This window comes from Solanum lycopersicum, chromosome 9 (genome assembly GCF_036512215.1).
Source record: "Solanum lycopersicum chromosome 9, SLM_r2.1".
Lineage (NCBI taxonomy): Eukaryota > Viridiplantae > Streptophyta > Magnoliopsida > Solanales > Solanaceae > Solanum > Solanum lycopersicum.
This window is the reverse complement of record NC_090808.1, coordinates 66,178,074-66,233,550: the sequence shown is the minus strand read 5'-3', so window position 1 is coordinate 66,233,550 and position 55,477 is coordinate 66,178,074. Positions and strand designations below refer to the sequence as shown.

At 29.6% G+C, this 55,477-nt stretch overlaps 5 protein-coding genes and 1 long non-coding RNA gene across 9 annotated transcripts; 4 read left to right on the top strand and 2 right to left on the bottom strand.

Annotated features, from left to right (window-relative positions):
* Positions 1-3,707: 3,707 nt before the first annotated feature.
* LOC101264066 (CBL-interacting serine/threonine-protein kinase 7) lies at positions 3,708-5,378 on the bottom strand. The gene has a single exon (XM_004247580.4). The coding sequence runs from the start codon at positions 5,295-5,297 to the stop codon at positions 3,993-3,995; it is 1,305 nt and encodes a 434-aa protein (XP_004247628.2). The 5' UTR covers positions 5,298-5,378; the 3' UTR covers positions 3,708-3,992.
* Positions 5,379-8,594: 3,216 nt separating this feature from the next.
* On the bottom strand, positions 8,595-11,533 carry LOC109121128 (uncharacterized). The gene is made up of 3 exons (XR_011211567.1): positions 10,866-11,533; positions 10,048-10,123; positions 8,595-9,126 (listed from the first exon to the last, which is right to left on the bottom strand). It is a non-coding gene; the product is annotated as an uncharacterized lncRNA (long non-coding RNA).
* Positions 11,534-22,216: 10,683 nt separating this feature from the next.
* On the top strand, positions 22,217-26,060 carry LOC101263757 (MAR-binding protein). Its single transcript, NM_001324356.1, is given in 9 exon segments — positions 22,217-22,348; positions 22,433-22,522; positions 22,612-22,653; positions 22,807-22,986; positions 23,082-23,246; positions 24,270-24,470; positions 24,696-25,193; positions 25,283-25,411; positions 25,485-26,060. Coding segments are annotated over 8 exon segments (1,647 nt in total). The 5' UTR covers positions 22,217-22,348; positions 22,433-22,444; the 3' UTR covers positions 25,839-26,060.
* An 823-nt stretch (positions 26,061-26,883) lies between these two features.
* Positions 26,884-30,813, top strand: LOC101263463 (uncharacterized). Its single transcript, XM_004247578.5, has 2 exons — positions 26,884-27,156; positions 30,345-30,813. Exons 1-2 carry the CDS (start codon positions 27,028-27,030, stop codon positions 30,459-30,461), a joined length of 246 nt encoding a protein of 81 aa, XP_004247626.1. The 5' UTR covers positions 26,884-27,027; the 3' UTR covers positions 30,462-30,813.
* A 279-nt stretch (positions 30,814-31,092) lies between these two features.
* LOC101263156 (U-box domain-containing protein 24-like) lies at positions 31,093-36,658 on the top strand. 4 transcript variants are annotated; one of them, XM_004247577.5, is made up of 4 exons: positions 31,093-31,515; positions 32,168-33,579; positions 34,494-34,812; positions 34,989-36,658. In XM_004247577.5, the coding sequence occupies exons 2-4, from the start codon at positions 32,350-32,352 to the stop codon at positions 36,485-36,487; spliced, it is 3,048 nt and encodes a 1,015-aa protein (XP_004247625.2). In that variant the 5' UTR covers positions 31,093-31,515; positions 32,168-32,349; the 3' UTR covers positions 36,488-36,658. The 4 variants fall into 4 exon arrangements, with proteins under 4 accessions (XP_004247625.2, XP_010326704.2, XP_025888799.2 ...); XM_010328402.4 differs by having other exon boundaries at positions 31,166-31,515; positions 32,340-33,579; XM_026033014.2 differs by having other exon boundaries at positions 31,253-31,680.
* Positions 36,659-47,447: 10,789 nt separating this feature from the next.
* LOC101262858 (3-ketoacyl-CoA synthase 20-like) lies at positions 47,448-50,459 on the top strand. The gene is made up of 2 exons (XM_004247576.5): positions 47,448-48,698; positions 49,495-50,459. Exons 1-2 carry the CDS (start codon positions 47,943-47,945, stop codon positions 50,278-50,280), a joined length of 1,542 nt encoding a protein of 513 aa, XP_004247624.1. The 5' UTR covers positions 47,448-47,942; the 3' UTR covers positions 50,281-50,459.
* The last annotated feature ends 5,018 nt before the right edge of the window (positions 50,460-55,477 follow it).

The following is a 55,477-nucleotide window of genomic DNA, read 5'->3' as shown; positions in this document are numbered from 1 at the left end:
ACCAAGAGACAGCAACATAACCTCATCTCCTCACAACCTTATTATTACTAGTAATACTATAGTCTCTTATTCTTCAAATAAAGTGGTTTACTATTAATATACTTCATTTATTTTATATCTCGTTATTTCTTTTATATTTTTATTATAAATTATTACCCTACATTAAATATATCTTCTCCAATTAAATATAATCTTTTTTTTATAAATAAAAATAAAATTTACGTATATTTTATTTTCTTCAAAGGGATGAAATTAAAAAAAAAAAACAAAGGCAAATTGTAGAGTATATCTTCAGGTGGCCATATAACTATTCTTCTAGGGTACGTTATTTGTGTCCACTTTTCCAAAATTTTTGGTTTTTTAATTGGAGACAGTCGACACATGGTTCTACTATAGCCAGCAAATTGTAGCACACCCATGTGTCCTAATTGCTAAAAATACACCTCTACTTTATTTATTTATATAATTTTATTTTGATATTAAAAAAATTAACTAAAATTGATTGGATGAATTGAAATATCTGTTAATTTTGTGATCTTAAATACTAAGTTATTATTGTGAAATTAGGTTTTAGACCTAATTCACGTCCTAGCTCAAATGATGGAGAATTGTTCAAGTCTTATAACGAACTCACTCATCTCATTAATCACCGATGTGGGACTTTTATCATTCTTCAACACTCCTCCTAACGCCTAGTGCTTAGCATCTGATGGGTGGACAATTTTAATTTTTGGGGGTTCGAATATTGGGTGAGACTGGTCCACTTTAATACCACGTGAAATTAGATCGTACACCTAACTCACACCTCAAAAGCTAGCTCAAAGGGAGGATGATTGCCCAAGTCTTATAAAGAATTCATCCATCTCATATAACCACCAATGTCAAACTTTCGTCATTCTTCAACAATATAATTATTCACAGGTTCAAGTCTCAAATTGGTTTCAAGTTTGATTTGTAGTGAATTTTTGAATTTAAATTTATACTAATTATTATTATTATTATTATTTTTTTATAAATTTAACTTGCTTAGAAGCTTACGACTTCACGATACTATTTCGCTATCAATCACCCAAAAATATTTAGTTTTAAAAGATGATCTTCGTTGATTCATACGAAATTATACGTGCCCCGTGCTACTTGTGTGGGATTACATATAGAAGTGGAGTAATTACTTCTCTTTTCTTCATAATTTTACTGAGTATTTTGTTTGTTTGCACGTTTTTTAAGTTATAACCTGATGGAATTTAGTTGCAATTATTAATTAAGACTCTAAAGTTTGTATTATTATTTAATTTCTTATGAAATTAAATGATATGATCCTTCTTTTTGAGTAATTTAGATTTCTTTCTCTCTCTTTTTATTGGTATTAATATTTTTTCTTGGAAAGAAGTGTGCAAGTGAATGATTAAAAACATCATTTATTGTTCTACTGAATGGCGTTTTTTTTTAAAAGAAGTAAGAATAATGTTGAGTTGTAGACTCGATTGAATTGAAATTGCGTATTATAAAATTCATTTGACATAACATATTTTCAATTTAAATATAAAATTTTTAGTTAAGAATCGAATATTCTAGTTTTATTTTTGTGTTGTTGAATAGTACATTAATTAAAAGGTTCTCCACTTGGTTTACTCTTCCTACCTTTTTTCGTAGCTGGATATTAATTGTTTTCTTCTGCATTTGTGGAACTCAATTGGTATTTTGGTTGGACATTTGAGGTCTCTATGAAATTATACATAATTCTGGTTTTATTTTATCTGTCTTATTTCTTTAATTTATTTTAAATTGGTAAATTATTTTTTAAAAATTTTTATACATAAATTAATAAGAGATATTTAGTTGTAATAGATTTTCTTTATGTTACTGTAAAAATATTTAGTGATCATTGAGCTAATGTCATCGCATCCAAAGTCATGAAAATCTTTAGTCATATTCGTAGAGTGTTTGTTCTAAATATTCATATCAATTTTGTTGCAGAATATAATATAATGACAATTATATTATTGTGTCAATAAATAATTACTGCAAAATCACTTGCATGTTATAGTGCTATATCATGTTTAGAATTATAAAATTAGTTAATACTGATATTTTGATGTATTTTATATATCTTTAATTTAAAGTCACAAAATTAATTTCAAATTTCTCATAAATTTTATATCAAATAAAAATTAGAGAAGTAATTTAAAACGCAAAAAAATATGGTTAAGGGACACAAAAATAGGGTTTATGAAAAAAAATGCTATACTACATTATATTTGATCATTTGTTGTCTTATCGAACATCTTTTTATTCTCACTCTCTTCCGACAAATAAAGGCAATTAAAATACATACAATAATATATATGTATCATCGCTATCAAATTAAATTATTAATATTGCGTGGTTGAAATTTCACTAGTATATTCCTAGGAAGTATGTTTTTTTTTTAAAAAAAATATATTCTTTTATTTTGGCGATCAGACATTTAATTTAATTATCAGAGTTGTTTTGGTCCTCAAGTTTATAAGCGGTTGTAGTTGTACATTGAACATATAATTGATGAGAGATAAATTAGTTCAATTATAGACACAACTAATATAATACTATGATTTTTTTACTAAAAACAATTGTAAAATAAAATGTGTCTAAAAGATGACTAATATAATAATATTTATTTTGACTAAAGTCGTTCAAAGAAGACAAGTTTTATGCACAATTAATAAATAAATAAATAAAAAGTTCGTTTCATGTAGGTTACAAGGATTAAAATAATGTGTTTTTGGTTTTATTATGATATTCGATATACTCTTATTTCAAATTAATTAATAATCACTTAACCTCAAAAAGTTGTTTCAAAATAATGTTCATTTCAGAAATTTAATATGAAAATTAATAATAAAATATTTAACTATATTTTCAATAAAAAAAAGTATGTGAATTTTATTTTAACTATTAATTTTCTTTGTTAAATAGAAAAATAAATTATAACTTAATTTATTAGTATGAATATTTTTTTTTAGTGAACGTAAAAGAATAGTCAAAATGACAATGGATTTTCAAACTAAGTAGTGGCCTCTAGGAGATAAGAACTAAAACATTGAAAAAATTAGTCATTCACTATCACTAATATCATTAACGAAAGATATCTTGAAAAGTTAAATATTAATTAAAAATAAAAAAATACATAATTTTTTAATATATATATATATATATAAGCAGGAAGAAAAATGAGATTCCTCTTTCTTTTATTATTTAGAAATTGCATGAGATAAAAATTTATTTACGATTTTAAACAAAAAAGGAAGTTGAAGAATAGCCAAAAAAAAAAAGACGAATAAGACTTATTCATGTAATATAATTCAATACCTATAAATCGAAAATTCGAGTCAAAGTTAAAAGATAAATACATATGTAAATTATAAATTTAAAGAGGAAAAACAATCATAAAAATGGAGGGGCCATTAATTAGGCCAATAAAGAGAAAGTAATAGATTTTCATGTCAATGTCAAGGTTCATCATTACTAAAAAAGATACAGTCATGTTAGGTGCTATTGGTGAATATAACAACCAAGTGGTGACAAAGACATCATGATAATTACTCCTTAACACTAATAGTTTATTAATAATTATATTAAATGGTTCTTAAGATATTAATCATTTCAGAATTCTCTACCTATAACACTATAGTTAGTCATAAATTAATTAATACTAACAAATTAATACGTTTACATAACAAAGTTTAAGACTGATTTTCATATCCATTTTTACATAATTTAAAAAACATTAACAAGAATAAAAATAGTATAATGCTAAACTTAGTTTACTAACTAAACATCATGAAACATGAATTCATGATGTCTACTTCCTCTATACAATACAATGCCTCCGGCCATCGTCATTTTCATCGCCGTCCACCATGATCATTAACACCTTCAACATCGATCCTTCTTCATCGTTATACCACAAAATGACTATTACTTTCAATTCTTCTCTATCACTAATGGTTGTTCTACCATGAAACAACTACTTCTTTCAATCCAGCTTTCAATTCTTCCCATTGACGATCCTCGAATTCTGATCCTCCATTAACAACTTTGAACTCCACCAACAACAACTCCTGTGCCAACTCCAAGATTTCAACTAACAAAACACTTCTCCCTTTCACCAACCCAATTCCACCATTCTTTCTTTTCTCTACTCTGTATCCTGCATTTATACCAACATTCATCACCTTCTCTTCTATCACCTTAACTTCTACATTTGTCGTAAATCTCATCTCCTTCTTGTTCAATTCTTCTTCAAATATCGACGATAAATCCAACCCTGAACACATTGAAATTAAATCAAATGCATTTATACTCTCCATTTGTTTGCTTTCCTTCTCCAAAATCCCCTCACCAAATCGCTTCGTGCTTTGCTCTGGTTTCATCGACGATGATTTCTTAAACCATGGAGTGTTCATGAGCTCTACAATTCCGTATCTCGTTTCAGGATTAGGATCAAGCAGCCGGTTAATTATCCTCTGAGCTGACTTTGAAACCCAATGGGGAAACTTATATTCACGCCGGTGTATAGCTTTAACCATGTTAGGCAAATTGCTATCATCGAATGGTAAGCTTCCGGCGAGGAACACAAAGAGAATAACCCCACATGACCAAGCATCCGCCTTAGCACCATCGTACCCTCTTCTGTAAACTACCTCCGGAGCAGTATACGCCGGCGTACCACACGCGGTATAAAGGAGACCGTTCTGTAACTGCTCCGGCAAGGCGGAGAGTCCGAAATCGGAGATTTTGAGATGACCCTCTTTGTCTAGGAGTAGATTTTGTGGCTTGATATCACGATGAGCAACGCCGTTTTGGTGGCAGAAATGTAAAGCAGAGACAAGCTGATGGAAATAAAACCTGGCGGTGGATTCAGAAAACCGGCCACGGCGATTAAGCTTTGTGAAAAGCTCACCGCCGTGAGCTAGTTCCATAACGAAATAGATCTTAGTTTTCGTCGCCATAACTTCAAAAAGTTCGAGGATATTCGGGTGGTGATTAAGGCGGCGCATGGCGGAGACTTCACGGATAATCCGTGGCTCCATAGAAGCATCAATGGCAGTACTGGATTTATCTATAACTTTAACAGCAACTTCAGTGTTATCGTCTAAACAACGGCCAAGGTACACTTTAGCAAAGCTACCTCGACCCAATAGACGAACCAATTGGTATTTTCCAAGAATGATAGATCCAGATCCACTACCATCGGAACTGGTGGTTCTTCTGATTTTGACGGTAAATGGAGGTGGTTGGGGTTGTTTTACATCCATTCCGATGACGACAACCACCGCGGCGGTGACGACGGCGGATGGAAGAGAGGGGAAGCTGCAGAAGATTAGTGACAGAGGCAAGAAGAAAATGGGCGTGAAGGTTCATTTTTATAGTGAAAATTAGTTGGATGTATCTAATCTGTCAATTTTTTAAAATTTTTGGATTTTTGTTAAATTTGGTATTTAAAAAAAAAAAAAATTCACAACTAATTTAAGAGTGTATAAATATGACTATAGAAAATAATCATCATATATTATAAACAAAACACGTTTTTAATAATTTTATTTCCGTCTCTTTAAAATTTATTGTAAAGAATTATTTTTATTTGAGAGAATTTTATTCCTCTTAATACAGGACTTTCGTGGTATATTTAAATTTAGTCTAATTATTTTATTAATCGATATTAAACATCAAAAAAAATATAAGAGAATATACCGGTTAATTTCCCCAAAAACTTGACAAAGAAAAAAATTGAATTAAATCATTCTAATCTCCACTATAAATTAATTATTATACTTGGACGGTATGCATTTATTTCTGATTATTTAAAGCTGTCAATTCTCCTTTTCCTTGATTTAAAAATTAAAATCACTAAATTAATTAAGTACCCAATATCTTTTAATTTGTTTAAATAATTATTTTCTTTTCTTTTCTTTTTGTCCCACCCAATTGAAGTAATTTGATTGACAGTTGATGACAGATGAGAAAAATTATGCAAATTGCAAAGCAACACCTTTGCAAAGTGATGAGCCAACTTTGCATGGCACATATATTACATAATATAATACAAAATATTTTCCCCTAATACAATTATTAGTTATGGTTTTGATAATCGAGGAACAATAAAATATTCGATTATTTTCTAGCATAACTATCGCAACTTATTCATGCGACTAGCTTATGATACCCTGACTTCGAATAAAAGATTTTATATAAAAAAATTAAATAAAGTAAAAATATTGGGTAAAATAACTATTTCGTTTCTTCTAATAATTAATTGTTAACATGTATATATCTAGACTCAGAGCAGACAAATTACTAACATGCAAAACAGTTACATATGCCTTATTTGAGGGGCTCTATTTCATCACTATTTAAATTTCATTCATTTAATAAAAAAAATGATGTCATTGATATAACATATATTATTTCTAGCTTCTTTTTCTATTTCATTTTTGTTACGTGATATACTTTGGGGATATATTTTTGTATATGTTTTTAAAATTTATAACTATGTTAGATCTAATGATATTAATTAATATCAATAAAAAGTTCAGCACACTTTTTTAATGTGTATACATATTATGATTAAAAATTATTTTTATTATAATGATTAGAGTCGAAAAAAACGAGCGGATATAAATAAAGTAGAATTATTTGTGATATCGTAAAGAATTCAAATGAATAGTTTTGTCTTAGGAAAAATCAACTTAAGCTATAGAGTGTACTCAGTTAATCATCACCAGTTTAGTGGGGTATATTTCTTGGATATTTTTTATTTAATAATGGAATAAATCTTGTTTAGTCATTGATCAATTATCATCACAATTGGGAAAATTAAGACCCTTAAACTTTGATTAATTCTCATTACTTTTTTCTTCTCGGTCAATAACATAGTTACTTTAATGTGATTATTTTATATTATGTAGATTCGACTCTCATCATGTAGAGAAAAAAAAAATAATATAATGAAAAGGAGAAGCCACATGAGTGTCCTAATGAATATAGCGGAGATATAGATGCTTAGAGAATGTATGCATATAACGTGTTTGGTCAAACCATATAATTTTACGTTGATTCCATATCAATATTTCATATCACGAAATGTGATGTCATATTCTCCAAAAATCATGATATGGATTATGGAATCACATGGTGATATCATATCATAATTTGAGATGTTTTAATATAAAAATTGATCACAATCCCACATTTATAACTACTAGCCATTTATTTCACATGTAAATAAAATTTATGATCACATCATTACATTTTTAAATTTATTATTCTCACCGACATAAAATTTGTTATTCTCACTAACATATAGTCACTTTAACTCACATTTTACGATTGTTGAGTAATAAAATCTTGAAGAGCCTGTGAAAAGTGTTTCATTTTTACTCAAATATATTGATGAAACAATTACTTAAGTGGACAGTAAATAACTTTGTTATAATTTATTATTATACGATTTTATGATTTTTAGTTGATTTGATATTATTGAATAAATAATTGGGGCTATTTTAATAGTTTTAGAACTTATGGGAGTTTTATGTTTATAAGAAAATAAACAACATAAAAATTTCATACCGCATGTCCAAACAAAGCTTAATTTCATTTCATGATTCTATATCATGATCATATCGCATGGTCAAACGGGTCCTAAGACAGGTATAATACAGGGAATCAAATGGTAATCGCTTCCGTGACAGATAAGATAAGAAAAATAAAATTGAAATAGTTCGAATATGTAAGAAGAGTTTAAATTGAATTTAAGGTTACTATATTTATTTGTGAATTTTTGGCGTTAATTTTATATTTTTTTTCATATTTTTCCTATTTTTTATTAATCAATTACTCATTTTCGGGATCTACCGCAAAAATAATAATTAAACAAAATTATTAATAATGGGTCGGATATTAAATTTAAAAGGAGCTGATTTATGGGTTGTATTAGGTGTTTATGAGAACGAATATCTTTCAATTTTCATATAAATGTTATGTGGTAAGGTCAAAATGACATGACAATTCCATGTGGCATTTAAACAAATGAAAAATGAGTTGGATATGTCCAACATGACAACTAATGCCCATAAAGGCATATTTGGACCAAAAGTTGGACGGCGAAGGCATCAGTGAACCAAATTTTAAACGGAGAATATACCTAGACCTTTTCAAATAGTTTAGGGGTATATTTAACTCTTTTCAAAGTATTAAATGATTCTTAAGATATTAATTATTTAAGAATGCTCTACCTATAACACTATAGTTAGTCATAAATTAATTATACTAACAAATTAATAAGTTTACATAACAAAGTTTGAAGTTAAAAGTTAAAAACTTATAACAATTCAAATTTTTTTGCGATTCATTTCTTATTATGAGTGTTAAAAGAAGGATCGCAGATTAGGGCTAATTAATTTGATATTCATGTATGTAAATAATTAAAACTAGGTTTTTGTTGGGAAGGCTTGAGTTTAGAATGAATTTTATTTTTGATATCCATTTAAATAATAAAAACTAAGCTTTGTTGAGAAGCCTTTGTGTTTAGATAGAATGAAATCTAATATCAACCATATGAAAATATAGTTATTATTTGTTTCGACCTAGACCATATCATGCCCCTCATGGGTACTTGCTATAGTCAAGATGTTACATTAACCAACAATTTCCCTTTCAACACATGTCTCATGCAACATGTTTGTCACGACCCAAAATCACGAGTTGTGATGGCACCTATATTCCCAGCCAATAGGTAAGCCAACCAACACATTTTAACAAACTTAACTAATAAAGAAGTGAAAAGACAAAAATTTCCAAATCTCCAACACTGAGTTCTTATAAGTACGAATGCGGAAAACTGAAAAAAAGTACTACCCAAGAAATGGTGTCATGAGTACAAGAGCTTCTAAAATACGATGCAAGTCTGAAACTAAAAAGGCAAATCTAACAAAAGGGATATCCTGTCTGAATACTGAATAACAGAATAAGTAAAAGATAGAGGGAGGTGTGGGCCACGGAACAGCCAAGCAGCTCACCACAACTCCAAGACACTCCAAACTCGGACTCAAACTGCTCCTCGAGATGTGCTCCTACTTGGAATCGAATCTGCACCACAAAGAGTGCAACAAGTGTAGTATGAGTACGAAACCACGTGTACTCAGTATGTCTCATTGACCGACCACGAAGAAGTAGTGACGGGAGTTTATATAAGAAAATAAATTCTTAAATTATACAAGTATATATATATATATATATATTACACTCACTATTTAAGTTTCGTCAATAAAGGAAATCAACATTTAATATTTTCCAAAACACCAAACGAAACATATAGTCATCAAGAATGAATGATGGGATGAAATGCAATGCAATATGATGCCCTGTAATGATATGGCTCAGAATACCCAGTACTCACTCAACCGTATATACATGATACTCCTCGGAAATACATCGAGAGTTCATGACCCATGGGGGACTCGCGAGGTCCATATACCGACATGGACGATCTCCACGTGTCTGTGCGGACGATCTCAACGCACAATCATAATATCAAACAATTTTCGCACGGACGGTCTCCACGTGCCCAAATTACAATGTTAACATCTCACCATCCCCAGCACGGACGATCTCCACGTGCCCAACTTATACTCAGTCTCATGTCTATGCATGTGCACAATATTATTTCAATAGAGGGGATGGTGATGCATCTCAATCAATCAATATGAACATAATACATAACCACCTCAATTATCACAACTATACGGGTGAAATAAATAAAACACAATCACACAAGGAATTCAAGTCAATAATATATCAGCTAATGCCCATATGCTTTGGCATTCTCAAATTTCAATCCACATTCTATAATAGAAATTTTCCTTTTTATAACACCGGTACTCGTACCAATGCCCGTCACACCATTGATACGAGACCACCATTTTTTCCCCTTACTCCTTGTCTATTTTCATTTTTTTTAATCTTTAATTAGGAAAACGTCCTTCAACAAGTCTAAAAGTCTTAACATACCTCAAGTGCCGAACTCGTGCCACGAATCCTCAAACTAGTTCCTTCCCTTTTTGCAAAATTTCGGAACGTTCACGATCTACCAATGATGCAATATTCGTAAGTAAGCGAGTTGTATCAAATCATTATATGTCTATCATAAACCCTAAAACTCACTCATATTTCCAATCTAGCTCCAAACCTTGATAAAATTTGTATGCCAAATTTATCATATTTGCTAAATTTCAAGTCAAGAATTTAACTTTAATCCCTCCAACAAGGTTGAATCATATAATATACCCCTAATAATTAATTATCCATCTCAATCTATTAAAAACTAGTATCTTAATTTTGTAAATGGATACCATAAGAACTGATTCCCACCCATCGATAAATAAAATATTGGAATGTGACCATTCTTTCCTTAAACCATTCTGCAACCTGCCTTTTTTTTTTAATATATTACCACCATTGCCAATCATTGGCATATGATTGCCTAATGATTGGCATCCAACCATAATCCCTCATTATCCTAATAACTCTAGGAACAAAACGTCCCTCATCAGCCAATTTTTTTTCTTCATTAATGCCCCCCGTCAATATGACCCCCAAAAGTTTCTCAGATTTTCATAATTTACGACAATTGTACTGCCAATTTTTACAAGGATCAACGGTCCAAATCTCCAAAAAATATTCCATAATTCCCACTCGTCTATGTCGGTACTGTACCCATGAAACCATTAATTCAACATTCCCCACCTAATAATATAATAGCAATACTCATATACGAAGCAATTTCGTGTGTACCCTCAAGAATGAAAAATTTATTAAGATTTTCTTACCTCTAGGAGTCGACTTTCGCTATGACACCGCCACCAAACTTTGCACGCTGATTTCTTGTTTCTTCTTCTTTTTTTTCTAAACCAGAGTATATTAACCGTGAAACCCCACTAACCTATTATCTACATTACTTATTTTAAATTCTTCACTAAATTTTTTTTTTATCAACTAAATATTCTTAGTTTCGAATAGTTTAAAAATACCCCTTTAAATTTTCAAAAGGAGTCAAACTAGTCCTAGTTCTCAAAACGACCTAGCAGGTCGTTACAATGTTATTCTTCGAAATCAAATTCATGACGTTATCTCTAATATCATTGGTTAAAATCAAATCGCAAAGATGTAACTTTACTTTTCAACTGAACCCACTAAGCAAGCAACATGCATACATTCATCGTTACTCTGAGTAGGACTAACCCAACCTCCTCGGGCCTCGTGGACCTTGTCATATGCTAGACGTTAACGTTATCCAACAATTTTCCTCACAGCATCTGCCTCATAAAACTTGGAAATCGAACTGATTACGACGTCATGTTCGATCATAACTCTGATTTGAATCACCCTTGCCCCCTCGTGGATCTTGCCATAGGTACAAAATACCACAATACTAAATTAAAAGTCAAGAAAATTGAAAAGGAAAGATACTAGGAACCAAGGGATTAAAGGACAAATACCATTTCAATGTCCAAATGACCTCTAATATATCGAATGTTTTAATGTCATTAACAGTAAAAGACAATAGGGATTTACGTCGTTTCAACCTAATAGTTGTTGGATTTGTTAGTTTACTTAGTAGAAATAATATATGAATTAGGAATAGCTAAAGATACATAAATTTTTTTATTGTACAATAATGAAATAATTTATTTGTCATAGTTTACCTATAGTCCATGTCATTAATGGTCCAAGAAAAAGAAAATTGGAATATTCTGCTCATAACATTAAATTATTGATTTCATTAAGATATTGAGAGATACTTAGATGAAGAGTTAAAAGATCTACACTATTTAATAGTGATATTGATCATCATCATGACTTCTAAAAATTATAATAAAAAGAGTGTCATTCTTTAAAGGATCTTAGATATATGATTGTGAATTTGAATTTAAAACTTTAAATTAAAAAAAAATATAGCTATAATAAAGGTAATATATCTATTTAAGCATCATTACAATAGAGTTGGTTGCACTTACATTAATGCTAGAACTAAATTAGTTATGTTCAAGAAGGGGATTATAATTTATAATGCATCGAGGTTTTTTAATCTGATAAAAAGAATTTCTTTGTTACTTGCATCTAATTTTTTTAAAATACTTTTTTTATATTTCAACGTTGTCATTAATCTTGTAAAAAAATGAGAATAACATGCAATTGCACCAATGTGTCTCACAATTTCAATTTTTTTTTTTACATAGTCCACACAAATACATTTTTTTTTCTTATTCCAAATATTTCATTGCTTCACGTATCGAAATAACTTTAGTCTAACATTTTATATTCTAAAAGTCATAACTAGGGGAATTCGTTTTGAGAATTAAATGTAGAATTTACCAAACCAAAAACAAGGTACACACTTGCTTTTATCAATTTGGGTGTCGAATACGTCAATACTAAAATTATGATGATATATGCTTATATTATTACATACTTGGTAGGATTATTTTTGGAAAAATATCTATTTTGTGAGTAGACGAAGGGGTTGATTTCTCAGAGCGATGGTCAGTCAACTAATATAGTTATTTTATCTATATAAATTTGATCATTTTTTTTAATTCTAAATTCCAATAAAGTAAATGATTTTTTGAGATAATAACCATTAGTTAAGTGTTTGAAAAATTAACTCTCGTATAAAGTATATAAGAGCCAAGCTAGAAGCTCAGATACGAGTTCCGGCCCATTTCAATAGTTTTTGCTCAAATAGTATATTGTATTCATCAGATATGAATAAATATTAAGTTTAGCGAAATCAGTTATTAACACTTAAATAGTCATTTTAAAATACATAACTCAGAAAATTATAGTCATGACTCCATCCCTGAAAGTATATACGAATTGTTGCTTTAATTAGTGAATGAATTTGACTACTAATAAGCGTTGTGCTGTAGTGGTTAGCATACACTCGTTCATTCTTAATCAGAGGTCTTCGATTTGAATCTCTGAATATAGAATCACTTTTATTAAAAGCGTTTTACCTCACTATAGCACTTCTTGACCCAAAATAAAATTTTAATACGAATATTAAATATCGTATTCAGATAAACAAGGAAAAAAAACTTAACTATATATCTATGTATATGCCAAAACCCATCCGAATTGATTATCACATTACATAACTATCCTCAATGTTTCTAGTCTTTTCTTATGTCAAATTCATTTTATCTTTTGAAGAAAAAAAACACACACTATTTTTTTTAGTAACTAATAAAAAGACACATGACTAAATTTTCAATCATATTTCCCAATAAGTTGTTTTTCATATCTGGTATGATTCTTAGCAGGAACACACTGCTTCTTGTATTTTTTTTTTTTAATTTATTCCCTCAAAAATAGACAAAATAAGAACTATATATATATAGTTGTATAAATCTTCTTTCTACTTCCACCAACTATAGTCTATAAATTAATTATGGAGAGTTCAACGGTACGTATTTTTTCAATATTTTTTTTAAAAGAAAAAGAAAAATACATAAGTGCTTCTTTAAAATTTCAGAGACACTACTTATACTATATTAAGATTTTATTATCTTTCTGTACTCCTTTTCAGTCTACGTGAAAAATTGTCAACATGCGTTGGCCAGAAGATAATGTCACATAGGTCGAAAAAGGGTAGAAAATTATTTATAAAAAAAGTTTAGAGGTAATAGGATCTTAGTATAGTATGAGTGTGTTTCTGAGATTTCGAGCGCAGATCGAGGGTAATTATGTCCTTTAGCTATAAAAAAATATCTTTTTCACATGTTATTATTATAAGAATATATGCAATTGGAAAGCAACCCCTTTGCATAATATTATAAGATATTCACTTATAATAATTCTAGTAGCATAACTTCATTTTAATAATTCTTGAAAAAATTAAACTTCTGCACAATTTCATTCAAGATTGAACCGATATTAAAATCGTCATTTAATCAACAAAAATTCTTTAATTCGTTACAAAATCGTACATAAAATTTATTTCATACGACTCCTATTTATGAAAATAATACATAGAGTCAAAAGAAATTCAACCATGAAATATAAACTCAATTATATAAGATTAGTGTTTTTACAATTTTTCTACGAGAGATTCTTTCTTAACATAAAACAATAGAATATCCTTATTTTTAATACTAAATACTTATCCTCGTGGAATATTTATGGCATATATTGTTATAATACGTAACCATACGACAAGAAAATGTTCTAATTAACAATTATTTTTCTTTTTAGAATAACATATGCATTAAAAGATACAAGTAAAAATATCATAGCCGCTCATGCACTAAACTTTTAAGCTGGTAGGAATTAATAAATTAAAAATCTGATGAAAGAATTATATTTATAAAATTGCATTTACTAAATATAATAACAAATAGATGCATGGAATTAAGGAAATAAAAAAAGTTTTGGTGTATAAAGTTAAAAGATATTCTTTATAATAACTATATATCCTTTATAAACAACATTTTTTTTTATATTTTCTATAAAATCAATCTTGTAATTTTTATTATATATTTCTATATAGTATTAAAAAAATATTTGAACAAATGATATTATACGTGTGATTGTATATTCATACGAGGACGCTATTGCAGACAGTGACTCCTAGCACAATCACTAGTCGAATTAATTAAATTATTGAAAGCATGTATGCTACAACCATTGGCTCATCCAAAGGTCTAATATTTAGGAGCCAATTTAAAGTAAATCGAGTTTAAATAAGTTGGGATATGAGAGTATCTTGTTGCAATAAGAGTGAATCGATATAGTTTGAGGCGGATCTATCCTTAAAATAAGAAGTCACTCATAACTGATAATTCATATATATATAGTAACTTTTCGTAATAATAGAGTGAATTTTATAGTAAGTAATTAATAAATTTATATATGTTATGTTAAAGAATGACAAAGTTTTATATAAGTGGTTAATGAGATGGTTGATGGACTCTTTATAAGGCTTGATTAAACTCCTTCCTTTTAAGCTAGCTTTTGGGGTGTGAGTTAGGTCTAAGACCTAATTTGACATGTTATTTGAAGAAACAGGACATTAACATGCCTATATTATGCCCCCGATATATTTAATTCATGAACGTAATATACATATGAATATAATTACGTTTAATTAAAAGAATTTGACTGATCTCAATATTTCTATAGTGATCATCATTTTTGTCTTTAATAAATGAATCATGAATCTATATTAATCTACGCTTCAAAACATATATCAAACACCGGATCAGAAGAATTAACTACAAAAGCAATATCTCATCGGCTGACTCAATATATTTTGTTTGAATATATAATTGAAAGGTGTTTGATATATATTTTGGGTTGTAAGTTAAATTTGTAGCTGGAATTTAATTGTTAAAGGATATCTCCAATCCTACACACTATTTTACTCTTTAAATATAAAGTTTTATATTTCTTCAGACAATTAACTTTAATTCAACTCTATTTTACTCTTTAAAAAAAATCTCGTTCTCTATCCTAAATATTATATTATTATTTCTATTTCATCCTTATCCTTTTATTTCATAATATAAACCTTTTATTTCTTTTTTCAATATTACTTTATATAATTATCATCTGATATAACATTTTATTTTTATAAAATTTTTATTTAATATAAAATTATATTATATTCTAAATTTTAAACAAAATAAATTGCAAGAAAATTAATACAATATTCAAATTAATGGATGAATTAAAAAAAGTGAAATGCAATTAAATAAATACTCAATTTCAGAAATTATTACGTAACTCTCATAAATGCTCTATTAATGCATTATGGAGTTCAAAATGAGCATTTTTGTCCTTAAATTTTTTTTATGTCTAGCTAAAAGTTGTTCAAATCGGAGATTTTCATCTACCTCCATTTTTGTCGTTAGAGTTGGAACCTTTACGACATCTTGAATTGATGCATTAAGACCACATTCATCCTCAATTATCAATGTTGTGCAGTATAATACATGTAGTCATTATATCATGTAGCACTTTATTTCTCCAAAAAACTTGACGAACCTGCAAAAATTGCGAAACGTGATTGCAAAACTTGAATGCACGTTCAACATCTTTTCGACATGATTCTTGTTTTCATCGCGAATTAATTATTACTTGCATTTTAATTATTATGTTATGTATTGTAATGTTATCTTGTATTTAAATTATCATATTATGTGTTGTATTTTTAAATTAAATTTTTCATATTATCCTTTTAATTGTGTGCACTATTTATAGTGAAAATTAATAATTACTTCAAATTATATTGTCGATGAAAATTAGAAAAAATTAAAATACTATTAATTCGAGATGAAAGTAGTACAGATTAAATAATATATTTTTAAAAATATTATATTACATTTTTAAAAACTATAAATATTACATATTTAATTAATGACATTATATGTAAAATAATATGTTAATTACAAAGTAATAAAAATAATAATAAAACATTCAAAAAATAAAATAGAGAGTGTAAATAGTACTTCTCCAAATTCGAAGAACTACTATTCACCTCCCTATAAATGAAATATAAAGAGTAAAATAGAGATTGATTGGAGATGATCTAACTATCCCCGATGTTAACTCATGAAATCCACTACATTATAGACAACTAAGCAAATAGGATCAGAATAAAAAACAAAAAAAAAGAAGAAGAGTAGAATAAGTTGATTAAGCCTTTTGATATTGACAATTGAATTGTGTGACTCTAAACAATTGAACATTTAAATATGTAGTTTGTACTGATTGGTTTGAGTTGATTTTTGGGATGATTTAAAATGAGTTGTGATATATATGTTCAAATTTTTTATTGGATCAAAAATGAATTATTCAAGATGCATCATATTGAACAAATAGTTATAATGATAATTGTACTTGTGCAACTTTAAATATTATTGGATTTTTGATTTATTGATTGATCTAGTTTTGTCAATCGTGTCCAAAGAAGAATGTATGTTCTTAGTGAATTTAAACATGTTGGGACACATTGTTATTATCGAGGGGACAAACTTGAAATTTCTACAATATCAATAAGGGGCGTGTTTAGAACGAAAGAAAATATTTTTCTAAAAAATATTATTGAAAAATTAGTGAATTTCACTTCATAATTAAGATTTTTAACGTTTAAATTATTTCTTGTATATTAAAATTACCTTAATAAAACTTTGTATTAATAGAGCACAAGGCTTTTTTTAAAATTTTTTTTATTTATATATGGTACAATAATACAATAAATTAATTATGACTATTTGGGGAGGTTTAGCAGTAGATAGCCGGTGGCCGCTATTTATTATGTGGCATGGTTAAAATTTTTATATTTTATACGGATCATTTGATAGCGGGTATAAAAAAATAATGCATACTTTTACTTTGTGTATTACTAATATTATTTATTATATTTTTTAAACTTATTTATAAATAATACAAGCATTAATATATACTTCATTTGATATTGTATTAAGGTATATATAATTGATACATGAAAGTCGATGGTATTAGTAATCAAAAGGATTAATTTGATGCACATATTAGAATAGTTCAAGACATATTGTCAATGTTGAATATATTTTTTGTTAGTAATGTTAGTATAAGTTAATGCAAACAAAAACTTACACTTTGTTTGGATGATTGTTACGTATTATTTCATAGTGTACAATATTATATTGTACTGTATTGTATTGAGTTGTAATATATCGTAGTATATTGTTTTAATGAATACAATGTTTGAATAGATTGTATCACGTCGTGACATAATATTACACATCGATAATTTGAATGATGAACTTACAAGAAAACTAAAATACGCACGGTACTGATGTTACTATGAAAAGGTAGGGTAAAAGATGAAATATAATTATGAAATAATAAATAAAGAACAAAATGAGAAGAAAATATTAAGGTAACGATGTGATCACCACGAATCGATCGTTACATAAAATGAGTCTTTTCCTCGTTATCTAACGATGAATTTAAACAATACGATACAATAAATTTATATAGCAATTAAAACAAACATTACATTTAAACTAACAATATAATATAATATAACGGATAACAACCATTCAAACAAGGTGTTAATAAGAAGTTTGGGCTTAAGCCTTTGAGAATGAAAAAAAAAAACTATATTGAAAATATTATTCTCGGAAAAAAAAATTTCGTATCAAATTTAAATTTAATCGAGTTAGAGTAAAGTATGACAAGTGGAAGAAAAAAAAGAAGCTAGTGGCTTGTGGTGGTTGAGTAATAAATTAAACAAGAGACACTTGGAAAGTTTCATGTTAAATCGAGAAATTTATGAAAGTGAAGGTTCCAGTTGGGCCAATAAACAGACATAATTTGATTTTCATGTCAATTTCAAGATGTCTTATATATTCTTTATAAGTTATAAATATGTATTATTAGGTGTGATTGGTGAATATTGGGGCCTTGATAGATATAGTTAAAAGATGCTGTGCCGGAATATATATTTTTTTAATGATGGTGAAATTATATGAGTTAGGAGCTAATTATTTAGATATATTTAAGTTTATAATATAATATTACGAATTTTACTAGATTTTGATGTGTTCAAATTCATTTATTTCAAAATATATGAGATCAAAATTGGGTATAGTTTGTTTTAGATACTCTATATATCCAAATGGATTCGCATGCGTCTGAGACACATAACAAATTTTACTCACTTAACTTTCTCCTATCTCACTCGTCACCCACATATGTATATGGTATCCCAGGTAATGTGAATTGTTCTAGATACATGTATTTAGTGTATATGTAGTGTGATTTACATGTGTCTGGAATTCATAACTATCTCGCTCACCCCTTTCCCATCTCGTTCTTCTCTCTTCTTAATTTAGTGTATTTGATAGTAAAAATATTCGTACGTCGATACATCTTCCTCAATATATGTTAGGAATGAACTTTTAATTAGTGATAATATACGTAATTATTTAATAGTATAAATAAAATTAATATATATGGTATGAATATATGTCTAATAATATTGTTTCTCCTTGATTATTTTAATCCACTAACGAAATTAAATAATGGTGTAGATGGCAAGAACTCATTCATTTTTAATAAGAGATCTCAATTATTGCCTATGAATGTGAATTAATCGAAATCCAAAGCGACAGATAACAGCCACCATTTGAAAAAATATACAAGTAAACCTAGTTAATTTGTTGATCAAGCATTCAGTAATAAATTTCAAAATTTTAGAAATGCAATATATATGAAGAAGTAAAATAATTATAACTTTTCACTCACATATTATATTGGCCTTTATCTTTATATCGTTATATGATTGGTAAGTTATTTCAAAGGGCAACAATTTTTTATGAGTGTGAATCTCTAAATCTTCAAGGAATTAGAGGGTGTTTTAACCTATTAAATGAAAGGTCTTTTAATTTAAATTTCAAAGGCATTAAATTATTGGACGATTCAAAATTGATATAATATGTTATAATAAGTATTGTTACGGAAGTATGTTATTCTATTGAAATTTGACTCTATAAACAACTAAATGAATTGATATTTTGCATCAAAGAACCATAAATTAAAGTTGATGCTTTAACTCAAACTCATAAAAATCCATGGTTAGTGAATAAAAATAAGAAAGCAAAGATAATATGAATCATGTATCTTACATGAAAAGAAAAAAAAATAAGAATGCTAATAATCAAATCAATTATCCATTATTATAAAAACAATAAAGTAATTAAGATGAAGGAGAGAAAAAGAGTAGTGCTAGTCAAAATCAACTCTTTTAAATAAAGTAAAATATTTGCTAAATATAATTATGACTTGTTGTCTATCCCTTCTATAACACTAACAATTTGTTTGGATCATTGTTATCCATGTTTCATAATGTATTATATTATACTATATTGTACTGTATTGCATGGTTTATATAATATTTGGCTAGACTATATTGTTTATTGTTGTTAAATAACATTTTGATTGTTTGGTTTGATTATATTGTACTGTATTGTAATTTATAAATTTACTAAAATAACCTTGTATGAGGTCTGACTAGATTTAAATAATTAAGGTAAAGGGTAAAATAGTGTTTTGAAATATTATGTAAAGATATAATTGGAAAAAAAATTAAGTAACATCAGGGAACACACCAAATTGGTTGTTCCATAAAATAAGGATTTTCATTGTTACGTAACAACGAAATTTAACAATACAATACAATAAGTAACAATCAAAATAAACATTGTAGATATAGTAACAATACAATGGATAACAACGATCCAAACATAGTGAAAACAATAATCAATTGGTTTAGCACCAAGCCTTGAGTATATTATTATTTTGATTAATGGACTATAGATTATCACCACAAAAAAATAATCAAAGATCCTAATCATTCTTTCATGTCATTTTCATTATCTTTCTCCTCACAAGTAACAAACATAATTAGGTGCTATTTCAGATATTTTGAGATGTATGTTAATTAATCTCAAAGTAACCTATCTTAGTACTAAAAGACAAAGTGAAAGCAAACAACCAATTAATTCTTTGGATATTCAGAGACAATATACTTACTATTAATATTGCTTTCTATACAAGTGTGAACTTATTACACAAATGTATACGATATAGTTTATTAAACTAAATTTTCAATTCAAGTTGGAAATTAAGTATGATCGTACCTACCACCTTAAATATATAGAGAAAATTACATTTTAGGGGTGTTGGGGTAAGATTACGGAAAACTACTTAATTACACAAACATTCGTATTATATTTATTAACTCTTTTTATAATTTTAAAAACTGCATCTTGTTTCACTAATTAATAAAAATTTTAAGTCATGTACACCAAAATGCATGTATTTCTTATTTTAAAATCATATGAAAAGAGGCGAGCGAGGTAGAAGAGAAGCGAGCGAGAGAGTATATGCATTTCAAATCCATGCGATTCACATTATATACATATATCTGGGAGAAGAAATACATTTTGAAATACAAATACAAAGGAAGAGAGGTGGGCGGACGAAACAGTACATGTGAATCCAAATGGATATGACGTATCTATTACAAATTCTACCTAAATTTAACCTTATGTAATTTCCTTTAATTCCTTCCATATTGAACCCAAACTTCTCAATTCTAAATGGAAGAATTACAGGAGAAGGCAAACACGTGATATGTATTTATATACACAAGTATAGTTTGAAAGAATTATATACGTAATAATTGTATTTTATATTGGACACAACTTCTGCTTCTAATGGAAGAATTACATACGAAGACAAACATGTGATATGTATTTGCTATACGCAACTATAGTTTGAAAGAATTATGATTCATAACAATTGTAATTGTTGATACAATTATATTCGATGATACAAATTGTATTTATTAATATACTTGATACACTTGATTTGCATCAACAAAGTGAATATAATAGCCTTTGAAAATGTAATTCTTTTTGTTTTCTCACCAGGTGAAGCTTGACTAAATTCGGATTCACGTCAGAAAGTCCCATAAGAGAAGGGCGGGGTAAAACGCTTCCTAATAAAGGTGACTTCGTACCTAGGGAGAATCGAATTCAAAAACTATGGTTAAGTACGAAGGAGTACTTACCACATCATCACAACCCTTGTTGGTCTTTAATAAATTTATATTAATTATATTCACGACACAATTATTGATCGGATATACAATTATTGTTCACATATACAAATCAATTGTAAATCTCTCATCTCTCATATCTCTTCTATATCCCCTACATATCGCTCTTCTCTCTCCTCCTCTCTCAATCCCGCTCGTCTCTCGCCTCCATCTAGTAGCTAATTTTTTGATACAAAACAATTGTATCTGTGATACAATTATCAATTAGACATACAACTATATTGTGATTCTCTCCTCTATCTCCAAATATTTCTTGCCTCTATCCTTCCTCTTTCAATCTCGCTCGCCTCTATCCTCCTTCTAACATGTAGCTACGAATCATAATTAAATAAACTGTAACTAAGCAACCTACTTATGTTTCTAGTCTTAGTTGTTTTATAAATTTCCTTATTTTAAATCAGCCCAATATAAGCCCAACCCAAAATTCATCAATATCAGCCCAACCCAAATTGTTTTTGACCCGCCCACATTGCTTATACCCTAACCCTTTTCTCTTTCTTCCTCACTTAAATAACACACTCCAGTAAACCCTAAACCCTAATTCCAAATAAGCCTCCGCCTTCAAATTCTCTCCTCTCTCGGAGTTCCGTTTTGTGGAGGTGAAAATCCGTCGTAGTTCCATAATCGGCGCGCCGGAAAAAGGTAACATTAGATTTGTGGTTCGTTTATTACTCCTTCTGCGTAGTGATTTTTCTTAAAGATAAACCTAAAACCCTTTGTTAACAGATTCTTCCGGAGATGTTGGTATTGTTTGAAACACCGGCAGGTTTTGCCCTTTTCAAAGTTTTGGATGAGGGAAAGCTCTCCAAAGTTGAGGTATCATAGCATTCATCTCTTATCCTTTTTCTCCTTCTTCTGTGTTTTCATGTTTTATAGAATCGTTTTCTCTTTTGTGTTTGTTGCAGGATTTGTGGAAGGACTTCTCCTCAACTGATTCCGCTAGAAAGGTAATTTTTTTGGGCAAACCATTTGATGAGTTAATCGTGAGGTAGAAATCTTGGTGTAGCATGTGGAAATTTGGACATAAATTGTGCTTGTAAAGTTTCTAACTTTATGTTTCATACATTCTTCATTTACTTGACTGGTTGGTATGAAAACAGGTCGTGAAGCTAAAAGCTTTCTCCAAGTTTGAAAACACCTCAGAAGCTCTATCAGCAGCTACGTTGTTGATAGATAGCAAACCCAGCAAAGGACTGCGCAAGTTCTTGAAAGCACACTGTGATGGTGAAACTTTGGGGGTTGCTGATTCAAAGCTAGGAAATGCAATTAAAGAGAAATTGGTCTGCTTCCTTCTTATGTCAGTTCTTCATTTTTTGGTTTGTTTTGGTTCTCAATATTTATTTTTGGCTGATGTTGGTGTGGGATGTGTTTGCAGCAAATTGATTGTGTTCATAATAATGCTGTCATGGAATTGATGAGAGGAGTTAGAAGTCAGTTGACTGAGCTCATTTCTGGTCTTGCATCTCAAGACTTGGCCCCAATGAGCTTGGGTTTATCTCACAGTCTTTCAAGATACAAGCTAAAGTTTAGTCCTGACAAGGTAATTTGCTATACGTTGACTGATTTATTTCATGTTCTATGTGGTTTCATTATGGATATTCTTTCATAACAAATATTGGGATAAGTGAATGCATGGAGAGAAACAAAGGTCAGTGTAGTGTATAAAACGGAAATATAGCGAATGAAAGGATCCTCCACCTTCAACGATGTGGTTAGGGGGTTCAATCCAGCAAGGAAACATAGTGGAAAAGGACTAACCATAACTCCTGGGTAAGGGATTTTGGGTGGTGACCTTGTAAAAAATCAACTGCTGTGGAACACTCTGGTTTTGTATGTTCTAGATTGTATCCTTTCTGCTAAAGTTTTAGTATTACTTTATCTTAAATAATTTGAGATTGTAATCTGTTGTTGGACAAAATTGTTCTATACAATTTCTTATGATGCTTGATGGCCATTATTAGAATTTTAGATAGTCTCAATTATTTGATTTCAGCCTGGAAATAGTCAATTCTGATGCTTTGAAGTTTAATTTTTAACTGTAACAGAAGGTCTAAGGAGTATAATTTACAAAAAATATGGAGTACTGTTGGCCCTAAAGCACACTGATGGTGAAGCATTTAGGCTGGCAATCTCATTGTTTGCGCAGCCACTTTTATGTTCATTGCATATGTATCCCTTTTGATGCTTCACATGTAATTTGAGTAGTTACACTCTGTTTATGTGGTTTCCTGAGATCTGACAGTTTCTTGCCATGGAGGTTATGCAGTTTCCTGTAATTCATGGAATCCTGACAAAGTCTGTTTAGCTTGTAGTGGATAAGACTGTAGTGCTTGGGCTGTGCTATTGTGCAATGTATATCTATTATGGCTAACAGTTAAAAGAATGTCTTACAGTCATATGATTTTCTGCCTCTTGAAGTTCTCTTGATAACTTATAGATATTTTGATGAAAACATGTAAATATGTCTCTGGGTAGCAGTTATTTGTCCAATTTTATATTTTTAACTGACTTATCTTTTTGTTAAACATGTAACAGTACAACTGACTGTTTATTTCTTTTACAGGTGGACACAATGATTGTACAGGCCATTAGCTTGTTGGATGATCTTGATAAAGAGCTAAATACATATGCTATGAGGGTCCGAGAATGGTATGGTTGGCATTTCCCGGAACTCGCAAAGATTGTACAAGATAACATTCTTTATGCCAAGGCTGTGAAGTTGATGGGTGACCGTACAAATGCTGCAAAGTTGGATTTCTCTGAGGTAAGTAGTGGCTTCTTTTTAAATGCTTCAATTGAGTTATACTAAAAAAGTAGACTACTGTTCATTCAGTAGTATTCATTTGTATATTGGTTAGCTTGCTTGTTGGAATGAATTTTTCTGATATATTGTAGTCCAATGAGCAATCTTGCTTTTTACAAGATTCACACTTCATTCTTAATTACACAAGACAAAATTTCACACTTTTTGTATGATAATGTTTTACAGATACTCCCAGAAGAGGTTGAGACTGCATTGAAAGAGGCATCCATGATCTCCATGGGTACTGAAGTTAGTGATCTTGATCTGGAGAATATTAAAGATCTATGCACCCAAGTTCTTTCATTCTCCGAGTACAGAGCTCAGTTGTATGATTATTTGAAGAGCAGGATGAACACCATTGCTCCAAATCTTACAGCTCTTGTTGGAGAACTTGTTGGTGCTCGGCTTATTGCTCATGGTGGTAGCTTAATGAATCTCGCGAAGCAACCTGGAAGTACAGTTCAGATACTTGGTGCTGAAAAGGCTCTTTTCAGAGCTTTGAAGACAAAACACGCAACTCCAAAATATGGGCTTATATATCATGCATCTTTGATTGGACAGGCAGCACCAAAACACAAGGGTAAAATTTCAAGATCTCTTGCTGCAAAGACTGCATTGGCTATTCGATACGATGCTCTTGCAGATAGCCAAGATAATTCCATGGGTTTGGAGAATCGTGCCAAGGTAACGTTTGTACTAATTATTATCTTAGGATTATATTTTCATTCTTATCCTTGTGTAGTCTGATTATTATCATATGCGACTTTTTTTAGCTTGAGGCACGCTTAAGAGCCTTAGAAGGCAAAGAGTTGAGCAAATCAGCTGGGTCTGCTAAGGGCAAACCTAAGATTGAAGTTTATGACAAGGATCGCAAAAAAGGAGGGTTGATAACACCAGCTAAGGTTTGGGACTGTCTTTTCTTGTATGCGACAGTTTCTTGGTTTGCTTCCAGTATTGACTTCTCCTTCTGTGTAGGTTTACAATCCTTCTGCTGATTCTGTTATGGGACACACTGGGAATGAGGAAAAGAAAATGAGTATAGATGATCAAACCGAGGAAGCAGCAGGTGATGAATCCCCTGTTACTGAAGGAGAGAAGAAAAAGAAAAAGAAGAAATCTGCTGAAGCGGAGGATGGCGCAGAACCTGAAGAAACTGGGAAGAAGGAGAAGAAGAAAAAGAAGAAACATGCGGATAATGAAGTGGAAAATGTAGAACTTGAACAAAGTAAGAAAAAGAAGAGGAAACACGCTGATGTCGATGAGGATGAACCAGAAACCACGGAAAAGAAGAAAGATAAAAAGAAGAAGAAGAAGAAAGCTGAAGAATAAAGTGTCCCAGCTGAGACATTTTTTAGTATCAACAATTTTGTTTTTTGGGCATGGGCGGCATGTTTTTAAGTTGTACAATGATGTCTTTGTTAAGTTATTTAGTGCTTTGTAATGCAACTTAGGATTCTGTTAGTTAAACACCATGCTTTTCAATCTTACTATGGATGCGTTATTGCTACTTTGGAATATTTGCTATATGGTATTTTACATGTTTAAGCCACACACGAGTGCATGAGGTCTTGTTATGCCTTTTTCTTTTTCATTTGGTGTTTTTATTCTTGTATTGGAGCGACAACTAAATTCAAATTGTGCATCCTATGGGCAAACTAAATTCAAATTGTGCATCCTATGGGCATTCTAAGATGTTGGTTATGTGAAAGGTCCATCAAACTGAAGAGGTGGGGGCATAGGTCAATGACAAACATTTCATTTTTTGAAAATGTAGTATGCATAGACCAAACTAGAAAGTACATCTTTAACCATAATGACATGCTACAACTGCATAATATCCCAATGATTTTATTTGTAGAAATTGAAATACTAATAATATAGTGTTTGATTGAAAAGAAAAAGTCGTTACAAAAAATTTCGAACACTTCTTGAGAAAAGCCTTATAGTTTGAATTAATTACACTCTTACAATTTTTTTTGTTATAATTATGTGCATGTCTCTCCTTTCTTTCTCGCCACTCTCCTCTCTTATACATATACAATTATATAATAGATACACATATACTCTCTCCACTGTCTATCCTTTCTAGCTCGCCTTTCTCTTTCCTCTCTCAATTTTGCTATCTCTCTCTATATGTATGTTATATATATATAATTGTCTGACAGATATATATATATATACAAATATACAAATAATTTCTCTCTCTCTACTCTCTGTCGTCTCTCACTCTCGCTTGTCTCTCTCTCATTTTTATAATGTGTAGCTATAAATTATAATACTATATATGTGTGAAACTTAATAACGCATTTTTAGTGGCTATTTGTGAAATTTTTCCCTCGTTAGATGCTAATTTATGTTTTTGCCAATTTGGATTTTGGTCTCCATACGGTGCCATTTTTACTATTAAAGCTCAACGCTCCACGCATCTGAATTCTCATCCTCTCGTTAGTCTCTGCAAATCGAAAATCAAAATTAAAGCTTAGCAGATTTTCATTTGAGTAGGAAGAAGAAGAAGACGATGTCGTCTATTGGAACTTCAAAGGGTGTATTAGAGATAGTAAAGTTCGCAGTATACGTATCAGTTCCAATTGGTCTCATGTACATATTTGCCAACAACAACAAAAATCTTCAGAAAGTCATGGGACATGTAAATTTCCTCCTCTCTTTTTTCTCTATTTATGGTAAATTTTCGTTCTTTATGCTTTAATTTTTCTGGGTTTCCAATTTTCTTTTGCGGTTTATGTTTCAGCTCGAGTCAAACCCTTTTTACATGTCTAGTTTGATTGTGTTGCTGATTTGTAAAAACTGAGTAATTGTTGGAGGTGGTGTTTATGGAGGCTTAAAAATGCAATCCCTTTTACCTTTTTGAATGAAATGGTCTCAAATAGTGAGGAATAGATACATATGATTTGTATAATGGATTGATAACTAGTTTGACATTGAACCTTAGCTGATTGATTGAATATAATCAGAGAGGGAAATGGGAATCGCTTGAAATAGGTGTTTCTGCTATCTAGGGTTTTTTTAATTGAAGGAATTGGGAGGTGGGGTTGGGGAATTTGAAAGGTAAAGTCTTGATGTATTAGTTAAGTCAAATGAGGTGAACACTATGATCTTTCATAACAATTGAAGAAGATTATGTAAATTGGAATGTTTTGTGTGATCTATATTTAGTAATTTTACATATGCTAGACAACAAGCTTGAACTAATCGTTGAGAAAGGTGGATGTAGATCCTGGATTGAGGAGTGTATAATGCAGAACCTTTTTTTGATAGGTAAAATATGTATTTTGTGTATTTAGAATAGCTAAGCACTAAGCTAGTGCTGGCAGTCAGATACGGGCCTTGCACTAGAGTGTATAATGCAGAACTAAGCAATGAAGAAACTCTGAAAGAGACTAGTAAGAAATATACTTCTGATGTCGCAATTTATGTAATGCACTTTCCCTTTTAGTTTGTTGCGGAAAGTGTAATATCTTAGTCTATCCCAAAAAGAACGATACCGTTCTATATTTAGAAATAGTTTAAGTTCAATCTTTTTATTTTACCTATGTATAGGCGCACAAATATCTGACTTGTTTTAAACCACAAGTTTCAAAAGTCTTTCGTTCTTTCTTGAACTACATGCCAACTAAACAGCATCATATAAAATGGTATTGAGGGAGCATAAGAGAGGGTGAACGAGCAACAAAGAGGAGAAAGTGTTGCATGCCGCCGAAATTAAAATAGCAATAAGATAGCAAAGAAGATGAGCAGAAGTGTGGGAAAGAGAGAGTTGTTGCTCCACAGAGGATTCGCCATTTTGAAATAGATTCTATGGATATAGCTACTTCTTAGATCTTGCTTTCGTTTTTGGATTTGGATAGACTCTAATGTTCTTGGAAGATTCGTAGACTTGTTAAAATACTTCCACATGTATTATTGTCTCTGTACTGTTTGACACGTGAAATGTATGTCTGAGATTCTGGGCGGTAAAATTTTACTAGAATGTGTTTCTTTAGGTGTTTGTTGGTTAAATCGAAGGGAAGGAATACACAGGAAATAGTCAACCCGGTCATTTTATTTAACTGAAATGAATTATTTTACCTTCCCAATCTTTTCTTTAACCATTTACACCTCTAAAAAGGCCAGCCACTAGAAGTGTAGCTTGGCTATGAAAATTAAGTGCGCAACTTGCGTGATCCTCAAATGTGATAAGTGCAGGCCAAGTATGTACTTTGAATGGTGAAGTGACAATGGTTGCAAGATGTTAAAGATGCCTGGATATTGTGAGGCTTAAAGATGATCCTTTGTTCATACTTAGTAAGATATGTCTTCTACTTTTTGGTGGGTAGTATAGTTGGATCATCTATGTGCTTAGACCAGCTATTTCTTTGTTTTACAGTTTACCTCACTGAAAATATATTATGTGTAAGTCGTAGTAAGATGCATTCGGTTGTTTCTGGTGTCATACTGATGATGCAGCTCATCTTCGGTGCTTCCAAATCTCCGAATGTTTTATTTCAAACTGATGATGCATTCATAAACATTTTGCATTTTCTTTTTAGGTTTGCAAAGTTATCTGAAACTTTATGTAGGTGCGTTCTTCAGGGTGTAATCACAAATATTTTCAAGCTTCCATCAATAGCTTATTTTTCAGGTTTCATTTGTGTTCTCTTTGAAGTTAATAGTTATTATAAGCCCATGTAACTCCCAAGTCACGTGGGCCAAATAGTTTCCACTGCTTTGGTGGTTTTGGTCCCGCATTGGACAATGTTTGGAGATTGCAAGGGCTTCTATAGAAGTACAACAGAACAACCACCCTTTTGTTGATAGATGAAGTGCTTCATTTCAGATCAATTCTTCTCTGCATTTGCTTTTGATGATTGCTGCCAAATTGACTTTCAAAGTTTGTCACTCTCTGTTTCTCTCTCACTCTCTGGTCTCTCATTCTAAGCTTATCATGAGTTGTATATACACTTGGAAAACCTTTGGTAAGCCGCTGAAGTAAATAGGGAAATTGCTTAACTAATAATGAATTCCTGAACTGACAAAGACCTAACTTTTTTTGAAAGGTAATGTTGAAATACCTATTATAACTCCTATATTCTGGATTAATTACAATGCATTCCGTAAATAGATAGTTTTAAGAAATTCACTGACCCTTTCCACATTCTATTAGCTTCCTGCTTATTTTAATCATAGTTACCGCAACTGAAAATTTAGGAGCTGATAAAAGAAATTTCTCTAAGCATTATATTTGAAGGGAAAAAAGGAGATAAATAGGAAACATATGGTCATAAGAGACCTAGTTATGTTTTGCGAGCAAGGCTATTCTTGTGAGCTGGACTAGGTACGTTGGACGATGGAGATAGTTCAGATGCCATCAGGGTTATGATGTCACTTAAATATCAAAACCATTTTGAATTTAATTGATATGACTCCCCCCACCCCCAAACCCCCCATCCCCAAAAAACAAAGAAGAAGATAATTTGGTGGATGTGTTTTATCACAAGAGAAGGCTTATGCTTTTCATTCTGGGCTTTAGTTATTCCAATTTCCCCTTGCAACCAATAGTATTCATTAAGATAATATTCATTTTTCTGCATTTTTCTGATTGCCTTCAAGTCCAGTTCAATTACTGTGCTATATTCTATCAGCATGATGTAGATTTAGCATGAAGCTACCTCAGTTGGAATTGGCTCTTCAGTGAGCAGATGCTGTAACAACGATCATCTCCAAATCATATTATATATCTAAATGAATTTATACCACGATTGGTGTTGTAACTCTTTGTAACACAGTTTCAATATATATCTTTGGCTTATAACTTCCATGTTTTTTTTGCTTGTGAAGCGTGAATATGTAGTTTATCCTACAGAAACTGTAAGGCCCCAATCGCCCGAGGAACTGAGGGAGATGGCAAAAGAAATAGGTCGTAAGAGAGAGAGGGACCAAGCAATGCGGAGCTGAGGAAGACGTGCAACCCACAAAATGAAGAGGCGTAGAAGTATTTGTAGGTCTGTTAGTAATGCTTGCACAAAGGAACATCCTGATTCCTTTCTGTGCCGCGAAGAGATGGATGTGCTATTATTAGTGTTCACCAATAAGTGAGTTTGTTGCCAATAAAACTGTGTAGCAAAGCCATTGATTGTATACTGCCATTTCTGTGTTTGATTTATCTTTCCTTTTAACATACTTGTAACAGTTAAACAGAAGTTGGAACACTCCCTTTCTTCACAAAAAAGGTGTTTCTGTCCCCTTTTTTTCTTTGTAACACAGCATCATTACTAATGTGAACCATCTTCAATTGTTTGCTCGAAAATATTTCAGATTATGAATGTGAAATGTTTGTATGGAGAAGACACATTCATCTAATGTTTACTAAAAATGCAACCAGGACTGCGATCCCTTTGCCTTAACCAGGGATTTGGGATTCGAATTGTTCGATTAGAAAATCTCTTATTAGTAAATATTTTGACTCCGCTACTGTGTTCAGTGTATGTCTTAGGGGCAAAGGCCCTTCTTTAATATTGACTGGACATAATTAAAAGGATGTCTACATCTGTTTATCTGTATTTGATGCATGGGTTCCACACATCCCATTGAAGTCTCTTTTTCTTCTTTTTTTTTTTTTGGAAAAAAATATTTATAGAATTATATAATCATAATCTATCGAAAATAACCTCTTTATAATTTATCAATGGTGTTCGTGTTGGCTGGTGCAATATTCTACCAAGACTTAAAGCAAATACAAAGAAAACATTCAGATTTTTTTTTATTTTGCCGGAATTTGAACTTTGGTCAATAATGAATTTTAAAAGCTTCCAATATATTATGTCATGCTTCTTCCAAGAAAATGAGATGAAGAATTTTAATTTGTTGTGTTATTTTCTTGGTATCCATTGACTTGCATGAGTCAATGGGTCTTTCTAATATAATTAAAAATAATGAGTCTTTTCTTAACTAATGAAAATTCTAGTCATCATAAGAATTTCCTTGAAGCTTAGAGTAGCAGAAAAAACAGGTAACTTCTTGTTTTTTCCTTTTTCTGCACTGAAATTTTGAGATTTTTTTGGGATAAATTGATTTGTAAAATCTTTCAATACTCAAAAGTAATAAGTTTCTTGTGAAGTTTATACCTTAATCAGTAATGGGGTTCTTCATTCTTGCTTTCAAATATTAAAAAAAGGTGCATTTTCTCTGTTTTTTTGTATTTACTTGCTTAGAGTTCATAATTCTTGAAGTTATGAAAGAGCCAGCCTTAGTAGTGATGTAGTTGTTAGTATGTTGCTCGGACCCTCCAAAAATGTTGCACACATATCGAATCCTCTTAAAAAAAGATAGCTTTTTGAGGATCCGACATATATCTGTTGGTATTTTTGAAGAGTCGGAGCAATATAGGCAGGCGGAATATTTCTATCCTTTTTTCATACATAGTTGTTATAATTTTGTTTCATTTCCTTTGATTGAAAGATTATTAATCATCTTCAAAGTGTATAATTTGCAATCACTTAGCTCTTCTTGAAAGAATAAAAAATCATTTTTGTAGGTAGAATTGAACTTTGTACACATTTGTGAAAAGATTAGCACTTTTAGCTTCTTTTTCTCTTGTTTATTTATATGCAAGTACCAAACTTTCATGAGGAATGTTTACACTACTTTGTTGGTTTATGTAGTATCTTAGATTTTCATCTTCGGTAAAGCTGCTTAATTTGTCGAAAATCTGAAATAGTGATTAGTGAGTAGATTGTTGGAGTAGAGACAGTATGTTGAATGCAGAAGAACTTGCTTAGATTTCATAGATTTAGTGGTCAAGTCAGGAGAACAAGTGCCATTTGAATTTGATAGGTGTATCGTAATGGCGGAGTTAGTTCCAATTGGGACTATTTTGGCTGTGATTAGTAGTCAAGTAATAAAGACCGCTCAAGCTGCGAATGATGTAGTATTCGAGAAGGAGAGTTTTAAGGTTCTTGGGAACTATCTTTCGGACATTGAGCCCGTCTTGAAAGAATTGCAGCTGCAGAAGTTAAACGATTCCCCGGCTGCAAGGCAAGCTTTGGAATCCATTGAAGCTGACTTGCAGAAGGCTAATGACTTGGTTGAGAAGTATAAGAACCGAGCCCGTTTCTACTTGCTGGTCAAATGTAGGAGCATCGTTAAGGAGGTACAGGAAGTCACTAGGGATATAGGTAAATCCCTGGCCGCGTTATCCCTAGTCAACATGGAAGTGTTGTCAGGGATTTCAGAAGAGGTAACTAGGCTGCAGAATGAAATGCAAAGAGCTAACTTTGAGGCATCTCAGTCGCGTCTCCAAATTGTTAACAAGTTAAACCAAGGTCTATCGGATCAGATACATGACCAAGAATTTGCTAACAATATTCTTAAAGAAATAGCAAGGGCTGCTGGGGTGCCAGTGGAACCAGCAGAGATAACGAAAGAGCTAGATAATTTCAAAAAAGAGAAAGAAGAAGCTGCTTACCGGAAAGAGAGAGCTGAAGTCTTGTTTTTGAATCAAGTCATTGAGCTGCTCTCACGAGCCGATGCTGCAAGAAATTATGAGGAAGTCAAAAGCCAATATTTCGAGAGAGTTGGCATTATAGAGGGATATGATCCTAGAGAAGAATACATTCAACCATTTAAAGCTTTTATTTGTTGTATAACAGGAATTATAATGGTAGATCCTGTAAGCCTATGTACCGGTACTGCCTGTGAGAGAGCTTCTATCCAAGCTTGGTTTGACTCAGGGGAGAAAACTGATCCTGAAACAGGTGAAGAGCTGCAGGATTTGTCGTTCAGGCCAAACCTCCAATTGAGACAATTAATCCAAGAGTGGAAAGAGCTCAACTATTGCATCATAATCAGGGCTTGCAAGGGGAAATTTCTTTCTGGAGTAGATGCATCAATTGAGGAGGCTCTTGCACAAATGCAAGAACTAATGAAAGCAAGTTCGATAAATAAAGAATGGGTGACAATCGGGGGACTCACTGAAATTGTCATCTCCAAGCTTGGCATGTTACGTAGTGGATATCTGCAAGATAAAGTGATGATTACATTGAAGGACGTCGTAGATGGGCATGCTAGAAACAAGGTGAGTGAATTTCTTTAAATATTAAAAAAGAAAATGTGAAAGTAAGCAAACTCATGTAATTCTGCTTTCACCTAGAATACTATGTCCTTTTACTTTTGTTCCGTATAGCCATATTACATAAATGTTTCATGCAGGACTTCAGTATTTCGTCTGAAAAAAATGAAATTTTCGTTTAATTTCTCTTTTAACTGTTTGCACTCTAGAACTATTAATTAATTTATGCATTGTGCTGTGGTTTGCTTGTTGCTTGTTGTTACTAACGTATGTATGGCCTACTTTTCCACGCTTAGTTGTTTCTAAGTATAGGACACCAGGATAGTGAAGAACGGACGTAAGGGGTGGGGGTAATATATGGGCTTATCATGTGGATCATTTCATATCATCTGATAAGGGCTACCAGAGTTAACAATGTTATTGACTTAATAATATAGGTCTTATTTATCGTTAGATTTTTGCTTTTGTCAATGTAGTTCTAGTCTTTGAGGTCGCTTGTCCAAAGCAGAGCGTTGCATCCCACATCGGCTGTGGAAAGGAAAATTAGACTCATTATATGGTCTCACGCAATCCTCATTCCTCACCTCTTGAGCTATCTTTCCGGATTGAGTTAGGCCCCAGGTCCATTTCTCATGATGTTTTTAGAACCAGGTCTGTCCGTGTTTGATCCCCATGTCATATAGTCTACGGAATCACGGTCCATTTGTTATAATCCTGCTCTCGTGAATTAGCTTTTGGGGTTCCATTTTTTAACACAGAAAAAGATGTCTTTTCTAGTTCTCCTGAATTTCCCTTGGTGTTCCTTAAGCCAGGGGCTAGGATCAGGATGTATGAGCAAATATACATCCAAGTCTTGCTTTTAAACATGCGAAGTCCAAAGCTTTATTCCTAATTAAACTGTTATTCCATATAATTTATAGGACGTATTCGTTGAGAACCAGGGGTTTGAGAATGTTGTAGCATGCTTCGGAAAAAACTATGCCACTTCAACTGCTGCAATTGAGCTGATATACGAGGTTCTCCACGATCAGTCAAGTTGGAACTTGCCTTATTGCCAGAAGCTTTCTCAGCAGTCCAATTCAATCTCGCTTCTCGTCTCTTTTCTCAAAAATCAGGCCAGTCCATCAGCTGAAAAAGCAGAAGAAATCCTGGCTAAGCTTTGTGATGAAGAAGAGGAGAACATTGTTAAGGCTGCTCGAGAGGGATGGTATGGACCATTTATCGATACGTTACACCATGGTAAGCATAGCTGCAACACTCTTATATGTTATATGTTACAGTTGCACATGGGGATATAGATAATAATCTTAATATCAGCGTATTCTTCTCTATTGGATTCATGTATCAGCCTAGTTAGAGCATACACATTTTTTTTTGGAGTTTTACGTTAAGTTATATCGTTCAATTATCTTCAGGATCAGCATCTTCAAGAATGTCAATTGTTAGAGCAATTCTCGGTTTGGAACTCAGGGATGAAGATATGAAGCTTCTCGGGGAGAAAGGGATTATTCTTCCTCTGCTTGAGATGACATCTGGAAATATTGAATCAAAAGAACTTTCATTATCTGCACTTGTGAAGCTATCAAGCTTTTATGACAATAAGATGCTTATAGCTGCAGCTGGAGGGGTTGCTATTGTTTTAAAGCTAATGATTTCATCCCATGTACGTTCAGTTATCATCGCTAAGTGCTGTGAAGTTCTAGCTAATCTTTCGGGCAATGGTGATGGAGTTAAGTTCTTGATTGATGAAACTGGAAACCAACTTGTACTAGAGCCTGTAATCGCGTACTTGCTGGCTTTTCAACAGAATTTTACATCCTCCTCGGACATTGTTCGTAGGCATGCTTTACGTGCACTATTAGGAATTTGTCAATCTCAAGCTGGACTTGTCAAATCAGCAGTTCTCTCTGCCGGTGGTGTTTCAGCTGTCCTTCCCCTTCTTGATGATCCGAACCAGGAAATACGAGAAGCAGCGATCAATCTACTTTTCATCTTCTCACAACACGAGCCAGAGGGTGTCGTTGAGTATCTTCTTAAGCCAAGAAGATTGGAAGCTTTAGTTGGTTTTCTTGAAAATGATAGCAAAGGTGATGTACAGATGGCTGCAGCCGGTTTACTAGCCAACCTTCCTAAATCGGAAACTTCACTCAGAGAGAAACTCATAGAACTAGGTGGCCTAAAGGCAATCATTAACATCTTGAAGTCCGGAACCATGGAAGCTAAGGAAAATGCTCTTAGTGCCTTCTTCAGGTTCACAGATCCAACAAATCTGGAGTCTCAACGCAACGTGGTTGAGCTTGGAGCATATCCTATACTGGTAAACTTTCTCAAAGCTGATTCAATAACTGCACAAGCAAGAGCAGCTGCACTATTAACGGATCTATCAATGCGTAGTCATGAACTCAGTGCATTATCCAGGAAAGCTTCCTGTTTCTGTATTGGACGAGCACGTGCTCCTATCTGTCCTGCCCACGGAGGTGCCTGCAGCGTGAGCAAGACATTCTGTCTATTGGAGGTAAATGCATTGCCTGATTTGGTTAAACTGTTAAAAGAAAAGATACATGCCACGTCTTATGAGGCGATTCAGACACTCTCAACTCTGGTTTGCGAAGAATCGCCTCATAGAGGAGCCAATGTGCTGCACAAGGAGGATGCAATATCACCAATCATAGAAGTTCTAAACTGGGGATCAGAATCTTTAAAGGGTGAAGCTTTAGGGGTCCTGGAAAAAGTGTTTATGTCAAGGGAAATGGTGGATCTTTATGGACTAACAGCTAAGTTACCTCTCGCGCGTTTAACAGGAGGTAGAATTCATGAAGATGGACATCTCCAAAGGAAAGCTGCTAGAGTCTTGTTACTTATCGAACGTCAACCTAGATCATCCAGATCTCTCATTGCAGGTATATCCGGTTAAGAAAAGCGTTGTCTAAAGTCGAAAAGTATGGCCTTTGATCTAAAGGCCACACTTTCCTGGTGTTGCTTTTAAAGGCCTAATGTGTTTTAGTGAAATTTCATGATATGTAACTATGTTCTTGTGTTGTATGTATTTTGGTCTTCATTATAACATAATTTGTTCTGTTTAGAAGTCTATGCACAACATTATATATACCTTGATATCGCTTACGAAAATTCATGTATATGCCAATGAAGTATATAACGAAAAATTCTGAATACGTCACTGAAGTGAGTAAAAAGTAAAAGAAACAATGCTTATTAGGAAACAAGTACCTGTCTACACAATCTCAATCATTATAATTTTGTGGGGGCAATTAACTTGTCAATTTGAACAAGTTTCTTCCACAATTAGTTGTAAATCAATTATGTTATTAATGGTCTACGTTGAATTGTTGCACGTCACTTTACAGTGATAGAAATTGTAATAACACTTTTTTTCTTTTTTTATAATATATATATTGGTGAAAAATCGATCTAAAGAAAACGTTTATTTATTTTTTCAAAACAAAAACAAAATCGACCTTTTGAAGGTCTCTTGATTTTCTCGGTCAATTTTAGGTGGTTCTTTTAATAGTAAATCAGTCTTGGATGATTGACTATTCTCGATTACTTATTCGGTGTAATTTCATAAGTAATGTCTAAAAAAAAAAAGATAAATACGTACCTTACTCTCTTTATAAGGTACAGTAAGTGGTTCTGATAAATCCTCGACCGTAAATAAAAAGTTATTCAAAGTGGATGATTGATTGTTTCTAGATACGATAACGAAAGCTTAGGCTAACACATGTTAATATCACAATCAATAGATGACTTATTTAATTATTAATGCATTCTTTTACCCCCCCCCCCCCCCCCCTCTTTTATTTATTTATTTTCCTTCCTATTTTGGAATAAATAGAACATGTCAATATTAGAGTGGAAGAAAATAGTTTGTGAGATCTAGAAAACCTACACCTAAGTAGTTTTTAGGATAACAAAATGTAACCATATTTTGGCTGAAACTATAAATTTCTCATTTATTTCTAGAGTTGAATATGAACACAATGTAATGGTTTGCCACATTAAGGGACAGATAGGCAGATATGACTTAATTAAATCTAAGTTCTAATTACTATTCATAGAAATAGTTTGGGTGACAAATTGGACCATGCATGGTATGGTTCATTTTTCTTTTCAAACGCTCTTTAGAAAAATATAAATAAAAAAATAACTTTACTGACTTGCCTTACTTAGAAGTTGTTTTCAAATTTTACAAACTTGTTTATCATTTTGAAAAGAATTAATCTGAATAATTAATATGAGACGAAGAAAGTAATAACGTGGATAAGCATACAACTTTATTACTTACTTGTGCACATGGAGAGGGATGGAGCAATGTTAATGGTTGAAATAAAATTTGTGTGTCCCATACTTTTCTTTTTCGGTGGTGTGGGGGATTGGGGGGTGGGAGGTGGTTAAGCTACATTTAAATTAATATACTCAATTTAAGATTTTCTAATATATAATTCTAAGCAATTCCAATATATAATTAATTCTAAGCAATTCTTTTATTTAAAAAGTGTCATGTGAAAAATCAGATTTTGTTTATGTTTCAAAAGTATATCACTAAAAGAAAAAATTAGGATCAAACAATTCTATCGCTAAATAATACGTAAAATTTTATCCCTAATTCTATTTAGTGAAATTATTTAGCATCTGATTAGGGATAAATTTCGTAACTAATTTTTTATAATACAGAAATATGCTTTTTAACTTGGCTTCAAATTATATTTATGCCCTTCAATTTTGGGTATGCACAAGTAGACACTTAAAATTATATAAAGCTGAACAAATAGACACACATGTCGTACATGTCAATTTTTGTCCTACATGGTGTCTTACGTGTATTGTATCATGTAGGACTCACGTGTTTATTTATAAAAGTTGGATAGTTAAAGTACTTGTTTGTGCATTATGAAAACTGAAGGTTAAAGTTAAAATTTGAATCTAAGTTTAGAGTTCAATATATATATTATTGAGCTTTCTTAAAAGAAATTGTAGTTTTAGCCATTTGATCTAATGCTATAAAATCTCCACAATCTCTTATTTAGAGTTTGTAATAAAAAACAGCCATGAAAGATAGAGACTTCTCCATATAAAAAGGTTATCAAAGATACCTTAGCATTATTTTCTACACTTTCTTATTTTAAGGAGTGGGAAAAACTCTTTAATTCATCTAAACAATTGAAAATGTCCAAAAAAAAAAATTAAATAAATTGGTGGAAGTGAAGTGTTTGGATTAGTATCTTTAATTTTAATTAGAACATGCTTATATATTATTTTTATCTAATAAGTCACATTATCTTATATCCAAATTATGGGCTATTGACTTGGCATTTTCATAATCTCCTACAATTGAGTATCAATTTTGACTTCATGTTGTAAGCAATTGACTTCTTATAATTATAGTACTCCCCCAATCTCATTTTATATGTCATTTTTTTATTCTGTATTTGTATTAAGAAAAACTATAACTTTATAATTTTACCCTTATTTAATTTTTTTGGAACTCAAATATTCAATCAATGAATATGAATTAATTAATTTAATTAATTAGAACATGAATCATTTACTTAGCTTTTCTAAGTTAGTCAAATGTATATTTTCAAGGCTAATAACTCACAAAGATAAAAAAGAAACAATATAATAATTTATGTATTGATTTTATGAAAAAAATTACATACAAACATGGGAACGAAGAAAGTATTTAATAATGATGATATAATATTATTTTCTCCATTCATTTTTACTTATCACATTTTGTATAAGAGACAAATTATATGAATTGTTAACCAATATATATATATATATATATATATATATATATATATATATATATATATATATATATATATATATATATATATATATATATATATATATATATATATATATATATATATATATATATATATATATATATATATATGAAGATGTATTTCATCATATAATAATATAAGAATTTTCCACATATAAATTTTAATTTAATTTTAATTTTAAATTAATCTAATTCGATTTAACTCTATTCATCAATGAAATTAACTCTAAATAAATATATCGTATCAAATAAAAATGAACAGAAAGAGTGATACCACAATAAATGAATAATAAATTATCACCCCTTGTGTCGAGAATAACTTCTTCAAATATCTATACAAAAAATCGTAAGAAAAAAACTGAAAGTGTAAGAAAATATTTTAATCCTGATTCACCGCTATATTAAAAAAAAAAAAAATCACTTGATGGCATGAAAATTTTTTGGTATGGATTTGAATTTCTTGTTATCCAAATAAAAGTGTAGCACAATTTATCATAATTCCATCTTCCTACCGCTAGCTCCCAACTACAAGAGTTATAAATAATGTTACCAATTATTTATTTATTAATGTTATCCCTATACGCTGTATACGTAGCACATATAAGTCAAACTTTAATTAAGAATTTCATTTTCTATATAAGTATTTAAAGCAACGTGTGAACCCATCGATAGTATATCTATCACCGATATAATTATGTGAGATTTTGATAGAATGAATAAAATTTCTTTTAAATGAGTAGAAGCTTCGAATTGCTCTCAATCGTGAATAATTTTTTTTTAATTGTCTTGTGCGGAGCTAATCTAAGTTAGTATTTATCCTAGAGATAGAAGTGAATTCATTTGAGTCTATATTTACGATATAAAGTATAAATTTGTATAACAAATCACTATAAAACTGCCCAAGAAAAGAAAAGGAAAATACATGCATTTGCAGTTAGACTTTGCTTTGTAGATCTAGATTGGGATATAATTTTAAATAAGATATGTTACTCTTGAAGTGTTCATGAAATTCATATTCTATCAGTATCTTTTTAATTTTTCGTTTGTTCAATATTTATATTACAGTCTGATTATATTAATTGTAGGACTAATTCTAGAGATGAAGCTCTAAAAAAAAAGTTATATCCAAAGTTTTAACTGGATTGAATTTAATAGATCTCTGGTTAAGAATAAAGGAAAACAAAAGGTGTAGTTATAACCAGACTAGAATGACCAACTATCGTTTTCTCTTTTATTTTGACGGTCACACACTATTATTTTTGAACATACACGCTTAATAAAATTTTTTTTTACTCCAACACTGACTCAATCATCTCTATCACATTTATTGATATATATACTCTACCCTTATTAAACTTTGGCTTCTTCATTTGTAATCGCATGTAAATACTTTTTTTATTCATTCTTATTTTTTATGTTTGACTTAACATTTTCTCGAAGAAGTGATAAATAAAATAAAAGTTTTGCTATATCATTTTTGAATGTAATTCTAGCTTGGGCTAATTAATATATAGTATGTTTTCCTTCTCATGATGCTAAAATATAGTCTAAGGTGTCACCTTCTCTTTCTTTAATACAATTAATGGGAAATTATTTATCATTACGTTATTTATTTTCATAAATGTTATCTCTATATCTAAACATTAAATAATTAAAATTTAACATTATTTATTTTTCAATATTTGAATATTTATAATTTGTATACTTTGAAATATAGTAAATATACCATTCAAATAAAAAGTAAGTAAATATTATAAAAGTATTAAATTAATATAATGATATTATTATTATTTTCCTTCCTAGAATAGATAGAACATGTCAATATTAGAGTGGAATAATTAGAAAATAGAAGATATGAGAACCTTTTGTGAGATCTAGAAAACCTACACCCAAGTAGTTTCTAGGATAATAAAATGTAACCATATTTTGGGTGAAACTATAACTTTGTCATTTAATTTTAGAATTATTTAAAGAGCGTATAAAAAGAAAAATGAACGATTAATATGAAACTGATTAATATTTCTTGCATGTCCAAAAAAATTGGTGGATGTGAAGTGTGTGGGTTAGTATCTTTAATTTTAGAACATGTTTATATGTTACTATTTTTAACTAAAAAGTCATCATTATATCCAAATTATGGGCTATAATTACATTGTCATAATCTTCTCCTATAATTTCTATCAATTTTGTCTTCATGCTGTAAGCAATTGACTTCTTAATTATAATAACATTTAAAGTTTGCTCATTGTTTCAAAGAATGCAATTATCCCTAAAATTGGGGAGCACTTAAATATTGACACCATCAATTTTTTATTTTTTTTTATATCATAAGGTTATCCAAGTGATAGAATACAGGTAAGTTTCTTAAAATATGAAAATTTATAATTTTTAAATATTGACGAATTATGTTTAACATAATAATGTAATATATATATATATATATATATATATATATATATATATATGTATGTATATATATATAAAGTCAATGATAAATATTTCGTAATTCCTATATTTCATTAGTATGCAAAACAAATTTAAAAGAAATAAAAATCTAAAACATAATAGTTGTAATCTTCAACTAGCTAAGTCATATATATTATGACATAAATGGAAGTTGATAATTAAAATAAGTTCACTTACTAGTATTCTTTTTGTTTCGGTTAGAAACTTACTAATATTCATGATATATATTAATCGGTATTTTAGAAGTAACTTTTTTATTCTAAAGTGTTTGTTATTGATTTTGTCTTGATTAATATATAATAATTGATAAAAGAAAATTACTATTCCTTCAGCTTCATTTGTAATGTCAATATGACTAATTTTCAAAGTTAAATTAAATTACATTGATTCGATATTTTAAACAAAAAAATTTAATATTCAAAAACTATATGAAAAGTACTAGTAATTGCAATTGTTTGCATATCAATATGATAAAAAAAAATACATCTTAAAATGTTAATCAAATTCTTAAAATTTAATTTTAAAAATAAAAACTGAGACAAATAATAATAAAACGGAGAAAATATCATTGTCAGTTAGCTAGGCTCGTCGATTAATTAATCAATTAGTTTTAAAAAAGATTTATCAGAATATAAATGAATAATTTCGTACGAATATGCACAAAAAGAAGATAAAAATTACAAAAAAAAAGGTAAATTTGTAATTTTCTTAAAAAGAAAAACCCCAACTCACATGAATCTCCATTCTTATTTAACAAAAAAAGAAAAGAAGCAAGTGTCTATATTCAATATTCTTCCTTAAAACATATTTAATAATAATCATAAAATATTATTTCCTCCGTATATTTTGCATATCACATTATGTATTAGAGTCAAATCACATAAATTTTTTATCAAATATATCAAGATGTACTTCATCAAAATAATATAATAATATAAGAAGTTTCAACATTTAATTTTTTATCTTTTTTTAATATTAAATTAACCTGATTCAATTTAACTCTAAGCATCAGTCACATTAACTGTAAATAATTATATCCTATCAAGTAAAACTGAATCGAAAAAGTGTTCTCATAACAAATAAATAATAAACTATCGCCCCCTTGCAGAAAATCGTAAGAAAAAACTGAAAGTTACTTGAATGTTAAAAAAGTTATTTTAAATTTAATTTACAGTTATATCACGAGAAAATATCGAAAATTATTTGACGGTATAAAAAAGATTACATCTTATATGCCTCCCCAAATAAAAGTGTAGCACAATTTATCGCAATTCCATTTTCCTACTAGCTCCTAACTACAAAATGAGTTATCAATACTATTAATTACAATTATTTATTAATATTATCCCTATACGTTCTATACGTAGCACATATAATTAAGAAGTCAAACTTAGATTGCCAGTTCAGTGATATAATTTTTATTGTTTGAGGCTTTCATTTTCTATAAGCATTTATAGCAACGTGTGAACCCAACGTTATTATATTTGTCACCAATATATTTTACGTAAGATTATGATAAAATAGATAAAATTTCTTCGCCGTGAAGAGAAGCTTCAAATTGCTTTTAATCGTGAATGAATTTTTTGTTTTTACAATGAGTGTTTAAAATTTTCAAGCTTTACGCGGAGCTAATTTGAATAAGTATTTATCCTAGAGATAGAAGCAATGAAACTTTATAATATTAAATTTAATCTGAAGTTGATATTTACGATATAAAGTATAAATTTATATAATAAATCACTCTAAAATTGCCAAAAAATAAAAATAAAAATAATAATACATGCATTTGCAGTTGACTTTGCTTTCTAGATCTAGACTGGGATAATTTTAAATAAGATATGGTTCCTTCTATCATTATTTTTTTTTTGTTTCGATGGTTAGTATTTATATTACAGTTTGATTATATTAAAATTGTGCATTATAAAACTCATTTTGGAGATGCAACTCTTAGCAAGATTCTTTTCATATTCAAAATTTTAACTGATTTACTATGAAATCTCTAATTAAAGATAGATAGACCTCAATCATCTTTTCACGGCCAAATGATATAATCTACCTTTGTTAAGCTTGGGCTTTTTCATTATTTGCCCTAGATATTGGCCTAATACATTTTTAAAAAAATAATTAATAAAATAACAATTTACTATATCATTTTTAAATATGATTCTAGCTTGGGCTAATTTTATTGTATGTTTTCATTCTCATGATGCTAAAATATAGTCTAAGGTCATGTCACCTAAAGTTACGTGTATTTATGAAGGAATTAATCACCAAATAGTCACTCACTTAATAACTTAAATTAAAAATAATCACCAATATATGATTGATATATGATATAGGTATAACTAGTATATAATATATGTATATATTGATTAAAAAAAGTAAATAATATATATGCCAAAATATAATTAAGAAACAATTTATCTTTTAGTTCTAACTTACCTTATTATATTAACTATAACTATTTTTCAATATATTTCTCAAAATATTAAATTTGTTATATTCAAAGAACTATATAGAAAAATCACTATTATACTTGTTATTTTTTTAAAAAAATATGTCAAAACAATACCGAATAAGAAGAGTAATTTGGAAAGTTATTCTGCTCCATATATATGATTTATAATTTGTATAGACTTCACAAAATAATCATGTGAAGAATTCCCTAACTAGCTAGAGGATTTTTCACATATTGAATAGTATGGCAATAGACATATAGAACGAATATCTAACTAAAAAATACTTTCTCTGTCCCAAATTATTTATCCACTTTTAAATTGACACTCCTACTAATAAGACAATTAACGACAAAGTGAAATTATCATTTTAATCCTATTAATTATGAAATAGTTGAATTAAAAATTTAAGATTTTCAAAAAGTTTTATCTTTTTTAATGTAATGAATTGAGAATATACAATATAAAAACTGTCATTTCTTGATTGGTTAAAATTGAGGGACAAAATAAAAGGAAGGACTACTAATAAGGGAAAGAGGGAGTAAATGCTTACTCGCACCTTATTTTTGAATATTAAGAGTATATTATTTTTTTATTATTGTACATTTATAATACATTGGGTTAAAAACATTAATTTGAACTTTGTTAGAAATAAATTCAAGTGGATTATTTATTTTTAGCATTTTTGTATGTCACGTAAGATTGGTAAATCATAGTTTAGATGGTCACCTACTTGAGAAACTTTTATAAATAGTATATAATCTTGTAGATGGTTCACCTACTTGAGTAGCTTCTTTTTATTATAATAATAACAACAATAAAAATATTTTAATTTAGATGGTTAATCAAAAATATTTTTGGGATTTAATTTTGCAGGCCATTTAATTTGGTACCCAACCCTAAATAGGGTTACTTAATGATTTTTCTTTCTTTTAAAAAAAATTAATGTAAAGTTTGATTTGAAAGTATGTGTTGAACATGACACTAAAAGAACATGAGTGGAAACCAACGGTTAAGAGTAATTGATTTTAAACGTACACTTAAATGATTAAGATATTATCTTGATATTTGAATATTAAATAATTAAAATTTAGTATTATTTATTTTTTAATATCTGAATATCCATAATTTATATTCTTTTAAATATATAAATATACAATTCAAATAAAAAAGTAAGTAAATATTAAAAAATATTTAAATTAATAAAATATTATTATTATTTAAAAAAATAACATTTGATTGGAGATGATTCATTTAATTCAAAAATAAAATTAATTATTCAAAAGAGTATATGTTACCATTCATATTAGTTAAAAGTCGTTCTTGATATTTTATATTCAAAAATATATCTAATAATTAATATAACTAATTTCTAGTTATTGAGGGTTTATTATCGTATATAAAATATAAAGTGATATTAATTTTCAAACTCAAAATTTTAATAGGTAAGGTTTTTTTATTATGAAAAATATTGAACGATTTTACAAGAGAAAAACTCCTGACTGAAATTTAATTAAGCGATTTTATAAGAGAAAAACTCTTAACTGAATAATCTTATTAATATAAAATAAAATTCAGTGACTCGGTACAATTATTACACACTCACCTAGATTTTATATGTATAAATTTTAGAGTTAAATAGAGTATTACAAAAGGATTTTTGGGTTATATAGATATACAGTGACGACGTTTGTAAAGTTTTTTATATGATCAATTTAGTTAACAAGAAAAAGGTTTTATTTATTTTTTTCTTAAAAAAATAAGAATAACATGAAAAAAGTACTTTTCTAGTCACTTCATTAAAAAATGTTTTACTTGGTAATGTTACTTAAGTCTTAATCATTTGGACAGTGTCATACGTTAACACAACAATATCGTAATAAGTTGACACGACGATTAGCAATTTCATCACATTATCCCCATAATTTTATTTTCACGAAATCGCCCTTTCTCAAAGCGAAAAAATAATGAGATTTTACTTAATTACAAAATATAACAAATATAATAGTAATTTCATTTTAAATACATGATACACATGTAAGAATTATTATTATTATTAATTATTATTGTTATTAATTGTTTCTTACTTATGATCCAAATTTACTTGTAATCTAAGTAATATTATAAATAATATTTAATAAGGAATATTAGTCTCAATCGTACATTGATTACTTGATGGACGTAACAGGTTAGTCATAAACTCTATAAATTGGTCATCCCTCAACTTATTAGGTTACCACATATTCTCTGCATTAATTTCATCGTTAGCTGTTGTGGTAACATAAAGTTATGACAAGAAGGTAGAAACTAATTTACGACTAACGAACGCTTTCACTTTTCTCTGTAATGATGTATTCCTCATCAGGTATGTACCTCTAACGATCTCTATGTAAGATTATTGTGTTTAAAATATGTATGTTATGAAAAATTTAATCTTACAACACATACTCATAATTAATGTCCCCATACGTTAATTTGTTCCCTTTTTGCTATGTTAAAGAAGAATGACTTTTTTTAAAAATAAGAATAAAATATATATAATTGTATAATTAATTATACATATGCTCTGTCTCTATTTAGTTATCCACTTTAGAAATGACACATATGTTAAGATAATAATAATTAATATAGTGAAATTACAATTAACCTTATTAATTATGGTTTCAAAAAAGATGAATTAAGACTTGAAAATTTTCAAGAAATTTAAATGAGGATATAATAGGATTTTCTTTTTGTCCTTTCTTAATTGTCAAAATGTACAGGTAAATAAGAATAACTAAAAGAGAAAATATGAACAAGTAAATAATAACAGAGAGAGCACTTACTAATGACTTATTTATAGCCACACAAATAAGTAGTGTAATATCAGAATTTTTAAAATGATCATTTCACACAAATATTATGACATATTTAATACTATAAGTTTTAAAAGTAATTTTTTCTTCTTAAATTCCGTGATCAATTAAAGAAATTTATATAAAATAATTGAACACGAAGATTAATTTTAATTATTATTTTTTTACTTTTTATTTAGTGTCTGATATTCATATTGAAACTCGAATAATTTAGATTCACACATTTCTAAATACTATTTCACATCTAAAACTCAAATTAAAAATCTCTAAAACAAAAAAAACGAGAAGCAAACTCCATCCACTCAACTTATCATATCCTTTTTGCCTGAATTTTAATTTATTACTGTGTAACAAGGCAAATGCAATAATTTATGGCTATTAACTTTTAGGGTGCCAAGAAGAAATCATAGTTGGTGAGAGTAAGTCAAAGTTCCAAATATATATATAAAAAAACTTATACAAGAAAATTCCTCTAGTTTTCCTTCTGGCAAATTTAATTAAATGTTATAGTAGGGCTAACAATTAAAAGTTTGTTGGGGTAGTTGTACCCCCCCTCCCCCCCCCCCCACACCCCACTTCTCCACATACTCTTTAAATTCTCATACAACCTTTTTTTTTCCTCCTCAACACATCTCTACTTTTCCTCGAGTCCTTTTTTTCTTACTTGTGTACTTCTTGTTCACATTTGTCACAAAAAATCAATAAAAATCCAAGAAAGTCACTTATTTGTCTAAGTTATAGTTGATAAATTTGTGGGGTTGATTGAAAAATTCCAACAAAATGGGAGATGAATCAACTAGAAGAGTTTCAATTGAAGCTAATAGTAATAAACTTCCAAATTTTCTATTATCAGTTAGGCTCAAATATGTTAAACTTGGCTATCATTATTTGATTAGCCATGCTATGTATTTGTTCCTTATCCCAATTTTAATGGCTTTATTTGCTCATCTTTCAACAATTACTATGGAAGATATGGTTCAATTATGGAATCAACTAAAATTCAATCTTGTCACAGTAATTTTATGTTCAGCCCTTATAGTTTTCTTGGCTACACTTTATTTTATGACTAGGCCACGTAAAGTGTACCTAGTCGATTTTTCGTGTTACAAGCCCAAACCTGAAGTTATGTGTCCTAAGGAATTATTCATGGAGAGATCAAAGTTAGCCGGGATTTTCACTGAGGAGAATTTGGCCTTTCAGAAGAAAATACTAGAGAGGTCAGGTTTAGGTCAAAAGACGTATTTTCCGGAAGCACTTTTGAAATTGCCACCAAATCCTTGTATGGCTGAGGCAAGAAAAGAAGCTGAAATGGTTATGTTTGGTGCAATTGATGAATTGTTAGAGAAAACTGGTGTTAAGGCTAAGGATATTGGGATTCTTGTGGTGAATTGTAGTTTATTTAATCCAACTCCATCACTTTCTGCTATGATTGTTAATCATTATAAGCTTAGAGGAAATATTTTGAGTTATAACCTTGGTGGTATGGGATGTAGTGCTGGATTAATTTCAATTGACCTTGCCAAGCAAATGCTACAGGTTTGTTTTCTGTTTAAGTTATATATACTCACAGTATAATATATATTATTTTTATGAAAGTTAAGTTATATGAAAGTTAAGTTACTTGCAATATGCAATTTCTTTTTCTAAATAAATTGGTCAACACATCAAATAATTCAAAAATAAAATAAGCAACATGCTATAACATGTTAAATTATATTACTAATATATATATTTACTCTTTACGAGAGTATTAATTAAGTTGCTTTTAAGAGTGCTCTTGGCATGGTTTTTAATTACATGAATCACTAGTATGGGTGGTATGCTAAGTTATTCGGATTTTAAGAATATGTCAAATTAGCAAAATCTTTAAAAAATACTAGTTTTGAAGGATCTGACATATATTAAACGATATTTTTGATGAGTTCGAATAATATAGGTGATATACACATCATCTTAGTAAAATCTTGCTCTCTTTTTCTATTATTTTTAGTAAAAGATTTACGTGATATTTAGTTTCCTTAAAGATATATTACTATGTAATTAATTAGAATAAAATGAACATGACGACTATAGTGAAATGGTACAAATATTTTCATATATTAGCTGACTCCAACTCATTTGAGACGTACACATAATTAATAATTAATTAACTCGTATGAGATGTGACATGATTTTGCTGAATTGAGTATAAAAAAAAAAAAAAGGTTCAAGTGGACATAGTCAATTTAATGTCTGAACATCTACCAACTGCTAGCTAGCTTTTAATATTGTACTAAAATATTTCTACTAATTTCATTTTTTCATATGTTATTTATATCACACGTTGTAACAGGTTCAACCAAACTCATATGCACTAGTAGTCAGCATGGAAAACATAACACTAAATTGGTACTTTGGTAACAATCGATCCATGCTAGTCTCAAATTGCATTTTTCGTATGGGTGGTGCAGCAATATTATTATCAAATAAATCGTCCGATCGAAAGCGTTCAAAATACCAACTCATACACACAGTACGAACACACAAAGGTGCCGATGACAAGAGCTATGGATGTGTGTTCCAAGAAGAAGACGATAATAAAAAAATCGGGGTCGCGCTGTCTAAAGACCTAATGGCTGTAGCAGGGGAGGCCTTGAAAACGAACATTACAACTCTAGGGCCAATCGTTCTACCTATGTCCGAACAACTATTATTTTTCGCGACATTAGTCGCGAGGAAAGTGTTGAAGATGAAAATAAAACCGTATATTCCTGATTTTAAGTTAGCGTTTGAACATTTTTGTATACACGCCGGTGGTAGGGCGGTGTTGGATGAGTTAGAAAAAAATCTTGAGTTGAGTGAATGGCATATGGAGCCATCAAGGATGACACTTTATAGATTTGGTAATACTTCAAGTAGTTCCTTGTGGTATGAATTGGCGTATACTGAAGCTAAAGGGAGGATTAAGAAAGGTGATAGGACATGGCAAATTGCATTTGGTTCAGGATTTAAGTGTAATAGTGCTGTGTGGTGTGCATTAAGGACTATTAATCCTGCTAAGGAGAAGAATCCTTGGATGGATGAGATTGATGAATTTCCAGTTGAAGTGCCTAGGGTTGTGACAATTAATGATTCTTGAAGAATGTTTTGTTTAACCTAAAAAAAGGGGAAGCAAAAGGAACTAGTTTATGTGTTGTGATCATTGTAATATTACCTCACTTTGTTGTTGTTGTTTGGTGTTATAACTAGGTGGATATGTACTTTGATTATGATTTAAGAAATCAATACAATATCTTCTATATACATATTTTTGATAAACGTGTTATTTAATTTGGTATCAGTTGATTCTGTCTTTATATATTTTTTTCTAATTTAGATGTGTACGAGTAGAAATTTAAAACTTGCACGCAGCATTCTACGTAATGATTCACGTGATATACACTTATGCCACATAAGATATTTATATCTACTTAGCTCATTTAACTTTATATAAATTTTAATGTATACTTATACTACACATAAAATTGAAAGATAAAATATCAATTAAGATTAAGTTAAATTCTATATTTACATATTAATTATATTATGACTGACCTTATAAGTCAACAGTTTATTCATGCTCTGATGCTAATGTCATGTGAATTTATTGCATATGAGTTATCAAAACATGTCACATGTTTCACTAACAAATGAGCATACTGCATTTATTGTTTTTCTAGATGAAAAATTAGAGTTTTATTTTTATATTTCTTAAGTTTCATATTAATTTAATACATATAATTGGCTAACTATTGTAATTATACATGTAACTTGCTATTAGTAATAACATTTTATAGTTAACGATGTATAAAAATCTGATTGAAAATATTGTTCGACTCAAACTTTTGCTGAAGTGAAGAACACTCTTCATTAATTTCACTTTTAAACTATTACTTTTTACGTCAAAATAAAAATATTTCAAAATATATCGATATGTACTTTTTAGTGAAAGATAATCAATATATTTTTTTATCGAACAAAAATACAGTACGCTAATAAATATGAATATGAAAGACCATTGACAAGTGGGAAACCATCTTTTTCTTTGCTAATATTAAGATCAATAAAAAAAATGACAGCAGAGAAAAAGCTGAAAAATCACTTGATATAACTCGTCTTGTTTCGCCTTATTTAAATATTTCACAATTGAAAATGTATACATTAAATGTAGTCGGTTTCGAATGATTAACGTTAGCGACTAATTGTGAAAAACCTTATAACTATTCTCGATCTTGCCACATGATAGTAAATTATTTCAAACTCTTGTACGAATATGTGACCGTTAATAAAAAATTATGAGAAGTGTTGAAAATACTTTTTAACATAGGTGAAAATTTAAGTTCACTTAGTCGAGTAAAAAGTGTCTTTGGCTATAAATTGTTCGAGGGTGAAATTAATAATTTGTGTCAAGTTTAGAAGTGTTTTAGATACTTCTCTAGAAAAACACTAGAACTTCATAGCTCCATTCACTTTTACTTATTATATTTAAATTTAACACATATATTAAGAAAATAATAATTGACATGACTATTTAACCACATTACCCTATTAATTGATGTTTAATATTACTCCCTCTGTCCCTAATAATTTGTGCAATTTTGAATTGACACACCTATTAAGAAAATAATAATTGACATAGTAAATTTACTATTTTTCTCCCATTAATTGTGAAGTGGATGAATTAAAAACTCAAAATTTTCAAATTTTTTACAATCTTTGAAGTAATTTATTGAGGATATAATAAATATTTTTTTCTTAGTTTATCAAAATGAACAAATAATTACAAATAATTAAAAAAAAAAACAATTAGAAATCTATTCAAGAAAATATTACAAAGTTAAATTCATTAAACGACAAGAGAGAAACTAATTGTCCGACACCAATTTTCGAGATAGGATAGAATAAGAAACATCAACATGTGACAATGAAAAGGCTCCAAGTAATTAATTAATAGTATGACTCAATAACTTCTTAATAAGCTGAAATTAACTTCTCTATATAATAATAAACTTGAAAATATTATTCCAACAACAAATCAAAAATAATAGTAATAATATGGATTTAGTCAAAATTGGTCATGTATTTATGTTACTTAATAGATAGTATTATTTTTGTGCAAATTAAAATTCTTCACTCTATTGAGCATGTATTTTGTCGCTTTTTTAAATGTGATATAGTTATAAAAAATCGAAAATTTGAAAAAACCCAAATATATCGATTAAAATTGAAATCGAAAAAATTGACTTTATATGATTTGATTTGGTTTTTAGATTTGATAAACCGACATAATTAATTTAGATTTTTAAAAATAAAAAATTAAATCAAACCCACCTATGTACACCCCTACTTGGGATCTATGTGAAGTTGCCTAACCCATTGAAAGATGTTCAAAATTAAGAATGAAAATGAAGATAATTAGGTAATACTTATTTCTCCATCCAATAACAGTTGTTTGTTTTAATTTATTCAAACACACTTGCACACTAAGATAGTGCTCTATACTACCTTAAAATTATTATGTTTCTTAATATTGTTTTAAAGCAGACCACATTAAATTGAATATACAAAATGTTGATGCTAAAATTCGAATATGGGTATTATGTATATATTGGGCGTACTTTTATCATTAAATTACGGCTCAATAGCAAGTTTAAACATTTATTTTGAACTTTGAACAATATAAAAAAAATCAGAAATTCACTTACTATGAAATAAAGAGAGTGCTCCCTCCGTTCTTAATAATTGTCTATTTTTAAATTGACATATCTATTAAGAAAAAATAATTAATGATATTGTTAGTTTACCAATTTACCCATAAATTAATAATGAATCAGATGAATAAAATTTTCAATAAAAGTTCTACTTTTTTCAAAGTAATTAAGTGAGGATATAATAGATAAAAAAAATTAGTTTTTATTGATTTACCAAAATAAATAAATAATGAAGGATAATTATAAAAAAAAATTGACAAGTAATAAGGGATAGAAAAAATATTTTTTAATAATACTCATTTAATTAGTAAGTGTATTACACAATAATAAATTTAGGGCAACTTTCACATATAACAAATAAAAAATTATATTTGTATGCTATAGCAAAGTTTGCATAATTGCGCTCCATAGCAAACATAAAACTGTATAATTCGCTATACATATACAATTGTATAATTCGCTGGCCTATTTCCCTGCAATTGTATAATTCGCTATCCTATTTTCCTGCAATTGTATAATGCACAATTGTATAATTCGCTACCTATTTCGCTGTAATATTTGTATAAAATTTGCTTTGCATACAATTGAATCGAAGTAAAATATATGTATATTGCATAATAATAAGTGTATAGGAAGAAGATATATGTTTTTCTCTCGCTTTATACAAAAACAGAGACACAATTTATACACTTCTGTTGTATAAAGCGAGAGAAAATTGTATTTCACTGCAATTGTATAATTCGTTGGCTTTTTTGGCTGTAATATCTGTATAAAATTTGTATTTGTCTACAATTGAATTGAATTAAAATAATTGTAAATTGTATAATTAAGTGTATAGCACGAAGATATATGTTTTTTCATGTGTATATATAATTTTCTCTCGCTTTATACAAAACAGAAACACAATTTATACACTTTTGTGTATAAAGCGAGAGAGGCGAGCGAGAATTGGAGAGTGGCGAGCGAGATTTTTGGGAGAGAGGTGACTGACAAACTTTGGCTAATGTTTGCTATGGAGCACAATTAAATCAAACCGTAGCTACTTCATTTATTTTATGTTATTAGTTTGTTATTATATACAATTATCCCATAAATTTATTCGATGCAGATCCGGTAAAATTTCTTAAGGTTTCAAAAAAGAAATTCATTGTATGTACGCTAAAATTATTTCGAAAGTGAGTAACAAAACGTTCGACCCTTATTTCGAGATAGAATCAATCTCAAACGGTCTATTCTACGTACATCTAATTTATGTATATATACTACTAAATAACTTGATCTTCCAATATAATTATTCTAGTAATTTGAAAAAGTAGTGAATATGATTAAAATTGAAGCAGTGGGAGGACGTGGTAGATGCAAGTGGGACGAGACCAAGTTGCTGGTCTTCTTATTTTCTACGACAAAGCACTTCAATTTATGTAACATGAATATGGTAAATTAGTTATGTCAGAAAATTATGGTAAGATGAAATATATAAGTAACTCCCATAACTTTTGTTCAATCATGTTTGATTATCCATCAGAGTTTCTTACTTCAATAAGCGGTAGTTTTGATAAAAACATAGTAACTTCGATAAAATTTGTTACCAACAAGAGTCATTTGGTACCCGTCCTTGTAATGATAATAAGGACTTCAACTTTTTCATGGGAAATCAGCGTATTTTTCATGGCACAGAGAATTTCAAATTCAAGGCTAACACAACTTCTATCATCAATCCAAAAGTTATTTCTAGAATCAAAGAGGAAGAGGAAGAAAATTGAGTTATTTATTACTACTTGTTCTTAAGTTTATGCTTTATCTATTGGGAAAAAAAAAAATATCTATGCTTTTTTGTTATTGGTTTTACTTTTATATTTGTATCAATAGTTTGGAACTTCTATATATAAAAGTTTGGTTTAGATCTTAATTGTAGCTTATTTTGGGTTCTATCTAGAATGTAATAGTACCGGAAATGCTTTTAAATTTCCATTTAACTTGTGTACATGGACAAAATTTGAATCAATCGTTTTTCTTGAAAGAAAATGTATAGTAAAAATAGGAGTCCGGAGCCTAAAGGATATAAAATGTTAATAAAAATTCTAAAGCAGTATATGAATATTTATTTTAACCAAAAGGGCAAAATCGCTGGAAGGGCAGCGACTTTGCTTGCCGGAAAATTGGCAGCGATTTCTAAAATATTTTTAAAAAAATAAATCGCTTCCTAAGGAGCGATTTTCTTAATTTTTTATTTGAAATCAAAAAAAATAGGAGCAAATCGCTGCAAGCGCAGCGATTTGTCTCCAATTTTCTTTTATATTCTTTTAAATCAATTTTTTAGAAAAATTATAATTGCTACTTGTTTTAAAAAATTATTTTAAAAAAATTATTTTGGAATAAGTAGTAGAAAAAATTAAAATTAAAATTTCTTTAAAAAAAATTAAAATTTAATTTTAAAAATTGTAAAAAAAAAATTAAAAAAATTGATTGGAAAAAAAAAATAAAAATTTGGAGACAAATCGCTGCCCTTGCAACGATTTGCTCTTAGTTTATCTCCAATTTTTTTTTTAATTTTGTCCAATCAATTTTTTTAATTTTTTTTTACAA

Bases quoted from the DNA above. Each gene is read 5' to 3' on its own strand.
- LOC101264066 (XM_004247580.4), bottom strand. From the start codon at position 5,297: ATGGATGTAAAACAACCCCAACCACCTCCATTTACCGTCAAAATCAGA.
- LOC101263463 (XM_004247578.5), top strand. From the start codon at position 27,028: ATGTCGTCTATTGGAACTTCAAAGGGTGTATTAGAGATAGTAAAGTTC. The intron at 27,157-30,344 runs GTAAATTTCCTC...TTGCTTGTGAAG, and splicing joins TTCAGAAAGTCATGGGACAT to CGTGAATATGTAGTTTATCC.
- LOC101263156 (XM_004247577.5), top strand. From the start codon at position 32,350: ATGGCGGAGTTAGTTCCAATTGGGACTATTTTGGCTGTGATTAGTAGT. The intron at 33,580-34,493 runs GTGAGTGAATTT...TATAATTTATAG, and splicing joins ATGGGCATGCTAGAAACAAG to GACGTATTCGTTGAGAACCA. The intron at 34,813-34,988 runs GTAAGCATAGCT...AATTATCTTCAG, and splicing joins TATCGATACGTTACACCATG to GATCAGCATCTTCAAGAATG.
- LOC101262858 (XM_004247576.5), top strand. From the start codon at position 47,943: ATGGGAGATGAATCAACTAGAAGAGTTTCAATTGAAGCTAATAGTAAT. The intron at 48,699-49,494 runs GTTTGTTTTCTG...ACGTTGTAACAG, and splicing joins TTGCCAAGCAAATGCTACAG to GTTCAACCAAACTCATATGC.